The 72,089-nt window shown below is 38.0% G+C and overlaps 3 protein-coding genes across 8 annotated transcripts; 1 reads left to right on the top strand and 2 right to left on the bottom strand.

Annotated features, from left to right (window-relative positions):
• LOC109229584 (uncharacterized protein YpgQ) lies at nucleotides 40,466–46,512 on the bottom strand. Of its 3 annotated transcripts, XM_019395088.1 has the most exons (8): nucleotides 46,331–46,512; nucleotides 45,679–45,709; nucleotides 45,279–45,297; nucleotides 44,538–44,635; nucleotides 43,011–43,109; nucleotides 42,636–42,808; nucleotides 42,410–42,501; nucleotides 40,466–40,966 (listed from the first exon to the last, which is right to left on the bottom strand). In XM_019395088.1, the coding sequence occupies exons 1-7, from the start codon at nucleotides 46,490–46,492 to the stop codon at nucleotides 42,415–42,417; spliced, it is 669 nt and encodes a 222-aa protein (XP_019250633.1). In that variant the 5' UTR covers nucleotides 46,493–46,512; the 3' UTR covers nucleotides 40,466–40,966; nucleotides 42,410–42,414. The 3 variants fall into 3 exon arrangements, with proteins under 3 accessions (XP_019250633.1, XP_019250625.1, XP_019250641.1); XM_019395080.1 differs by lacking the exon at nucleotides 40,466–40,966 and having other exon boundaries at nucleotides 42,024–42,501; XM_019395096.1 differs by lacking the exons at nucleotides 40,466–40,966; nucleotides 45,279–45,297 and having other exon boundaries at nucleotides 42,024–42,501; nucleotides 44,538–44,633.
• Nucleotides 48,563–54,841, top strand: LOC109229571 (charged multivesicular body protein 7). 2 transcript variants are annotated; one of them, XM_019395058.1, is made up of 8 exons: nucleotides 48,563–48,951; nucleotides 49,063–49,119; nucleotides 51,390–51,560; nucleotides 51,985–52,167; nucleotides 53,012–53,142; nucleotides 53,437–53,605; nucleotides 53,752–53,881; nucleotides 54,284–54,841. In XM_019395058.1, the coding sequence occupies exons 1-8, from the start codon at nucleotides 48,724–48,726 to the stop codon at nucleotides 54,562–54,564; spliced, it is 1,350 nt and encodes a 449-aa protein (XP_019250603.1). In that variant the 5' UTR covers nucleotides 48,563–48,723; the 3' UTR covers nucleotides 54,565–54,841. The 2 variants fall into 2 exon arrangements, with proteins under 2 accessions (XP_019250603.1, XP_019250612.1); XM_019395067.1 differs by lacking the exon at nucleotides 48,563–48,951 and having other exon boundaries at nucleotides 49,081–49,163.
• LOC109229550 lies at nucleotides 59,142–66,196 on the bottom strand. Of its 3 annotated transcripts, XM_019395046.1 has the most exons (12): nucleotides 65,968–66,196; nucleotides 65,424–65,470; nucleotides 64,640–65,053; nucleotides 63,227–64,564; nucleotides 62,993–63,131; nucleotides 61,782–61,916; nucleotides 61,573–61,633; nucleotides 61,283–61,432; nucleotides 61,150–61,208; nucleotides 60,492–60,626; nucleotides 60,070–60,161; nucleotides 59,142–59,433 (listed from the first exon to the last, which is right to left on the bottom strand). In XM_019395046.1, the coding sequence occupies exons 2-12, from the start codon at nucleotides 65,454–65,456 to the stop codon at nucleotides 59,362–59,364; spliced, it is 2,628 nt and encodes an 875-aa protein (XP_019250591.1). In that variant the 5' UTR covers nucleotides 65,457–65,470; nucleotides 65,968–66,196; the 3' UTR covers nucleotides 59,142–59,361. The 3 variants fall into 3 exon arrangements, with proteins under 3 accessions (XP_019250591.1, XP_019250584.1, XP_019250576.1); XM_019395039.1 differs by having other exon boundaries at nucleotides 63,227–65,053; nucleotides 65,424–65,485; XM_019395031.1 differs by having other exon boundaries at nucleotides 63,227–65,053.

The following is a 72,089-nucleotide window of genomic DNA, read 5'->3' as shown; positions in this document are numbered from 1 at the left end:
AAAAGTCAGGGTGTGAGCACTGCTCGGGATCCTTGAGGTCCTTAGGGAACTCTGACACACCTGGACACAAATGTGGTAATGAATCTTTGGCATTTGGGACTACTGAAGGCCTGGTACCCCAGGTTTGATTTGGGCCTGCATCACGCTCTCTATAGTTTAATTTATATTGCATTTATGTAATTTATTCAATTCTGGTCTGTAATAATAATTTGTAAACAGATGTTGGGGTAACTAGTGAAACGGGAGGGTAATTGTATGATACTGTGGGTAAAACTGGGTAGGAAACATGCTATAGGCTTTATATTTTGCAAATCAGCATTAGAAGCCATGTTCTAGGATTACTATATTTATTTGCATTCTAACCATGTTGAACTTGTGCATTAGATATCCTGCTTTTAGGGCCTTCACGTTTACTGCTTCAACATGTTGCATGCTCAATTCCTAAGTACTGTCACATAGACATTCTGCTATCTAATAATCTTAATAAAACTGTCATTCTTGTATGCATTAGATACCATGTTCTTAGGAACTCTGTTTGCATCTGTTTGAACCACGTCTATTTCGATTAAATCAGTAGATGTCATGAAAAGGTTTAAAACAAGCTCACGTATAGGTAACATATCTCCCGTTATAACCTGTATCACCTAGATCAGCATGCTCACAGGTTGAACAATCTCCAACTATTCAAATAGTTCCTGTAATTGTGATCACGTATAGTCCCCACGCCTAGGCAAACCTTAGGTGGTCAATGTCCTTATAAAACTAGAAACTGCATTTCAATTGTGTATAAACTGCTTAAGTCTCACAGGTTTAAAACCAATAGGAAAACCGACTTGGACCCTGCCATTGAGTTCTTAAATATCGTTGAAAGATCTGTGTACTGATGTTCACCTAGATGTCCTGTCCTAGGATTCTTTCTACAAATCACCTGAATCTGTGTTTTAGACGTGCTGTTTATTTGCCTATATGCATGCAGAGGTAAAATGAGCCTTTTAATTGCTTTTTTTCCCTATTTTCTTGTTCTACGTGTTATTTGTTTGTCGCCTAGATTTTTGCCTTTTAAATACCTTAGGTTTGTCTAGAACTGGCAAGATTTAGAGGTCCTAAGCTCCTCCAGGACTATAAGGAAGGGATGGGTAGCAGCACGCTTAGAGGTCGTTAATCAAACTCGCTTATATAACCATTAAAGGGGGGTTGGGGATAATGGGTAGTAAAGGGATATGATGACCTGCGCGCTAATGTCACGTGTAGCCCCTCTAGTTGAGGAGGATTATCGGGCATTGCACAGATTGATCCTGTAGGCCAATCATCCTAGGACTCCCCTTTCCCAATTTCTATATGTGTTTAAATTATCTAAACTCCCCTTTCTTTACATATACACGTGTAAGTTGTCCAAACCTCTTTTACCTTATTATCTGAACTTCCTTTATCATATATGCATTTAGATGGGGGGAAAACTACTTTATTTGTAAATACGTGCTTACTTCTTAATTGACTAATTCACATAGTTTATGTTCGGCTGGGACCCACCGTTGTGGACCGCGAGGGGTGCCTAACACCTTCCCCTCAAGGTTATTTCGAACCCTTACCCTAACCTCTGGTAATGCAAACTAGTTATATGAGTTAATCGCTCTAGGTGCCCTAACACACCTTAATCCATTAGGTGGCGACTCTTCAAATACCCAATTCCCAAAAGGAAACGAGTTGTTCCCCCCATAAATGTCGAAACCCGGACTCCGCGCAGGAAAAAGGGGGCGCGACAGCATGGCGACTCCGCTGGGGATATTTTAGGCTCTTACCATAACGAACTTTTCTTTGTGAGTTAGTCCAAGCATGCTTTATCCCGTGTGCCCTTTCCCCTTTATTTGGACTTAGGTGCTTATTTATGATTTCTTCATTTTCCTGAAACTGACTTGTCTCTTTTTTTTCTTTTTCCGTAAATGTCTTTCAATTATTTAAATATTGCATCTATCATTTTTATTTAAGTGCAAATACTTGACAACATGCTATTTATTGTTGCATAAATCATGCTCAACATCATATTCCACTCGTGCGTAATCAATCCTATAGCAACGCTTGATGAGTGTTTGCGCTCTTCCTATTAACCTTTTAATTTCAGAAAGGCGTATTTGCGGTAAAACTAGTCGATCAGTGGTGCGTTAGACGGTTCCGTGCCTTTCCCCCTCAAGTTGTTCGCTTGAGGGTCCCAGTCTAGACCCCTATAGCAGCCTTACTCTGATTAATTGTACATGCATCATGGTCAAACCTAGCCGGAATAATATGTTGTCCGTATTATAACCCTTTAAGACAAGCCTCACCTAAAAGTCCATCGGGTTTTCCATAATCCCAACGGATGCAACCACGATTGTGTGCATTAATTTAGAGAAGTAAGTGCCAATGTGCTAATCATTGTTGTATAAGTAGATGAACCTGGAGGGGGAAAGGGCCTAACTATATTTTGTTTTGTAGAAAATAAGAAAGAGAGTCACCGATTGCCAGAACGCTGAAGGAAATGAAGGAGGGGATTTGGCAAGAGCATTCCTACTGTTGAACCTGCGCAAGCTGGGAGAGTTGATCGACAACAGCATCCGGTCTGGAGAGGGTCCTTCTGGGACCAAGTAGATTTGATTTACTTGCTTTCCTTTTAAATGTAATAAGGCCAAGTGCCACTAGCAACATTATCTTATTTAGTATCGTTTTGGGTCGTTTACTTTTACATTAATGAGATGAGGCAATTATTGGCACTAAATTTCTCCAAATTTATTTGTCGCTTGGCCTACCTCGGGCACAACGAGGCTCCCAAATTAGGACGCGAATTTCATCTTTCTGCAATATATGTTTAAATACTGCAAGTACTCTTTTCAGATTTATTATTGACTTGGCTACCTTTTGTTTATCTTTCTTTATTTTGATTATTCCCATTCTCATAAGGTTGGTTCGCTCATACTGGCATCATCAGCGTATCACACCAGATCTAAAGGCCCTCCACCTCCTCCTCCTCCTCCTCCAAGTAATACAAAGAGTAAAGGGAAAGCTAAAATGGACGACTTAAGTGGTATTCGAAAGGAGAATGTGGAAAATGCAGAAACCACCACTTACCACACTTTCCAGAACACACCACAACCTATTCCCGATCCTCAAAACTCAACCAATGACCATCACTACACCCAGGCTCCTGGCAATCACCAAAACAACCCTATATATGTGGAAACCGTACCTCACTCTATCCAACCAACTTCCTATACACAAAAATCCTCTAAGAAGGACCTGCTCATCAAGAACATGGTTGAGGAACTCAAGAAGTGGACAAGTCGAGTTAAGGGTGTCGAAGGAGGCAAAGGGATAGAAGGTTTGAACTACGAAGACATATGCATACAGCTAGATGTAAAACTGCAGAGGGGTACAAACCTCCCTAGTTCGAGATGTTTGATGGTACAGGTGATCCTAGGGTTCATCTGAGAACCTATTGTGGCAAGCTTGTCGGGGTCGGAAAGGATGAAAAGATCCGGATGAAACTCTTTATGAGGAGTCTTACGGGAGACGCTTTGTCCTGGTACATCAGCCAGGACCCTAAGAAATGGTCCAACTGGGTGAGTATGGCATTAGATTTTATGGACCGATTCAGGTTCAACACAAAAAATGCACCAGATGTTTTCTACATTCAGAACCTCAAAAAGAAGCCCACCGAGACTTTCCGCGAGTATGCTACTCGTTGGAGGTCAGAAGCAGCCAAAGTCAGGCCATGAGAGGTTGATGGTTACTGAAAACCACAAGTTCTCTGATATCATCAAACATGGGGAAAGGATCGAAGAAGGAAACAAAATCGGGATGGTAACAAACTTCGAGGCACTACAGGCCACAAACAAGGCTTTACAGTCAGGCGGCATATCAAAGAAGAAAGATGTTGGGGCAGTAATGGTGGCTCAGGGCCCGAAATCTGCACTCACATACTCACATATCAAACACCCCCACCCACATACCAAGCACCACCACCTACATATCAACCCTCATCTCCCAGATATTCCTAACCGGCCACTGTCTATCATACCAATAATTCACAACCATCTCATTTCAAGTCACCTCCAACTCGCCAAAATTATCCAAGACCACGACCCAACTTTGACTGCAAGCCACCCAGGCAACATACCACTATTGCTGAACCCCATCGACCAACTGTATGAAAGGTTGAAACCCGCTGGTTACGTCACTCCCATTCCCGCTGTGGCAGTAGAAAACACATCCCAATGGGTCAACCCAAACAAAACCTGTGCATACCATTCTGGTATGAAGGGGCACACTATTGACGAGTGCCGAACATTGAAAGACAAAATCCAGAAACTGATCGACATCAAGGTCATACAGGCGAAAAAAAATGCACCCAATGTCCGCAACAACCCTCTTACGGATCATAAGGGAGGTGGATACATGTGATAGAGATGGACAAAGAATGGGATCCTGAGGGGTTGATTGGGCTTATTCGAGAAAGCGATGACTACAAACCCGCAGTCACACTTACTCCTATTGTAGTACAGACTCAGTCACCAATCGAGGTTGAGGTAGCTGCATCAGTTCCATTTGAGGTAGAGGTAGCTCCACCTGTGGCCACCCCTGTTCCATTTGAAGTAGAAGTGGCCACAGCTTTCACAGTGACAGTATCAACCATACCTCCTTTCAACTCAAAAGCAATATCATGGGATTACGTTGCCGAAGCTAGGCGAAAAGGAAAGGTAAAGATGGTGTAATCCGATGTTGTACAAGGAATGACTAGGACCGGAAGAATCTATACACCTGAACACTTGGGAGGACCAAGTAAGGATGCCACTACCAAGCAGCATATCATTGAAACAGGGCCAGATGACCTTTGGAGGAAAGTACACGCAAAGGAATACTCTGTCATCGATCGTTTGAACAAAACCCAAGCTAAGATATCCATACTGTCACTGTTGCAAAATTCAGAGGCCCACAAGAATGCTTTGATGAAGGTGTTGAGTGAAGCTTACGTGCCCAACAGTATCACCTGCAGAGAGATGGCCAACATGGTAGGGCAGGTGCTGGAAAGTCATAAAATAACCTTCCACGAGGATGAACTACCGCTTGAAGGATTGAATCACAACCGAGCATTGCATATCACGGTGCAATTTGAAGACAAATTCATTGCCAGGGTCTTGATTGATGGAGGTTCAAGCCTCAATATTTGTCTGTTGGATACTCTGAAAAGATTGGGCAAAGGTTTCAACGAAATACGGGCAGGAAGCAAGAACGTGAAAGCCTTCGATGGGTCTCAAAGGGCCACAATTGGGGAAATTAATCTTTGTCCACAGATGGGGCCAACTTGGTTCGACGTTGATGTTTTATACTTCAATACCACACAAGAGGGGAGGTGATTTGTGTGGTACCCAATTTTCGCTTAACTTGATTATAGAAGGACCTGGTTCTTCTATGTGTTCCAACTACTACTGTTTGCGGAATAATAAGTAAAGAAAATAAAGAACACACAGATTTTTACGTGGAAAACACCTAGCTCAAAAGGTGAAAAACCACGACCTACTACTCAGTAGGATTTTCCCAAACTTCCACTAAAATCACTGAGCCAAAACTGCATTTACAAAAACTCTTTTTAAACCTAAGATTAACTCTAATCCCGTTGTGGCACACAACCTCAACTGTTGCGACAACTTCAAGTTAACTCTAACTTGAACACTCTAAGTACCTAATACAATTGCTTCTATAAAAGCTGAAAGGTACAATGTAAAATCACCTACTACAATTGAACTTGAATAAAAGATAGACACTTGGAACTGGTTCTTCTATCTGGTTCAAGTAGCTTCAGAATTGCACACTTGAATCACACATAAATTGCTTTCAAAATTGCCTTGCTATTTTGCTCTCAATTCACGTTTAACTTCTGCTTATGTGCATCACATGTAAAAGAAAACAACACTGATATTTAAGGAGTTAGTCATAAGAGATTGACTAGGATACAGATACTACTCTTCCATCGTGAAATAGTTCTAGTTAATCTCATGCTCTAACACTATCGTCTTCCTAAATTGTGTTCTCTTCGTGTAAGGAGTCTTTCTCTCCTTATCCAATGTGCCATATCGATCAGATCAGGAGATATTACTTCTGATAAATTAGATTTATCTCCTTCGCGTGTATCTCACATGTTTGGGTTGATCATGAGTGTGCTTCACAAGATGGACCTGGTCCATGTCTGAGTTCTTTTGTCAGTCTTCAAAACTTCACATTTACTTGGGCCAATAAATTTCCCCTTTTTGATGATGACAAACTCTGTGCTTTTAACTCACTTAGACCCTGTAAGAACTCAGCTTAACCATCAATACGAAGTTCAGAAAATTCACTTATCATCAATGACCAGGTTAATTAGGTTATAAATATCACTTATTCAGAATATGTAAAGCACACTATCTCTTCCCCCTTTTGGCATCATCGAAAAGTTGCATATACAAAGTGTGAGTCCCAGATTTTAATAAGTACTCATGGCCACTGGGCAACTGCAAGTGCAATCATGGATTAATCATCAGTAATCAAGCAAACATATTTAAACTATCAAGGAAATATTAACATTCAACAAGAGAAGAAACAGTATATATCATTGATAGACGAAATGTTTCTACCACGATCCACAACTAGAAAGCAAAATATTCTTGGAGGAGCTAGAGGGTTGGTTTTGGGCTTGGAGAAGATTCAGCATATTGTGAAGAATCCCATCATTCTTCTCCTTTTCCTTGGTAAGCTCAGTTCTGAGAGCATCCCTCTCAGATTTAACCTCTGCCATACGAGCCTTTAGCCAAGCTATCTCAGCATCCTTGGCCTTACTTTCATGAACAAGAGCCCCGACTTTATTATTGATTGGTGTCTTCTTGGATGAACCAGGTTCATTTGGAATGGCATTGACTAAATAGTCACAAGCAAGCAGAGTATTAATGCAAAAATAATCCTTGCTTGTGGCCATTTCCCACTTCTTCAGAGGCACGTTGCACCTATCCAGAACAGTAGTCACAATAAACCCATAAAGGGTGGCATGAGCCTTGGAGACATTAATGACCCTGTCCAGTAGCTTGATGATGAATGCAGGCCAGTTAATTTGCCTTCAACTTTCAAGGCACTCCATTAGAACTAAGTCCATATAGTTAGCAATATGCCTTCTTTCCTGCCTGGGTAGTAGGCACTTGTGGACAAACTCAAAAATGACTTTGTGATGTGGCTTCATTTCACTTTTGTGCACAAACTTGGCCTCATTCACTTCTTTAACATCACAGAATCTCCTAGTGATTGCAAGGGCAAAAGGAAGGGAATCCAGACTAGGCCATCTTTGCCTAGTATAGTCATAATATCCCTCAGCAGGGATGTCAAGAATTTCTCCCTGCTATTCTGCATCGAAGTTCACTTGGACTCCTTTGACTTTGCTTGTAACTCTGCCATTTGACCTCAGCATTCGCCATGAATTCAATGATTTCATTTCTGGCCAATCTCCCATCCATCTGAAGAACCATGTCCTTCCAGCCCTGAGCAGCTAGGGTGTCAACCAAACGAACCTTTCCTGGTTCCACCAAATCTTTCAGCAATCTTCCCTTCAGAATTTTTCTTTTGCCAAACATGGCCATCTAGTCTTGTTCACCCTCAGACTCATTCTCTTCTTCACCACTCCATTCCTCATCTTCAGAGATTGTAACTTGTTTGGTTTTCATTGCAGACCTTGTCCTCTTGGCCAATGTAGGCTCAGCAGTCTTAGACACAGATGAAGACTTCTTGGGAGAAGTCTTGGTCTTTTTGGGTTTGGGGGTCTGAACCTCCACTGTTGTATCTTTCTCCTGATGGACCTGTTCTATCTCCTCAACATCAACAGCTTCAGAGGATTCTGCAACCTTACCCTTTCCGTTGTCCATCCTCCTTCTCTTGCTTTCAGCCAAAGCTTTTTGAAAGCCACTCTCAACCTATTTCACTCTTCTCCTTGTGGCTCTTCCCCCTGGCAAATGAATTTCAGTAGTTGTTAGGGAGGAGGCCTTTCGTTTCATGGAAGGTTTAGCAGTGCTGGGGGCTTTTGGTGTTGGAGTTCTCCTCTTCTTTTGATCATAACTTGCTCCTACCTTTTTCAGAAGGTCTACTAGGGTTTCTTCAATTGATGAACCAGGTTCATCTCCCTGCGAACTTAAATTAACTAACCCCTCACCGGTCTCCCCTGAACCACTTCCCCCTGACTTCTTGCCACTTTCTACCACAGTTTCCTGTGCAACCCCACAAATAGCTGGTACAGGCAATTTAGAGGTAGGTGAGGAATCAGCCAGTCCTTTTCCTTTTCCCCTTACATCACCACATTCACCATCTCTCTCTTTTTCTTTTTCAATTTTCTTTTTACCTCCACTCCTTCCTAACTTAGGTATTTCCACATTCCTGATAGGCCGAACCAAGACAAACCTATTTTCTAAATTTTCAGTCAAAGAAGAACTTTCCTTAGAAGGGGATTTTTGAGCCTTCTCCGAGTCAGAAGACCCAGGTCCTTCCCCCTCACTAGTAGATTTGTACGAATCAGAATCAGAGTCAGAATCTTGGACCTGACTTGCCTTTAATTTCTCGTTCAATTTCTATGACAAAGCACCAGATGCCACCATTTTGTGAGCATACATTTTTACTCACCTTCTCCTAGGTTGAGGAGTCGTGCTAGGTGGAGGAGGGGTGGATGAATCAGAGAGTTGAACTTTTAGAGAAGAAGGCAATTTACAGTGAAGAAGGTTTTTGACGATTTTGAATTATGAGGGTGGCGGGAATTTGTAATGAATATTTAAAGGGAAAGACTCATTTAATGGATAACGGTAGCTTTAGCAGTCAACTAGAGGTCTAATCAACCCGAAATTATAGGTTGAACGAACGGTTAGGCTTCCCTAGATTTTAGGCAATTTTTGTGGTGAGAATTCTAATAAGGTCGGAACTGGTTCAAAAACAAACGGATAGAATTTTCTGGGGTTTTGAACATTGGTAGGACTCTGCTCATGATTTAAATATTTAATTTTCTAATTGTGCAGAGTATAAAAAACATACCTTGTCGTTCAAATGAACTAATACTGATGAACCAGGTTCTTCATTTAGAATTCTCTTGATCATGCCTCAATTTACCAAAGTAGAGAAAATTCCGTTAGAGATCAGTGAGTCATATCAACAAAAGCCACAATAGTATACTATTTAAAGTATGAGACAGAGTAAAAATTAATCAGGATATTTACAAAAGTTCCAGAGTTACTAGTAAATTTTTTTTTCAATTTTTCCCTTTTTTTTCATTGTGCATTCTGAATTGGTCCCATTAGGTGTCATCCCTAATTCTAACCTATTCCTCTCAAAGCTTTCTCTACTCAGTGCTTTAGTAAAGATGTCAGCAATTTGTTTATCAGTAGAACAGAATTCTATAGTAATCAATCCTTTCTCATAGTTGTCCCTTAAGAAATGATGTCTAACATCTATGTGCTTAGTCCTCTTATGATGAACTGGGTTCTTTGTCATACTTATAGCACTAGTGTTATCACAGAAAATAGGGACGCAACCAATTTCAATGCAAAAATCCATTAGCTGTTGCTTGATCCACAGCAGTTGGGCACAACAAGAGGCAACAACAACATACTCAGCCTCAGCAGTGGATAAGGCCACTGAATTCTGCTTTTTAGTGGCCCATGATACCAAACATGAGCCAAGAAAATGAGCCATACCTGAGGTGCTTTTCCTATCCACAAGGAAACCTGCATAGTCAGCATCAGCATATCCTACTAGATTAAAGTTACTACCTTTAGGATACCAAAGACAAAGATCAGTAGTGCCTTTCAAATATCTCAGCATCCACTTGACAACAGTTAAGTGGGATTCCTTAGGATTGGCCTGAAAACGAGCACAAAGCCCTACACTAAAAACTATGTCAGGTCTGCTAGCAATAAGATACAAAAATGAGCCAATCATTCCCCTATAGAACTTTTGATCAACATATGAACCAGGTTCATCTATGTCTAATTAAGTTGCTGTTGCAATGGGTGTGCCTATTTCTTTTGATTCATCCATTTTAAACTTCTTAATAAACTCTTTTGCATATTTCTGTCGATGGATCATGGTTCCATTTGGGTTTTTTTGATCTGTAAGCCTAAGAAAAAATTAAGCTCACCCATCATACTCATTTCAAATTCACTCCCCATTAATTTTGCAAAATCCTTACTCAATTTTTCAGTGGTTGCCCCAAAGTTTATGTCATCAACGTATATTTGTACTACTAGTAGATCCTTACCTTTTTCCCTCAAATATAGAGTGATATCAATCTTACCTCTTTTGTAGCCATGTTCAAGCAGGAATTTGGATAGATGTTCATGCCATGCTCTAGGAGACTGCTTAAGTCCATATAAGGCCTTGTCCAATTTGTATACATGATCTGGACATTCCTTTCTTTCAAACCCTGGAGGTTGTTTGACAAAGACTTCTTCCTTTAGGTATCCATTGAGGAAGGCACTCTTCACATCCATTTGGTGAAGGGTAAATTCCATGTGTGTTGCAAAGGCTATGAGGAGTCTTATTGCCTCCAGTCTTGCTATTGGAGCAAAGGTCTCATCATAATCTATGCCCTCTTCTTGGCTATAGCCTTGGACCACTAACCTTGCCTTGTTCCTTGTAACTGTTCCATCTTCATCAAGTTTGTTTCTGAAGATCCATTTAGTGCCAATCACTTACCTATCCTTGGGTCTTGTGACCAGATGCCATACTTGACTTCTTTCAAACTGATTGAGTTCATCTTGCATTGCATTCACCCAATCTGCATCCTGCAAAGCTTCAACAACATTTTTAGGTTCAATAAGAGATAAGAATGCATCAAAAGCACACAGATTCTTTAATTGAGATCTGGTTTTAACTCCAGAAGTTGGATCAGTAAGGATGTTCTCATGAGATGAGAACTTTGATACTTGTAAGGTTTCACGACCAACTAATTTCTGTTTAGAGTTTCTCCCATGTTTTGTTGTTGAGGAACAGGCTCATGAACAGGTTCCATTTGGGAGTTAGATTCATTTCTTCTTTGTTCAGTTCCCCCTGTCAGGTTGCCCCGGATGGAAGAACCTGTTCCATCACATGTTCTTTCGTTTGGTGCATCTTCAGCTTGAGCTGTGACTTCACTCAATTCTTTTACCAGCCCAATAGCTTCATCTTCACGTTCCTGTCTCTCAGAAAGAATGTTAGTTTCATCAAAAACTACATGTACACTTTCTTCTACACACAAATTTCTTTTGTTGTACACTTTATAAGATTTTCTATGTGAAGAATATCCCAAGAATACTCCCTCATCACTTCTGGGATCAAACTAACCTAGGGAGTCCTTTCCATTATTGTGCACAAAGCACTTGCATCCAAATGCCCTAAGATGGGATGTATTTGGTTTTCTCCCTTTATGTAACTCATAGGGAGTCTTTTGTATAAGAGGGTCTAGTCATGCATCTATTAATGATGTACATGCAGTATTTACAGCTTCTGCCCAGAAGCTATGGGGGAGTTTTCTAGAAAGAAGCATAGTCCTGGCCATATCTTCAAGAGTCATATTCTTTCTTTCAACTACTCCATTTTTTTGAGGAGTCCTAGGGACAGAAAAATTATGATCTATACCATGCTCATCACAAAATTCAGTAAACTTAGCATTTTCAAATTCAGTTCCATGATCAAACTTGATTGATGCAAGTTGATTACCTAGTTGTTTCTGAGGTTTTCTAACAAAGGCAGTAAACATGTCAAATGCTTCATCCTTAGATGTTAAAAACAGTACCCAGGTAAACCTAGAATAATCATCAACAATTACCATCACATATTTCTTACCACCTCTGCTCAATGTTCTCATTGGACCACAGAGATCCATATGAACCAGTTCCATCGTCCCGGTTGTGCTTACCATTTTCTTCCTTTTAAAAGATGATCTTACCTGCTTCCCCCTTGCACAAGCCTCACAAACTTTGTCTTCCTTGAACTTGATGTTAGGTAACCCTATCACCAGGTCCTTGGAAACTAATTTGTTGAGTTGATTCAGACTTGCATGACCAAGTCTTTTGTGCCACAGGAGGGGATCATTGTCCAACACACTCAAGCAAGTGAGTTCATTTTCTGGAAGAGTGGACAAATCTACAACGGAAATATTGTTAACTCTTTTTCCCTGTAAAACAATCTTGTCAGTGGTAAGATTAATCACAAAGCATTTGATAGAGGTAAATGCTACAAGGTTACCTCTGTCACACAGTTGTGATGCACTGATTAGGCTATATTTCAAGCCATCTATCAAGTAGACATTCTCAATGGAATGTGAGTCTGTCTTACCTACCTTTCCAACCCCAATAATCTCACCTTTCTTCCCATTTCCAAAGGAGACATTACCTTCTTTTAAGTCCTCAAGTGAAAGGAACTGGTTCTTGCTTCTAGTCATGTTTTAAGCAGCCACTACCCATGTACCATATTTGGCTACTTCCCTTCACTTGGACCTGCAAAAAGAAATCAGGGGTTAGTCTTAGGAACCCAAACTAGCTTGGGTCCCTTTCTATAGGCAAAGGGGTAAATTAAATTCCTTTTGGCCCATCCAGGCATCCTATTTTTCTCTTGAACAAAGGTTTTATTTTTTTGACTGGCCTTTTCCTTTGCATTACATTCATTTTTTGTAATGACCAATCTTGCCACAGTGTGTGCGGATTTTGTTTTCAGGAAGAGTGATGTACTTGCTTTTAGGATCCCACTTAGGTGCTGGGGTCCCATAGCCAAGTCCTCTCTTGTTGCTACTGTGGTGTTCTTGTAGCCAGGATAGTGCATCAGAAGACTTATTCCATTTGCAAGTTCTGTGTAGTTCATGTTTTACCTTCCCTAGGTCTTCTTTTAAGACTCTTATTTGTTCATCTTTCTTGTACAGCTCATCCTTCATTTTTCTTAGATTTTCTTCTAAGGTGATATGTGTGTGATCAGCTTTCTTCTTACCTGTTCCTAATTTTAGTTTTAAATTTCAGACCTAAGTTCTAAGACACTGGTGTCAAGTTCATGAACCTGGTTCTTTAACTCAGCATTTTAACTGTCACTCTCATTAGCCCTATATTCTAGATGTTTGCACTTGGCTTTTAAGATCACACACTCCCTAGACAGTTGTTCCTTCTCATTGCTTATTACCTCAGACTCATCGATGAAGTCTAGCAATAATTCAGATAACCTTTCTTTAGACAAAAATTTAATCTTGTCTTTGAGATGAATCACACTTACCTCTTGTTCATTATCTGATTCTCCGATGGCCATAAGTGCTTTTTCATCTCCAGCTTCATCTTCTGAATCCTCATCTGATGTTTCTCCCCAAGCAGCAACCATAGCCTTTGTTGATCCTTTGTTCCTTTTGGGTTGAACCTATTCCTTCGTCATGTTCCTTCGTTCAGCCCTTTCCTTCGTCCATTCAATTTCCCACTGAGGACAATTCTTGATCATGTGGTCAGTCTTGCCACATTTGTAGCAGCCCTCATTGGTCTGTTTCTCAGGAGCCCTTAGTTTGTTGAAGGTTGTACCTCTTGAAGAACCCTTTCCTCTCATCAGGTACTTTTTGAAATCCCTTGCGATCATGGCCATTTCATCATCCTCTAGATCTGCACCTTCAGCTATTCTGAGAGCTAGACTCCTTTCCTTCTTGGGTGCATCCATTTTCGTGGTTTGCCTTCTCAGTTCATAGGCAGTGAGATTTTCAATCAGTTCATCCAGCTTGAGAGTAGCAATGTTCTTTGATTCCTGAATAGCAGTGATTTTGCTTTCCCAAGTTACAGGTAAGACCCTTGTCAAGATTTTCTCAACCTTGTCTTCTTCAAGGATAATTCTTCCAAGAGATTTAAGTTCATTTGTTAGTGTTGTGAACCTTATGTACATCTCCTGGATAGTTTCTCCTTCCTTCACAGTGAAATTCTCATATTGAGAATATAGCAGTATTCCTCTTGATCTTTTTTACTTGAGGAGTTCCTTCATGAGGCACTTGTAAAGTGTCCCATATCTCCTTAGTAGTGGTATAGCTTTGAATACTGCTGTACTCGTCTGGACCTAGTCCACACACAAGCCATTTCTTGGCCTTAGCATTCTTTTCCCATTTCTTCAAATCTTCAGCAGTGCAGTCAGCTCTTGTTTTTGGCACGTCCACTCCTTCAACATTCTTCTTTTAGTAGCTAGGGGACCATCAGTGACTATGTCCCAGAGTTCATAGTCTTCTCCTATGATGTGGTCTCTCATCCTGTTCTTCCACCAAGAATAGTACTGACCATTAAAGAGAGGGGGCCTAGCAGTGGATTGCCCTTCCCAGTTTCCAGGTGGTGCATCCATCTTGATCTGTTCCTAAGGTCTTAACCTCTTCAAGGATAACCCGTTCTGATACCAATTGATGTATTACACTTCAATACCACACAAAAGGGGGGGTGATTTGTGTGGTACCTAATTTCGCTTAATTTGATTATAGAAGGACCTGGTTCTTCTATGTGTTTCAACTACTATTGTTTGCGAAATAATAAGTAAAGAAAATAAAGAACACAGAGATTTTTACGTGGAAAACACCTGGCTCAAAAGGTGAAAAAACCACGACCTACTACTTAGTAGGATTTTCCCAAACTTTCACTAAAATCACTGAGCCAAAAACTGCATTTACAAAAACTCTTTTGTAAACCTAGGATTAACTCTAATCCCGTTGTGGCACACAGCCTCAACTGTTGCGACAACTTCAAGTTAACTCTACCTTGAACACTCTAAGTACCTAATACAATTGCTTCTATAAAAGCTGAAAGGTACAATGTAAAATCACCTACTACAATTGAACTAGAATAAAAGATAGACACTTGAAACTGGTTCTTCTATCTGGTTCAAGTTGCTTCAGGATTGCACGCTTGAATCACACATAAATTGCTTTCAAAATTGCCTTGCTATTTTGCTCTCAATTCACGTTTAACTTCTGCTTATGTGCATTACCTTTAAAAGAAAACAACACTGATATTTAAGGACTTAGTCATAAGAGATTGACTAGGATACAGATACTACTCTTCCATCATGAAAGAGTTCTAGTTGATCTCATACTCTAACACTATCCTCTTCCTAAATTGTATTCTCTTCGTGTGAGGAGTCTTTCTCTCCTTATCCAATATGCAACCTTTTTGATCAAATCGGGAGATATTACTTCTGATAAGTTAGATTTATCTCCTTAACGTGCATCTCACATGTTTGGGTTGATCATGACTGTGCTTCACAAGATGGACCTGGTCCATGTCTGAGTTCTTTTGTCAGTCTTCAAAACTTAACATTTAGTTGGGATAACAGATGTTGAATCCTAAGTGCTTGACATATCAGCTTCATACAATCTTCTATTGGGCCGACCATGGATACATGTCACTGGGGCTGTGGCTTCCACACTATACCAAGCCGTGAAATTCGAATGGAACCATCAGGAGGTGATTATTCACGGGGACGAGAGTAACCCCATTTACACCAGTCAAACCATCCCGGTTATCGGGAACAGAAGAAGGCTAGGAGGAGAAAGCTATCATCACATCGAACGCGTCAATGCCGTTGAGAAAGACAAGTGGTGGAGCAACAAAATAGAAATCATACTAGCATGGTCTGGGTATGAACCCGGCAAGGGGCTTGGAAAGAATCTACAAAGCATCACCAAACCAATACAGCTAAAACTTCATGGTACTACCTTCGGGCTCGGATACCAGTATACATGGAAGGAGTATAATGATTGGTCGCCTCCATGGCGTGGACCTTATTACCCTCTCGAGCAACCAGTGCCACATCAGGATCAGGCCTTTCACCAAGCTGATACAATATGGGGAGCTGCAGAAGAAGAAGCATTAGCCGGGCTAAGGAATCTGTTATTGGAGGACGAAGACATGGATTGCAGTGCAATAATTGAGGAGGAGGAGGAAGAAGGCCTCACTATTCGGACTGTGGAGAATAGAGCTTTTCTCAGGAACTGGACTGCCACACCGTCCCGGGTCCGCCGAGTCCCTGGGTAGCTTGGTAGATTTTATTTCTATAGCCATTCTAGGCATCTAAGATATTTCAGTAATTTTGTTTTAAAGACTTACTTGTTTCAAAATAAATGCTCGATTCATCGAGCCGTACTTGTTTGGATGTCTTTCAGTTTTAATCATATGCATTGCTCTTTATTATTCTTTATCATCTTCCACACTTGTTCTTTCTACAACGTTATTATTACTTTTCCCGATGAACCGGTGACTGTGACATGTAATGAGGCAACAGAATATGAGGATAGTGATTCGGATGAAGAAGCTGAAATACCTGAGGAAGTTGTCAGGGAGGTTGAAAACTTTGAGAATAAGCGTAAGTCCAACCTGGACGAAACTGAGGCAGTAAACTTGGGGGACGCCGAGACCGTCAAGGAGACTCGCATCAGTATTCACTTATCACCAACAAAGAAAGAAGAGTACATTCATTTCTTAAAGGAATATGAGGACATCTTCGCATGGTTGTATGATGACATGACCAGTTTGAGCACATCCATAGTGGCTCACAAGTTACCTACTAATCCTATGTGTCCGCCGATGAAGCAGAAGCCAAAAAATTCAAACCAGATATGAGCCTGAAAATCAAGGAGGAAGTTACTAAGCAGATCAAAGCCAAAGTCCTCAGGGTAGTTGAATACCCAACCTGGTTAGCCGATATTATACCAGTTCCGAAGAAAGATGGGAAGGTTAGAGTATGTGTTGACTATCGAGACTTAAACAGAGCAGGTCCCAAGGACAACTTTCCACTGCCAAATATACACATCTTGATCGATAATTGCGCCAAGCATGAACTCCAATCCTTTGTAGATTGCTTCACGGGTTATCACCAAATCTGGATGGATGAAGAAGACGCAGAGAAAATAGCTTTTATTACACCATGGGGGGTATACTGCTACAAGAGGATGCCATTTGGACTAAAGAATGTTGGGGCTACTTACATGAGAGCCATGACAACTATCTTCCATGATATGATACACAAAGAAATAGAGGTGTATGTGGACGACGTCATAATCAAATCCAAGAGGGCCACAGATCACATGGCAGACTTGAGAAAGTTCTTTGATAGGTTAAGGAGGTACAACTTAAAATTGAACCCCGCAAAGTGTGTTCGGGGTTCCCGCGGGAAAGTTACTGGGATTCATTGTCAGTCGTTGAGGGATCGAGCTAGCCCCGTCTAAAGTTAAGGCTATTCAGGAGTTACTGCCGCCTAGGAGCAAAAAGGACGTGATGAGCTTCCTAGGACGTCTCAACTACATCAGTTGCATCATAGCACAGTCCACAGTCATATGTGAACCCATCTTCAAGATGCTGAGGAAAGATGTCGAGACAAGCTGGACCGAGGATTGTCAGAAAGCTTTCGACAACATCAACGAGTACCTGTCCACACCACCAGTCTTGGTCCCGCCAGAGCCAGGACGGCCTTTGCTACTCTATCTATCTATATTAGATGGAGCCTTCGGATGTGTTCTGGGACAATATGACGAGATAGGGAGAAAGGAGCAAGCCATATACTACCTAAGTAAGAAATTCACACCTTATGAAGCACGATAGTCTCTGTTGGAGCGCACTTGCTGTGCTTTAACCTGGACGGCCCAGAAGTTGAGGCATTACTTCTGTGCCTATACCACATACCTCATATCCAGGATGGATCCCCTAAAGTACATACTTCAGAAACCCATGCCGACTGGGAAGTTAGCTAAGTGGTAGATACTGTTAAGTGAGTTCGATATCGTCTATGTAACTCAAAAGGCGGTCAAAGGACAAACATTGACCGACCATCTTGGTAAAAATCCTGTGGGAGGAGAATACAAACCCTTGAAAACATATTTTCCTGATGAAGAGGTGTCATTCATAGGGTAGGACATTACCAAAGCATACGACGGTTGGAGGATGTTCTTTGATGGAGGTGCAAATTTCAAAGGAGTAGGCATTGGAGCGGTTTTGGTATCAGAAACAGGTCAACATTATCTGGTATCTGCTAAGCTCAGATTTCACTGCACCAACAACATGGAAGAGTATGAAGCCTGCATACTAGGACTCAACATGGCGATCGACATGAATATTCAAGAGCTATTAGTAATCGGTGATTCAGATTTGCTTGTGCACCAGGTACAAGGAGAGTGGGCCACCAAGAATTCTAAGATATTGCCATATCTGCACCACGTCCAGGAACTGAGAAAAAGGTTCACGAAGATAGAGTTTTGGCACGTTCCCAGAATTCAGAACGAGTTTGCCGATGCTTTGGCAACTTTGTCATCCATGATACAGCATCCGGATAAAAATTTCATTGATTCCATCCCAGTGAGAATCCATAATCAACCGGCTTACTGTGCTCATGTCGAGGAAGAGACGGATGGAAAACCTTGGTTCAACGATATCAAGGAGTATTTGGCAAAAGGAGAGTATCCGGAGCATGCAAACCACACTTAGAAACGCACCCTTCGGAGATTGTCCAATCATTTTTTTCGCAGCGGAGGAAACTTGTACAAAAGAACTCCTGATTTGGGATTACTAAGATGTGTCGATGCAAAAGAGGCTTCTAAGCTACTTCAGGAGATACATGCTGGGACCTGCGGCCCGCAAATGAATGGTTTTGTCCTGGCCAAGAAGATACTTAGGGCCGGTTACTTTTGGATGACTATGGAGACAGATTGCGTCCAGTACGTCCGCAAATGCTATCATTGTCAAGTGCATGCTGATATGATAAAAGTGCCGCCAAATGAGCTCAATGCCACAAGCTCACCTTGGCCATTCGCCGCCTGGGGAATGGATTTCATCGGTCCTATCGAGCCCACGGCTTCAAACGGACACAGGTTTATTCAAGTATCCATTGACTACTTCACGAAATGGGTAGAGGTTGAATCCTACAAAGCTATCACCAAGAAAGTCGACGCAGACTTTTCAAGGATCGTATTGTTTGCCGATTCTGAGTTCCCTAGTCCATTATCACTGATAATGCCGCCAATCTCAACAGTGGTCTGATGAAAGCCATGTGAAACTTTCAAAAGCAAGCACAAGAACTCCACAACGTACAAACCTCATATGAATGGAGCCGTAGAAGCCGCCAACAGAAACATCAAGAAGATACTAAGGAAGATGGTAGAAAACCACAAACAATGGCACGAGAAGCTACCCTTTTCTTTGTTGGGATACCGCACTACAGTTCGCACATCAACCGGGGCAACCCCCTACATGCTGGTTTATGGTACTGAAGTTGTCATCCCAGCCGAGGTGGAGGTTCCTTCTTTAAGGATCATACAGGAAGAAGAACTCAGCAATGCAGAATGGATAAGGAACCGCTACGAACAATTGACCCTTATAGATGGAAAAAGAATGAATGCAGTATGTCACGGTCAGCTTTATCATAATAGAATGTCCAGATCTTTCAACAAAAGGGTCGAACCAAGGCAATTCGCACCAGGACAGCTGGTGATCTTCCCACATCAAGATGATGTCAAAGGGAAATTCTCTCCCAACTGGCAAGGTCCTTATATGGTTCACAGGGTGCTAACAGGAGGGGCACTCATACTTGCAGAAATGGACGGAGAAATTTGGCCAAAACCAATCAATTCAGACGCAGTTAAAAGATATTATGCTTAGATGTTTCATATTCACATGATGTAATTGAACTATGCTTGACCTAATTCCCATTTAAGAGGGGATACGTAGACAGCCCTGTGGGTTCGGTCATATCATAACAAAATTTTCATTTTCCCCCCAAGATCAGAAACTGGGGCACAATTTTGAGGAGGACCCTCAAAATTTCGGAGCAGGTCCAGCCGACACCAACATATGCCAGACAGTAAGAAATCGGTTAAGAAACTGGGGCAGAATTTTAAGAAGGATTCTCAAAATTCCGAAAAAGGTTCAACAAGCCTCGCAAACGGCCGAAGGATCATCTACCAAACTGGGGCAGAATTTTGAGGAGGACCCTCAAAATTCTATCACGAGAAAGTTGCAATGTCTCTGAAATGTGTTACAGTCACTAGTTCATCTAAAATTACTTGATATTTCAATATGTTTCTAAAATGACTTTATTTTTATCAATAATTGCATATTTTTGAAAGATCTATCTCCGTAACAGTCAGGTGTTACCCGGGGAAACTCAAACAAGGCCTCCAGAACAGAGCAGAGCAAGGCCAGCAAACAAAGGCACGAACCAACCTCCCCTTACGAAACTTATAATTTTCCTTTGAGCGCAGACACATCCGACGTAGCGATAGCATTCGCAAACATATATACATAAAGCAAAATCACTATCAAACGGGCCACCAGACGCTGAACATATCCCCAGCTAAGAAACATTCTACCCTTATTTGCTATTTGTTCTTCACATGGGACTAAGCCCTGTCCCGCATCATGCATGCGGCTAATCCCTGCCTCCAAGTTTGCATAAGGCTAAACACTACCTTCCATTTTCGTGGGACTAAGCCCTGTCCCGCATCTTGCATGAGGCTAATCTCTGTCTCCATCTGCATGAGGCTAAGCCCTCCCTCTATTCTGCATAAGGCTAAGCACTGCCTTCCATTTGCATGGGACTAAGCCCTGTCCCAAACCCTGCATGAGGCTAAGCCCTGCCTCTATTCTGCATAAGGCTAAACACTATCTTCCATTTGCATGGGACTAAGCCCTGTCTCGCATCTTGTAAGAAGCTAATCCCTGCCTCCATATTTCCATAAGGCTAAGCACTGCCTTCCATCTGCATGGGACTAAGCCCTGTCCCGCATCCTGCATGAGACTAAGCTCTGTCTCCATCTGCATGAGGCTAAGCCCTGCCTCTATTCTGCATAAGGCTAAGCACTGCCTTCCATCTGCATGGGACTAAGCCCTGACCCGCATCCTACATGAGACTACGCCCTGTCCCAAACCCTGCATGAGGCTAAGCCATGCCTCCATTCTGCATAAGGATAAACACTGTCTTCCATTTGCATGGGACTAAGCCCTGTCCCGCATCTTGCAAGAGGCTAATCCCTGCCTCCACATTTCCATAAGGCTAAGCACTGCCTTCCATCTGCATGGGACTAAGCCATATCCCGCATCCTGCATGAGACTAAGCTCTGTCTCCATCTGCATGAGGCTAAGCCCTGCCTCCATTCTGCATAAGGCTAAGCACTGCCTTCCATCTACATGGGACTAAGCCCTGACCCGCATCCTACATGAGACTAAGCTCTGTCTCCATCTGCATGAGGCTAAGCCCTGCCTCCATTCTGGATAAGGCTAAGCACTGCCTTCCATTTGCATGGGACTAATCCCTGTCCCAAACCCTATATGAGGCTAAGCCCTACCTCCATATTTGCATAAGGCTAAGCTCTGCCTTCCATCTGCATGGGACTAAGCCCTATCCCGCATCCTGCATGAGACTAAGCTCTGTCTCCATCTACGTGAGGCTAAGCCCTGCCTCCATTCTACATAAGGCTAAGCACTGCCTTCCATTTGCATTGGACTAAGCCCTGTCCCAAACCCTGCATGAGGCTAAGCCCTACCTCCACATCTGCATAAGGCTAAGCTCTGCCTTCCATTTGCATGGGACTAAGCCCTGTCCCGCCCATGTCCTGCATCCTGCATGAGACTAAGCTCTGTCTCCATCTGCATGAGGCTAAGCCCTGCCTCTATATTTGCATAAGGCTACGCACTGCCTTCCATTTGCATGGGACTAAGCCCTGTCCCTCCTTTCATAAATGTTTCACTATTCCGGTACTATTTATTTGCTCTTCTATCGGGCTAAGATCTGCCCTCCATTTCGCGAGATTAAGCCTTGTCTTGTCAACATCTTATTATTGCATCTCATGGGCTGAAATATTGCCAATTTTTCCAAAGGCATCATAGTCTAAAGGCATCATCCATAGCCAGAAGACACCATGCCATGGTCTGAGGATCTCTTAAATTTGCATATGATTATTCAAAGGCGTCATGGTTCGGAGGCACCATCTTCATGGACCGAGAACATCATTTCATGGCCTGCGAATCCCTCACTAAATAATTCATGGCCCAGGACATCATGGTCTGAGTACGTCATCCTTAACCGTCCGAAGACAACTTTCATGGTCCAAAAGGGAATCTGCATCATGTTTAAATTATTGCACAAATACATGTTCGTAGCATCTCTTTGTCTGCAGGTGACCAGTAAGCAGCCGCTATCCTAGCAGGAGCAACCTCGCTCCAGTTCCTTCAACTATCTCAAACTTGACCATTCACCATAACCATTCTTTCACCTATCCCGAAATCTCGTGTCCATTTTTGTAATGACTTCATCGGTATATTCTGGCGATGGACCTGAAACTACACATGGCCTAATTCCTGTAAAACTAGGGATATGTAGGCAGCTCAAAGACCAGAGTCCGGCCTCTATCCTCAAACCATCCCACTCGGCTAAAATTGGCCATCATTTCTTTACCTCAAAGCTCTTTCATCCTTCCCGGGTAAAGAGGGGCAGGTGTTGATACCCAATGTTTCCCTATAATATTTTTGAAGTGCATATATACATTTAAAACTATGCATTAGCATCAATGAGTATTTTTCCATAATTTTTTATATTTTTAAATTAATTTATCTCAATATTTTCTTCGTATAAAATTAAAAAATTGCATTACAAATGATTTTAAAATATTTCTTGATTTAATATTACCATTTATGGTCTTATTAAGTTCCAATTATTTCATAAATAGTCAAATCGGCATCTTTTGGCTATAATTGCAATAACTTTGCAATTATAGACATGCATACATTTTTGCATCATTTTTTACCACAAATTAGTCCATTGTATCTTAAAATACTAAATAATTATTTATAAACATTTTTGTGCATAAAAATCATTTTTGGTAATTAGTTAATTATTTTACAAATTAATTTTATTCAATTACTTTGGGTATTTAATAAACAACCTCTTTTATTTCATTAGCCTAAAACTAACCAGCCCAATACCCCTTATAAAATTGGCCCAAACCTTAGGCCCAATTCCCTACCTGCCCGACCCAAACCCCTTAGCCAATCCTGACCGTTGATCATGTTTGATCAACGGTCCAGGACTCCCCTACCATAATTAAACCAAAAGACCCCCCCCCCCTCCAACCCTAATCATTTTCCACCATACCCCGCCGCCACCCGATCCCTCCTCTCTCAAACGCTCTCTACCTAAACCCTAATCTACAAGCGCCGTCACCGGCTTAGCCCTCCGATCTATGATGTTTCTCTGTCGTCTCAAGCCTATATTGGCCTCCTATTTGCTGTGGTTCATCAGTTCTTGGATACTTGAGAAGATCCCAAGGGACCTAGGCGGTCTAGTTTACACCTTTAGCCCTTTCTTGCCTATTTCAGGCCATTTGACTCGGCGTTGAGTATGATCTTTCTTATTTTTTCCATGGATTCCTAAGTCTGTGCTCGTCTCTGTTGCCTTTCTAAAAACCTTAATTTTTATCCTTTGACCTTCTCAGATCTGTCCAGATCTGAGATGAATCGAACCTATTTCAAATGTTTTTCACGAAAGTCTTATGGTTTTTCAATTGATTCTCCGTTTTTCCTAAAACTAGGGTTTACTGAACTCACCTTCTCAAAGCTTTTCTGATTTTCGAGTGTTTAATCGTTGTTCTTAAGTGTTACTGATTGATTCATGTTAAGGTTGTTTGGACCCTAGTTGATTTACGCTAAAGCCCTAAGTTTCTTATAGTCTGCTTTGACTCTCAGCCTGTCCGTGTTACTTGTTACATTGTTTTTTCTAATGTCTTCACCCTAGTTCATCTGTATAGGGTTTCCGGTTCAACTTCTCGATTGATTTCTGTGTGTTTACGAAGTTGTATTTAGCCTATTTGTTTATTTGTGGAAACCTATAATTTTTCTCCCTTAAAATCAGTACTATTTCGAATTTCTGATTTACTGATTTGCTCTGTCAAACTTATGTGCTGACTCTTGATTATTCCCCTTATTTACGACCTTAATTAGTATTCTTACCTTATTTGATTAGCTATGATACTTACTGATTCATCAAGATTGCTTCCTTAATTGAACTCCCGTCTATTTACCCTTAATTGCTCACTTGATTTTCTTTTGTTAAATGTATTCTGCCCTTTACCATTGGGTAATTACCCTTAATTAAGGGAAAACTACACTAATTTGTGTGTAATTGATTCTGTGGCTCCTTAATTGCCGAATGATTGATCTCCTTTACCTTATTCTGTTTTGCTCCTAACTACTATATATACTCTCATCTATTCTCACTTCCAAGACACGAACACTAGTTCGAAATACTCTCTTACACTCTAAAAGCTATCTGTTCTTCTCTACTACTTGTGGTATTCATTAGTCTAGCGGGCTGTAAGCCAAAGCTAGATATTGCTCAACATTTGCTTCGCATTCTGTGTTTTCTCTTCTTAACTGGTATGTCCCTGATTATTTTTTAAAGCTAAACCCTATGTGTTTCATTACTGCCTTAAGTTCATCAAGTATAAGTTCCATTCTTGTTTCTGTTCACTATCTTGCTTAGCACTGTCTTGTTCAATATGTGATTAGCATGTCTAACTATATTAACCTACCTACTGCTTTATCTAGCATGCCTAAATTCTGCCCTATTCAAATGTATAATTATCATGTCTACACTTCACTTTTTATCTGATGCTTGCCTGTTTGCAATTCATGTTTAGTCCTTTAACTATGTGATCATGCTAGGACCCTACTTGTGTGTCTGATTCTGTCCTCCACATCTTTACTCCATGTTTTAGTTGCCTGCTATCCTGGCTAATTTAGTAAAATTATGAAGATCCTAAGTGTTCTATGTTGTCTACATGCCTCCCTGCCCTATTCATGTACCCTCAATGAGGTTCCTATATGTTCCCAATCCCCTTTCACCCCTGTGTGCAAGCCTGCCTGCTACAGTACTCGTGAATTTGAATCTTATATGACTAACTGGCTGTCTACTTAATTTGCTCTCTTCTGAACTGTTTTCAAGTGCTGTCAGTATTCTTTTAAAAACTGGCTTTCATTAATAGTATTTTCTCAAACTGGTCTATTCTAGAAAACCTTTTTCACTCCTAAGCTGTTTTCACTAAGTCTTCCAAACTATATCAAACACTCTCACTTACTCTTAGGTTATGAAGTTCTGCTCCTCTGGTATGTGTACTGCTTAGAGATCCTTGAGATTTCTCTGAACTCTGCTATATCAGGGTTGGCTCTTCCACACTACACATAATTAGTCTTTATTTGAGAAAAGTCTGGGTGTGAGCACTGCCCAGGATCCTTGAGGTACTTAGGGAACTCTGGCACACCTAGACACAAATGTGGTAATGAATCTTTGGCATTTGAGACTACTGAAGGCCTGGTACCTCGGTTTGCTTTGGGCCTGCATCAGGCTCCCTACAGTTTAATTTTTATTGCATTTATGTAATTTATTCAATTCTGGTCTGTAATAATTATTTGTAAGCAGATGTTGGGGTAACTAGTGAAACGGGAGGGTAGTTGTATGATATTGTGGGTAAAACTGGGTAGGAAACATGCTAAAGGCTTTATATTCTGCAAATCTGCATTAGAAGCCATGTTCTAGAATTACTGTGTTTATTTGCATTCTAACCATGTTGAACTTGTGCATTAGATATCCTGCTTTTAGGGCCTTCACATTTACTGCTTTAGCATGTTGTATGCTCAATTCCTAAGTACTGTCACATAGACATCCTGCTATCTAATAATCTTAATAAAACCGGTATTCTTGTATGCATTAGATACCATGTTCTTTGGAACTCTGTTTGCATCTGTTTGAACCACGTCTATTTCGATTAAATTAGTAGTTGTCCATGAAAAGGTTTAAAACAAGCTCACGTATGGGTATCATATCGCCCGTAATAACGTGTATCACCTAGATCAGCATGCTCACAGGTTGAACAATCTCCAACTATTCAAACATTTCATGTAACTTTGATCACGTATAGTCCTCACGCCTAGGCAAGCCTTAGGTGGTCAATGTCCTTATAAAACTAGAAACTGCATTTCAATTGTGTATAAACTGCTTAAGTCTCACGGGTTTAAAACCAATAAGCAAACCCACTTGGACCCTACCAAGAAATCACCTGAATCTGTGTTTTAGACGTGCTGTTTATCTGCCTATATGCATGCGGAGGTAAACATGAGCCTTTTAATTGCTTTTTTCCCTATTTTCTTGTCCTACGTGTTATTTGTTTGTCGCCTAGATTTTTGCCTTTTAAATACCTTAGGTTTGTCTAGAACTGCCCAGATTTAGAGGTCCTAAGCTCCTCCAGGACTATAAGGAAGGGACGGGTAGCAGCACGCTTAGAGGACGTTAATCAAACACGCTTATATAACCATTAAGGGGGGGGGGGGATAATGGATAGTAAAGGGATATGATGACCTGCGCGCTAATGTCACGTGTAGCCCCTTTAGTTGAGGAGGATTACCGGGCATTGCACAGATTGATCATGTAGGCCAATCAACTTAGGACTCCCCTTTCCCAATTTCTATATGTGTTTAAATTATCTAAACTCCCCTTTCTTTACATATACACGTGTAAGCTGTCCAAACCTCTTTTACCTTATTATCTGGACTTCCTTGATCATATATGCATTTAGATGGGGGAGGGGGGAACTACTTTATTTGTAAATACATGCTTACTTGTTAATTGACTAATTCACATAGTTTATGTTCGGCTGGGACCCACCGTTGTAGACCACAAGAGGTGTCTAACACCTTCCCCTCAAGGTTATTTCGAGCCCTTACCCTAATCTCTGGTAATGCAAACTAGTTAAATGTGTTAATTGCTCTAGGTGCCTTAACGCACCTTAATCTGTTAGGTGGCGACTCTTCAAATACTCAATTCCCAAAAGGAAATGAGTTGTTCCCCCCATGAATGCCGAAACCCGGACTCCGCACAGGAAAAAGGGGGCGCGAAAATATCAGCCCGATTCAAGAGCCTAAGGGCCATTATATTTTTGAGTTCGAGAATCCACCCTCACTGAACTGAAACCTAAGAGTTTTTTTCTACTCCGAGTTCAAGTAAATACTCACTCGATTATAAAGATCTGACTTCGACGAAATTTTTGCAAGACAATGAAGTGAGCCAAAATTCTAACAAGACATAAAATATAAGACAAGAAGCAAAATAGAACTTTCACAAAACAGAAATCGAAAATGAATTAGAAACAAAAGAGATCTTCCATATATGCAAAAATATTTACAAAGACCACTCTGGGTCTTACACAAAAAATTCGAAGAAGAAAAAAAAATTCTACTCTCGGGTCCACTCGAGCTCCCGGAATCATTGTCACCAGAAGACAGCAACGCTTTGGCCTCGGCCTCGAGTACTTTCGCGTTCTCGATATCGACAGTAAGGTCAAAGCCATGAGCATGAATCTCCTTGAGAGTCTCTCTCCGAGACTGGCATTTGGCATGTTCGACAATGCAGGATGTTCGAGCCTGAGCAGCATCGGATATTTCCTTTGCTCGAGCATGAGCAGCTTCAGCATCAGCTCAGTAGATGGCCATGACCGCCTTCGCGTCAGCCTTTGTTTTACTACCTCAGATATGACCTTTGCAAGCTCAGTGGCCAACCGAGCCTCGAGCTCCTCAATTTTCTTGGGTCAGGTCAAGTCTTCGTCTTTCATGCTTTGGAGTTGACGTTCGGCCGAAGACAGCTAGGCCCGAGCAGTATCTTTCTCCGAGGTAAGGCGATCCATGTTTTGTTTCCACCCCAAAGTCTCCGCCTCCTTCATATTGGCCTCCTCGCAAAGTTGATTGATCTTTTCGGCCTTTTGATTAACCTGCAGGATTGAAGTGTTAGTCGTCGTTCCCAAATTAATATAACGAGCTTCCAAAAATTTACATTACCTGCTCAATCAGGTCGGTTTGCCCTTTATGAGCTGTTGCCAATTCAGCTCGAAGGTCCTTGATCTCCTCTTCTTTTTGCCAACTGAGTAGTTTTTGGGCATCTCTCTCCTCCGTAAGCCCTTTAAGGTCGTCCTCACACCGATTTAGCTCTGCCCGAGATTTAGAAAATGCTTCCCAATGAAGCGTCAAGGCCTATGATGAAAAAAAGGAAAGTCAAACAAGAGGAAATAAAGACAAAAACAATATTGATAAAGGGAGCTAAGGCTTACTTGACTCGGGAGCCGATGAGCCTCATCAAATATACTCGATGCATCACCCAGATCGGAAACATCTTCGACCCCCGTGAAGCAACCACGAAAAAGGTCCTCCCCTTCATGCGTTGTTCCCACATCGGAGGTCCCCATGGCCTAGGCTTCCTGAAATTGCCCCTCGGAAAATGTGGGGAGGGTCGGCGAATCGCTAATATCTATTGCCCCAAGCCAGTCACTTAGGGTGTTCTCTTCGTTTCGAAGGGCCTCAGAACTGGCCCCTTCAGGTACGACCACCGATTGCCCATCATGACGGGAGGCATCTTCGGCCTCCGACGACTCGGGGACTTTGCTCGGGCCATCTATCGAGACCCCCTCTGTCCGAGGCTGAACCTCTTCAATCATCATCGGCCTTGGGGACCTCGGCGCTCCTCTTTGGAGCACCAGCACAAAGGCGGCATCTTCATTCCCCTCTTCTTCATCTCGTAGCTACTGAACTATATCCGTAGGCAGGGTGGCGGTTTCTTTCTTTGACCTACGAGCCTTGCTCTTCTTGGGCTTTGGAGTATCGGAGGGCGAGACCCTTTTCCTCTTCTTATCCTTGGCCGACTTCGGGGCCTCCTCCTCATCCCCATACGGAGGCCTCATGATAGCATTGTCTCCGAGACCTGTATGAAAGGAAATCAAGTAGAAATAAAAAAGAGATATCTCAGAGAAGAGCATCAAACACATGAAAAGAAACTTACCACGATTTTTGGCCTCCCATTTGCCCCTTGCCAAATCACGCCACGAGCGCTCGGCATATGAAGAAGTCGATGCCAGTTTCCGAACCCATCCCTCAAGGTTCGGAATTGCACCAGGCACCTAAGAGACTGCTGCATCATAGGAAGGAACATCGATGAGAAAAAGAAAAAGGAACGAAACAGTAAATGGAGGCCAAGGTCGGGGTTTGTACGTATGCTTCATGTTCCATTCCTCGGGGAACGATATCTTCTCGATCAGGATAATGTCAAAAGTCCTCACTCGGACAAACCGGTCCATCCATCCTCGATCCTTTTCCTCGTCTATGCTCGAGAACGGTACCTTGGTAGCCCGACATTGAAGCCTTATTAACCCGGCTCGATAGAGACGGGGGCTATACAGTCTAATGAGATGGTCAAGGGTAAAAGGCATCCCTTCGACCTTGCTTACGAAGAATCGAAGCAAAATGACAATATGCAAAAAGAAGGATGGATCTTACCTAGGGTTATTTGATATTGGCGGCAGAAGTCGATGATAACAGGATCGACGGGACACAACTTGAAAGGGTAAGTGTAAAAACTTAAGAACCCTTTCATATATGTAGTGATGTCCTCTTCGGGGATCAAAATCACCACCTCTTTGCCTTCCCAATAGCAATCTTTCTTCACCTGCATAAGGTCGCCCTCAATTATCGAGCATATAAATCTCGACATTGGCTCACATCGGCCAAGGACCGACGAGGGTTTTTCAACTTTAAAATCGGAAGTAAGATCGCACACCCCGGGAATACACTCCTTGATGCGTGGCTCCACCAGTGTTTTAACGCCGGCTGGCCGAGATGAAGAAGCTTTGTCCTTTTGAGGAACGGTTTTTGATGTTTTTTCCATTTTTATATGGATTTAGAGAAAGAAGAAGATGAGATTTGTAGTTTTGAAGAAAGGTTGGTAACGAGGCCTAAAAATTGTGCAAGAACAGAGAGGCTTAATAAGATGTGAAGAACTTTGAAGATTTGCAGATAGATATGAAAAACTCAGAAGGATTTTGATGATTAGTGCAAGAAAAATTCAAAGTAAAGTTTAGAGAAGCGAGAAGAAGACCTATTTGAGGATTTACGGCGATGGTTCGAAGGCACTAATGGCCGACCATCAACTGACGCTCATTAATGATTTTGGGAACTGTACCAACACGAAGCTTCGGTCGCTTCTGTCACTTACAACACAAGGGTGGTGTCATAATCGGTCGAGGTGTAAAATCGAAGGCTCAGTGTCGCCCCTTTTTCTCGTAAAATTGGGTTTCATCATGTGACAACTCTTTTAAGGAGGTGTTAAAAGAGGAGAGTCGTCACCTAACGGGTTTAAGGTGCGTTAGGGCACCTATTATGCATATGACTCAGGTTCAACTAGTTTGCGTCACCAAAGATCAGGTAAGGTCTCAAATTACCTCGAAGAGAAAGTGATAGGCACTCTTCGAGGTCGACAACTGTGGGTCCCAGTCGAACTTCAATTATATGAATTAGTCAGATAAACAAATATAGAGAGAAGAACAAGAAGTTTGGGCAATTTCATTATCAAAAGACTTGGAATAAATATAGACACTTAAATTAGAGACAAGATGGGAGGGGGGTCCTAAGTTTTTTAGCCTAAAGGATCACCCCGTGCAACATAAATAATACTTCGTAACTCCCTCAAGATGGGGTGTTACTCGTATTATTCAGCGGGCACAGACTATCATCTCCTGGTACCCAATTACTATCTTTAAGTTTATTACCTAGAGCGCACTAATTGATTCTAAATCGTGCCTTATGCGTGCACTACCCGCCCCATGCCTAGGGCCAAGGAGGCTTTGGACTTACTATTTGGATGGTTCTAAACTTCACTTAGGTTGCTCAAAAATGACAAATCTAAGTGACTTTCAAAAACATGTAGGACTACACATAAGGGCAATAAATGGCTCAAGCTAGCCTCTACATGTAAACAACAAATGCACACTAACATGTTCATAATTAGGCAGTAGACGAATTTTAGAATTAAGACGAAATAGAGTCTTTAAATCCTATAGTCATGGCTTATATGTGATTCTAAATTTTAAACATACAGGCAGTGTTGCTTTCTTAGAACAACGAATTTGCAGATCGTAAATATTACAAATCCTACAGGCATGCTTTCTAAATCGTTTGCGAAATAAGGCAGTGGAAAAGTTGGTAATTCAAAATTGCCAGCATTGACTTTATCAGCATACTTTCTAGGCGAGCAACAGGATCCTATAGGCAGGATTTCTAGGAATTGGCCATTGAGACTGATTCTTTATCTTTTTATCCTTATAGGCATGCTTTCTAGGCGAGCAATATGATGAGAATAACAGTAATAGTAGCCAATTCAATTATATTCTTATAGGCATGATTTCTAGGCGAGCAATATGATGGGAATAACGGTAATAGTAGTCAATTCAATTATATTCTTATAGGCATGATTTCTAGGAAAGCAATATGATGGGAATAACAGTATTAGTAGCCAATTCAATTATATTCTTATAGGCATGATTTCTAGGCGAGCAATATGAAGAGCAGGTCTTTATTACTCAACATGATCCTATAGGCATGACATCTAACATAGAGCAAATTGAACAAATAATCATTGTGTTGCAGCATAGTAGGCAGATAATAACGCGTGAACCAGTGAGATTAATCATGTCCTATAGGCATGTTATCTAACAAACGCATAGAAACAGAGCATGTTGAACAAGATTAAACACTCAGGTCCTATAGGCAGGATTTCTACCCATTCATGCAAACATTAGAATAGACCCGTTTTCCCAACTTTCACTAATACCCAAATTGTTATTATAGAATTATTACAGTCCCAATAGTGAAATAAATTACAAAGGGATACAAATAACTCTAGTAGGCCCAAGACAGGCCCAAAATGTACCCAGCTCAGCCAGGCCTTCAACTTTGTCTCCACACAGATTTCAACATAGCCCAGGAACCATAAGAGAACTTGGACCAAATCCAATAGCCATACTTTGATCATAGGATCCAGGAAAAACAATCAATTTGCACATTCAGTAAGTAGAAAGAGGGGCATGATTGAGTAATCAGGAAAAATAGCCAAAGAGCCTCAGATCCTAGTGTGTCAGAGTTCACAAGGGTCTCAAAGTGGACCCCGAGAAGTGCTCACACTAGGGAGGTTAATAGAAAAGCTTTAGTGGCCTTGTCTTTCAGCCGACCAAGAATTATAGGTTTAGAATATGGAAGCAACCAATAGTAGTAAAGTAACATGGTTTGGAAGAGTGCACTTGCATTTTTTAGAAACAAACATTACAAAGTGATCACATGATGAACATATCGAGACAGAGGGTGCATGAACTTAAGAAACAAGTTTATGCTGCAAGTTTTCACTTAACACATTGGGGCAGGGTATATTTGTAAGAAGCAAGGAGTCTTAAACTTCTGGGATTACAAGGTTAATAGGCAAAGGAGCATTAAGTCAATAAGGCAAATAGTTATCACTAAATCAACAAGTTCAAACCTAAAGGATCAAGTTATGCTAAACACAGAGATTAAACAGTACAACTTATAGAATCATATATTATAGGGGAAACAAGTCAGGAAAGACTAGTCTAAGATAATTAGTTGTTAGGGGTACAGAATTGGCAGGGTAAGAACATACTAAGTGACAAACATAGTCATAGGAGCAAATTACAGCTAGAGTGAAGATTTTAACAGATTAGGGCATACTAATGATATAAATTAATCACAATAGAAATTCCCAATAAGGCAAGACACAGGATGAGACCATATAGCCAACGCAAACACTCAAATTACCAACACATTAAGCTAAACATGCTTCATACTGTCCAAATTGCCTAAGTTAAATACAAATACATTTTTTAGGACTAACAGTTTAGGCATAAGTCAATGCTAGAGAGGTTCATAACAGAATCACACATAAAGAGAGCCGAGAAATTACATCAAGTCATGCAATTTCAGAAACATGGATATGCTAATTAGAACATAAGAGAACGAACATTGCAAAGGTTAAGAACTAACTAGTTATTGCTCAACATGTAAGAAAAGAACAGCAATATGACCTAGAATCTCAGATGCATCAAGTTCCCAAGGACTTCAAAGAACCCAAGGCAGTGCTCACACCCAAGGAAGGTCGGAAAATAAGAAATCCAGTGGCCTTGGCTTTCAGCTGGCCAAGAGCCAAAATAGAACAAGAGAATAAGCGAACACAGAGTGAAAAGCCTTAGTTTTTTTAGCGGAAAATTTTAGTGATTCAGAGTCTGTCTAAAAGGGAATGGGGGAGGGGTTTATGTAGTAGCAAAAATCAAGCCATAATCAAGGAAACCGAGTAATTCAAGCAATAAACAAGGTAAATAAAAATGCAAAATAATCTGAAAATCAATTTAAGAGAGAGACCTGTAAACCCTAGCTTTTAGGGAAAGTGAAAAATCAGTCGAATGTAAACAAAAAATCGAACTCACACAGTAGCGTAGAACGTATATAGACAGAATAGCGTTCAAAATTAGAGATTTGAACCATTTTGGTTCGATTTCGAAAGAGATTTACTTGCCATGTTTAGGCAAGCACCTAAGTAATACCATAAGAGAACAACTAGTACCAAAAGGGGTCAGATATGGCAAGAAATGGTAGTCGAATCCCATATTTGGTGGGATTAGGAGAAGGTTTTAAGGGGGCGGCGATTAGGATTTAGTTGAAGAAGAAGGGAGAGATTGAGAGTGTGTGAGGGCGGCGGATTAGAGGGGAATGATTAGGGTTTGGGGGTGATGTTATAATTAAAAGGGAGGAATGAATAAGGGTCGTTGATCTTAAGAGTTCAGCGACAAGATTAAAAGTTGGAACGGGCGGGTCATGGAGATGGGGCGCCGACCGGTTCTAAAGGGTTGGGTTATTTTGATCTGGGATGGGGTATTTGGGCTAGGATTTTGAGGGTTTTAGGCCTTTTACTTGGTCCGAAATTGGTTTAAAAGTGGGGCTGTTATTTAAATACCCAATATTTATCAAAAATAATTTATAAATGTAATTAATAAATAATAAAAATATTATTTGTGCATTAAAAAGATTGAAAATAATAACTAATATTATAAAAAATATAAAAAGTTATTTTGGCATAAATAATATAATTATACATGAATATAGGCTATTATTGCAAAAATGTGCAACTAGCCTAAAAATGCAATTGTAATTATGAAAAAATGAAGTTAAATATATAAAAGCATACATGTTGGTGTAAATAATAAGTTTGGATGATTAAATCATCATAAAAATATAATTTGAAGGACAATTATTGAATATTTATATAATAAAGTGCGGAAAGAAATTAATTCAGGGTTTCTAAAAATTATGGAAAATTTATGAAAAATGCTTGTATAGGTTTGAAAACTAAATGATGGTGCAAATAAGCTATTTTGAAGGTATTCATACATTTTTTTTTTTAAATATGAGGGAAAAGTTGGGTATCAACACTCAGTTCGTTTCTTCTCATTACACTCCAAGAAACAAGGGGAATATCTGTATACGGTTAAAATAGGGCTTGCCCGATTTTACCATTTAATCGAGACCAGGGAATCACGTTGAGGGTCAATCTCACAATGGATCGGGTCAGAGCACAAAGATAAGGTATCGAGCTCGAGAATCGAGGTGCTCGTCGAGATCGAGGCCAACAACGATTGAGACCATACATGACCGATTTCGAACGAAGCGCAGTAATGGAAAGGAGAGATATCCGTAACCGATCGAAGATCTCGGCAAAAATTCCGGAACAGATCAAATCAAGGGCAGTTGTTTAGGCTAATCAAGGGATTTACTTCCGTAATTCGAATTATACCATAGATAGGATTCCTCTACTATATAAAATGGGTTCTGATCATTTTGTAATCAGCTTACATTCACACAGATCAAAGCAATATAATACTCATTGCATTTTAAATGTTCTTGCATAACTAGCTCGAGGGTGTCTGAGCTCGAGGGCTCTGTCCAAACGCTGGTTTGCTTTATATTATTGTCAATTTGCATCACTTATCTTTACATTTATCAATTGGTATTAGGTGAAATCACATATCTTTAAAACTGCATTATAAGTTTAATTGTTATCCATTTTTTAGGGTAAACAAAATATAATCTTAATAATTTTAATGGAAAGTCATTAAATGGAGGGAAGTGTTATGGAAATACACATGAAAATATTGGAGGGAAAATAAAATAACAAAAGTTAACTTTCAATTTTTTAGCTTCCCTTCAATATTTTTGTGTAAAATTCTCTCTCACTCATTCCCTCCATGTAAACTCATGATAGCCTCCCACTAAGATAAACTTAAGTATTCAACTCAAATACAACTACAAACTCCAAGAAAAAGGAGAAATTCCTACTAGTATTTTCTGCCTATTCTTCTTTTTTTATCAATAGCTTTTTATTACCCCAACCCAACTGATGGCTATCTAGCCATAGCAGGTGCCATCATCTTCGCCGACTCCTATAATCAGGTAAATCAACACCTCTCTCTCTCATCCGGTTTTTGATTTGCTTAATATCTTTATCTAATAAAAGTTCCTAACAGCATTTTTATCAATGCTCTATTAGTCTCTATGCAGGAGTTGAATAGCACAAGAGCAAATTTACAATCTTTTGTTGTAAAAATTGTCTTTCGCTATAAATCGAGGGCCTTGATTCATCGCGTAATGAAGTATTTTTTAACATTCTTTTGATGAGGAATAAGTTTCTATATATGTAGATTGTGATGATCTACTAGTAACGATTTCGCAAAGAAGTTGCTATATATTTCTCACTTTATTACTACTATTTTCTTCACTAATTAATGTTAGTTTTATCATTTAAGTTTGAAAATATATTTGTTTCAAATCATGAAATCAAAAAGTATATACTCAATGTTTTTCTTTTAATACAGATATATGAAGGTGCAAAAACGTCAATGAAGTTATAAGATAAGGGGACGCTGCGTTGGCACATGATCTGGAAGCAACATACTTTTGTTCTTTTAGTTTACCATTATTCATGTATTTTAATTAGACCTTTTATGTTTGAGTGCTTTCACTTTATTTACTTATTGCCTGTTTGGCCAAGCTTTTTTTGCTAAAAAATTTTTTTTTTGCCAAAAGCACTTTTGGCCAAAAATTGAGGTGTTTGGCCAAGCTTTTGGAAAGAAAAAAGTGCTTTTGAGGAGAAGTAGAACCAGTTTTGGAGAAGCAGAAAAAAGTAGCTTCTCTCCAAAAGCACTTTTTTGATAAACACTTTTGAGAAAAATACACTTAGAAGCAGTTTTTTAAAGCTTGGCCAAACACTATTTGCTGCCCAGAAGTGCTTTTCAAACTAATTAGCCAAACACAAACTGCTTCTCACCAAAAGTACTTTAAAGAAAAGCACTTTCGAAAAAAAGAATTTCTCAAAATAAGCTGATTTTTGCAGCTTGGCCAAACGGGCTATTAGTGAGTTTGTACTCAGATGTTATCTCATTGTAGATGTTATTAGTATATGTTTTGTATGTATTTTGGTATTACATTTTTCGTGATATTTTTTATTTACATAAGCTAATTTTAAAAAATTAAAATATACACGTAATTAATAACAAACCATTTAACTATAATTTCAAATGTTATATATATAATTCGTCATAAAAAAATATTTAAATATCTATATATTTTAGGATCGCTACATTTTCTTCACAAAAATGTCCCTTTTATCTATAGAAAGTAAGTCATATTGTTACATATATTTAGTGACAAGAAATAGTTTGTCCAGAAATGGTCTTTATATTATAACATAATTATATTTTTATCTATAAATTAACTTAATGTTTGACGACAACTGAAATTGCCACTAATTAAGACAACATATAGCGATAAATTAGTATTATCACTAATAGCACCATTTGTTGAGACACAAAAATAGTTTCGACTTCGAAATTGTTGTCCTTTTTGGACAAACAGATTTGTTGCGAATTTATATATTTAGAGACGAAAGTTTTTTTTGTACATAAAGCATAACCATTTAGTGACGTAATCACATTCTTTTAAATACAAATTATGTATAGCTTTAAAGACAATCGACATCGTCACTAATCAAAAGTATAGTTAGTGACAAAATAGACTTGTCGGTATTGAAGACCCTTTTAGTGATGATTCAATTTCTTTAACTACAAAATTTTTACACTTTTTGTGACAAACAAGTTCGTCATAAATGATAGGAAAAAAAAATATTTTAATATCTCAAAAAGAAATATTCAAATTAATGTCTATGTTCATTCCTTAATATAATATTAATTGCTCTTTATTATACAAATTACTCTTATTATTTGTAACAGATTGTACAATAGAATTTTGAAATATTAAAACTGATTTTGATACCTATATGTATATATGAGATTTGAATGTTTGACATTTTGTAGCCTTAAATGGTTTTACGTTTTGTTATTAAAGCCTTAATGGTTTTTTGAACGTTATTCAGTGAATTGTAAACTCACTAATTAGTCTTTGTATTGATATTTCAAAATATTTTAATTCTCAATTGAAAACGTCTGTTTCTATGTAACAGTCATTTTGCTTTGAAAAGCCATTATGGCTTTGCACGTTTCCAATCAGAGAGTCCATTTGGTTTGGACTATATATATTTATATTTTCATCTTTTAATCTGTGTGAAAAAAGTTAAAACTTTTCTTCCCTTTTCTTTTGTGCTGGGTTTTCTTCTCACAAATCTTTGTTGTTTCTGCTCCTAGTTATACTAGAAGAGCTTGTTGAATCCTGGGGGATACGCCTAATATTATTCATCTCGGGGTGGGCGAAATATCCTTAAGGACAGTGTCTTTGACACGCCTCAAGCTAAACCTTTTATTCTCCATAATCATCCAATTTTTTCCAACAAAAGCTAGACCGAAAAAAGGTGAGTCTCTTGTATATCTTTGTAAGCGGGAATTATCCCCCACAAGTAATTTATTTGAAACTTGTCACTTAATTTGGATGCCACGTATATGTGAGGTGACGAGCGTATATGTGTAGCTAGGTTGTGACTAGGGGTAGCAGACGGGCGGGTGGGGTCGGATATGGAAGGGGTCGAAAACGAGCAATGAAAAAAAGGATAAATTATCCGACCCGGCTCATATTTAACACGGATAAAAAAGGGTTAGCCGGCGGATAATATGGGTTGCCATATTATCCATGACTTCTTGAATATGATCACTTTTGGGAGAATTCCTAGTCTCCCAAACTTGAGGAACCCCCAATTTGAGGTTTTACAAATGTAAAAGTTATACCCATTAGTTATCCATTGGTTATCCATTTTTTAAATGGATAATATGGTTCTTATCCATATTTGACTCTTTTTTAATAAGTTCATTATCCAACCCAATTTTTAGTGGATAATATGGGTGGTTAACTATGTTCTTTTAACCATTTTGTCACCACTAGTTGTGACCACACCCGGATAGAGTAAGGCTTATAATATACTTCATTTAGACTATGTGAATTGTTCATCCATGTTTCCTTGATGCTATGACTACGTGATGAATCCTAATCATGATTAGAGACCACGCTAGTGTTATGACTTGTTGATTTGGATATGACAAATTTCTTTCATCCTGTTGAGCTTTCTAAATTTGCCATAGTCATACAATTGTCTTACTTGATTTATGATTTAAGGCTATTGGCTTACTTTGCTCTTGCTGATATCATGATCATACTTAAGAATGTTAAATAAGCATATTGAACTGTTATGAAAAATTGAAATATATGATTAGCCATAACCATCTCTATTCATCCTTATTTTATTATTATGTCCTGGTGTGTCTTTATTATATCATTTCATATGCATATGCATGAGTTGGAGAGTTGGATATTGAGAAAAGTTGAGGATTTAGGCATCAAAGACATTATGAGTGGATATTGGTTATCGATTATTGATGGCATTATAATTAGATCGGGTTGCACGCGGCAATGATATTATAACTGGATCGGGTTACACGTCACAATAGCGCTTGGATTTGGATTTGTCCCTCCGGAATCATGTGATTATCCATGTTACTTTGGGCCATGTAAGCGCAGGCACTTTGATTGGTGCTCGATTGGACACTTGGCCAGTGTCGGGCATATGCATTTGAGCTATGAGGTATTGAGAGTGAGATCATGCATATTTACATACCATATTCATGCATATTATCTACATATGCTACTTGATGCTATACATGCATGAGATCCATAGGTAGAGTTGGGTACATCAATCATGTATCGGGTTATGACAAGATACCTAGACTGAGTCTGTATGGACATCCTAGATTCAAGTAGAAGCATTCATATAAAATGCTAGTTGATTCGTATCACATTTATACGCAAGAATTGATGCATTTAATTCGTATTCGATCTCCTTTGCCTGAAACATGTCTAAATTTCCTATTTATTGTGTTCTTATCTTTTGCCCATGCCCGATGATATCATGCTTTCATATTTTCCCTACTTATGAATAAACTACTTATTGATATTGATAGTGAGTATTATTGTCGACCCCTCGCCACTACTTCTTCGAGGTTAGACTTAATACTTATTGAGTACACTTCCGCATACTTGTATACATGTTCTGAGGTTGCTGTTAGCAGGTCCAGCGAGGTGGCCTGGTGGAACTTTGGTGGAGACTTGTTGCAAGCTGCTCAGTGGATGATTCGCAACTTGAGGAGTCTCCTTCTATCTTTTTAGTCTACTGTCCTTTTTCTTTCGGATAGTACTTGTATTTATTATTTAGATTTGTATTTATTCTTAGAAGCTCATTGACTCGTGACGCTAATTCTTGGTAGATTTTCGCGGTTATTGATGAATATTAGGAATTGACTTTTGTTTCTATTTATATCTTGTATCTGTTAGATAGCCTTGCTTTCTATTCAGTTGGTATTTATGTGTGCTCGCTTACATAGCAAGCAAGGTAGGCATCATCACGACCTACGGAGGGTTTTGGGTCGTGACATGCCCCAACTTTATAAAGAAGAGTACCTAATTCAAACGAATGGAGAAGATGAAATTACTATCTGGCTAGGGCGGCGATCAACCGAGGATCAAGAAGCTCATAAAAAGAATCCTAGAATAGAATAGGAGTAGAGAGAAGGAAGTAAAAGACATGGAAGCAATTCCATAAGGCTAAGCTGTGATCTCAATAAAAAGGGGAATGGTTAGCAAATATCAGAAAAGACGCACATATAGCAACTTTTTCATAAAATAAGAAGCATCATTTATCGAGTTTCAAGGATGTTAAAAAGCATCATTTGAGATATGACAAACAACACCATGGAGGGATTAGTGCATGTTTTAATCTTAAATAAACATTTTTAGCAACTGAGATAGCGGTATTAAGACCACGACGGACAAGTTCATGAGATTATCTCTTATAATCTCAAATCAGTTTAAGCTCATGGGAGTTGGCAGCATTTGTTAGTATAAGGCTCTAATTTCACAACTTACAGAGGAACAATGGGAATGTGACTAAAAGATTATCTAAAAGTATTTGCTAGCTAAAAGATGTTAGATTTTGGAGTGAATCAAAAAAAATTCCGAAGGACCGAGAAATCACGCTGAGTAAAATTCAAAATGTACATATGTTACCAACAAAAAAAGAATTGCACACTGATCACCAAATTGAATAAGGCTCTAATTTCACAACTTACAGAGGAAGATGTCCAGCAGCTCAAGGTCAAATCCAAAATACTTTAAAGATCATCACAAGACAAGGCACAAACTTACCACAGGACAGAATAAGGAAAGGATTTCTCGGTAAGCTTGAGCCCTGAGGAAAGTTGAAGAAGAAAAGCATATCAACACACTAGCTTACTAGCATGTCAAGAGGATGCGACGTGAATACGAGTTTCAGAAACATCCACAACACTTGCAGAAGGAAGAACGAATAGTCTGCCAAGACAACACAAGCCATCGTCTATATAACTCTGCGTGACCATCAAGTGGCAGATCAAATCCGTCCTCTACATTATTACTAGTACCTCACAATTGACCGAGGAGATAGATACAAAGCAATGTGATCTTTACAAGAATCAACATCACAATCCAGCTATGGCCAACTGCCAGCCATGTCCAACGGGAAGAAACTGCATTATCACCCCACCAGAGATATAAAAATATGCCAGCATCCATAAAGTGGCGCAATAGGACATGAGAGGAGGAAGATGAACAGGAGAAGTGGCAAAACTCAATACGATCACACAAATAAAGTTAATGTAAGAGATTCATTGTGGTTCTCGTTTCACATTTTAATTAATTTCTTTGACACGCTTTATTCTCTAAAAACATTACTGACTTGAGTATTGGAGATTTAAGTCGGGTTCATTGGCATTTGAATATTTTCTTCTTCCCTGCATTTTATGTTACCAGTTGTGATCCATACAATGAGGTTTTCTTTGGTTGCTCGAGATATTCATTCCGAGGTGTGACAGAAGACCAACGTTTAGGTGAACTCCTATTCGAAAAACTCTGTCCCAACAACCTAAGGTGTACTAACCCTGATCCTTCCATTGACAGCTGCGCCCCGATTTGATCATCAATAGATATCATTGGCAGCAGTTGACTTACAAGTTATACTTAAATTATGAAACGGCACTGTTGGGTTTAAATTAAAGGTTAAATAACCAGACTTTATTATGACCTCCACCAAAATGTAAACCAATATCTCAAACACGTGTTCATGATAAGTGCCACAAAGGTTGATAGTATATTGAGAAAGATTCAAAAAATTGATCAATAAACTTGGAAGAGCCGAAGAGGCAATAAAAGCTAGTCTCAAAATAGCATCAAACACGACTTTCTCATGCTTACCAATCTATATAAGGAGTCTGCGAGGTCCAACACTTTATACTCAAAACAGAAAATGAATAAGGAGTGTGTAATATTTGAAACAAATGGAAAATCTCAGAGGAAAAGCTAACATATTCAATCTTGGTCAATTTCAGAAGCCCTAGAAGCTGATTCCTAAGGGCAGTTTCTTTATTAAAAAAATAAATAAATGGATGAGCTGAAAGCTTAATCAGGAAACTGAAGTAATATACACTACTTTTATCTAACAAGTGCTTCAGCTCTTTGACCACCTGGTATGTAAAAATTTGTAACATTTCTGTTCATAATAATCAGTTGCTGCTTCAACCAGAACTATTCTCCTTTTATGTAAATGAGATTCTATTATAGGATGCAGAAGTTCTCCATCAATTAGTTTAATAAATAAAGAACTTCTTTCATTTGGTTATGCGCAACCAAGACAAAGAACTACTCCCACAGTCCTATTTTGGGTCCACAATTTCCTTTTTAGTTTGTCCCAAAAAGAATGACACATATCTTTCTACATTACGAACTACTTTAACTTTAAACTTCTCATCTTACCCTTAATGAGTTGATTTATAGGCACACAAATTTTTATGGCTTTTTTTAGACCATAGTCTTTCTTTCTTTCTTAAACTCTACGCGCCTGCGCGCAGTTAAACACCATTACATAAAACGGGGCGGATTTAGGAACATGGAAACATCAACTGGAAAACTGCTACCTCATTTAAGCCCTCCCATCCCACTCTTCATAGAATTCCTTCAGAAAATCCTCCATAAAGTTGTGCCTTTTCTCAGCTCTTTTCTTCCCAGCCTGTAATAAAGAGATGATTTCTCTCGGCTCAGATAATAAATTAAAAGAAAAACTCATATGAAAATTCTTCTTGCCCAATTTATTAGGTTCTGAAAGGATAAAGCAAAATATACAGAAGCGCAGGATTAGCTGACCTTTGTCTTCATCAAGTCCTTCAATTTGAGAAGCTTCTCATGAAAATGATTCACAGTTGTCTGCTCTACTTTGTTCATGTAATCTTCCTTAGACAGATCCGATCGAGGTTGAATTTTTGGGTCATGGAGAACTCTATGCCTGCTTCCACCAAAAGTAAAGCAACGGGCGATTCCTGAAACCATAATTATTGTATGATATCCAAATTATGAAAAACCAACATCTTTTTAAGGTAGGAACACAACCAAGCAGTATGTAATCAGCAAAAATTCAAGTAGCATAAATTCAAATCTAAAGCAGCATCTGCCTGCCACAAAGAATGAGAGGAGACATAACATAAACAGGTCACCAAGAGGTAATTAAATTGAATCAATTACCTATTGCACCAATTGCATCAAGTCGATCTGCATCTTGCACCACCCCAAACTCTATTGAATAATTCCTATTTGTAAGCCCTCCAACTTCTTCCTTGAAACCTATATCAAAGGCAACAGTTCATTTTGCCAATATTTTCAAATCATCAGAAGATAACAATCATCTTGCGCATTGATCTTCCAGAGAAAATGAAGCCCAACGAAGATGACAGATTATAGTGCAGAAAATGAGAGCGAAACACAATCACCAATCACTCCATGGGAAAGCAGAAAGGTCGTGTGAAAATACAGACGGAGTTTTACATGAAATAAGTCTGTTAAAAAAAAGCGTTTTTTTTTTCAAAGTTATTTCGACCGGAGAATCTAACAGAGACATTACTGTGGATATTCTGACCAAAAAATTAGACATTCCATGCCCTCGGAGAGTACTTGTTGGCGGAACGAAGGGCTAAATAGCGAGAGTGATTCTCTGAGCCGGTCTGGATTTCCAACGCCTCGGGAAACTGGGCGGCCAGATGAAGAAGACTGGCGCCTACTAAAATAAAGGGGAGTAAATGATGAAGACTAAAAAAACGATTTAAGGTGGCATTGTCCACGGAGAACCCACCCCAAAAAGAAGTTGTCGGAGGCGATGCGACGATACTCACCTCAGCCTCTCTGGCGGCATGAAGGTGGCTCTTAGCTACATCAGCGCTCAAATTCCTTAATCGTTATTGCCCAGGCTCTTTTGGAAGAAAAAAAAGTGCTTTTGGGTAGAAGCATAAGCAGTTTTGGAGAAGCGGAGAAAAGTAGCTTCTCCCCAAAAGCACATCTTTGAAAAGCACTTTTGAGAAAAATACACTTAAAAGCACTTTTTAAAAGCTTGGCCAAACACTAATTGCTGCTCAGAAGTGCTTTTCAAATTAATTAGCGAAACACAAACCGTTTCTCACCAAAAGTACTTTAGAAAAAAAAATGCACTTCTCAAAATAAGCTGATTTTTTAAGCTTGGCCAAACAGGGTATAATACTATATTAACCACACATACGAAAAGACAGTAACGAAAACATCGTCATGAACACAAAACCACTTGGAAAATCTTTTGGTATGGCAATACAATAACATTATGGTCGCTAATTTGTATTCCAGTAATTAGACATGAATAGCAGATCATGTTGGTAATTAGACATGCATAGCCTGATCATGTCGGCATGATATGTTTAAGGTTTGTGCCAGACATGCACAGACGAATAAGAAAATTTCAAAGGTTGAAGCAATAGAATATTCAAAGGTATGATTTAACAGAAAGAGAGTCATACTGTTTGCCTTACTTTTGGCTAATTCAATTTCAAAGTGACACACATTATAAAATTATTCTGTATGAAGTCAGAATTTATATTTTCTACTTTATCAGATAGTTTTTACTTTATGTTACAAGAGTGTGTCAACACAAATAATTTAAGAAGGACGGAAGAGAACAAGAAAAATCACATCAACATCCAAAAAGATAACATAACTACAGTAGACAATCAACTGTATCGACAAACTTACCCATCCCCTTTATTATATTCAATATCTTTATCTTCATTCCTTCCTCTATGCCTTGACCCTGAAGAAATTCTTCAACAATCCTTGCCTCAGATGGATCTCTAGAAGCCAAGAGAAAGCATCAGAGATGAATAAAATGGGAAGTCAGTTATTGAGAGTGAACACTTGGGAGAAGACAAGAAAAACCAGTAATTAAGCAATATACAAGGATGGACCCCAAAACTTTTTAAGAAGATTATTCTGCACAGAAAAAAAAAACATGACCATATAGAGCTATCAATCAAATGATGGGAAGAGCATGCCAAAGATGATAAAACCAACGCTAATGTCTTTCCTCTAATGCTCGTATGCACTCTATGATCTTTGACATTGGCCTCATAGTACTGCACTAAATCTAGTCTAGTGCACTAAGCGGACATTCGGTTGGCAGAAAGATGGAAGTCGGTTCTTTGTCTTACATCACCCTTCCAAAACACTTCAAGAAGGCGCATGGGCGTCATTTTGATGTCCATACAGAAAATTATCACCTTTTAAGGGGACATTCGGTTGGCAGAAAGTAATCACATGGAAGTCGGTTCTTTGTCTTACATCACCCTTCCAAGACACTTCAAGAAGGCGCATGGGCGTCATTTTGACGTCCATACAGAAATTTATCACCTTTTTAAGCAAACATTCATACACCAAGCCATGAGAATGTAGACTACAAAAAAATCCTTCATATCTTGAAATCTAATAGAAACTAACCTTACGTATTTGTAGTCACCTGCATTCATTAAGCCAATCAGAATCTGATTAGTTACATAATATATCAAAGGAATAATGAGAAAACTTGATTATAAGCAGAGAGATGCCAGCTCACTCATCACAATTGCTTATAATATTTTCTTTCAATCGTATTGTAAAATGACAGTCATCAAATAGATCCCATCCCCTCCCCTCGTCTCCCCCACCCCAAGCAGCAAAAGTAGCATCCTCATAATCCAATAGGTTATTCCCTCATATATTACAGTGTTGATTTATGATAATAAAAAAGATAGCCACAGCACTATGTAAATAATGTACAAAAGCATTCTAACAATATGTTAACACAGTCGCTCTAAGCTAAAGCTCTAATATCTCCAAAAAAGAGTGAAAGTGTCATCACCTATGTCATGTAGAAGAGCAGCTAGTTCCACCTGAAATAATAGCAAGAAGAGTTTTAACTTGTGTAAATGCCTAAAAGAATGATAACAAACTTCCAATTACGAATTTTTACCATTTAATAACTCATAATCAAATCTTAGTAACTAACTATTGGCAACTTATATTACATATCCATATCATTGAGTCCTAGGGTAGAAAAGATAGAAGAAAAAAAAGAGCATCCTCAAGCAAATTCTGCTCATAGTGATCCACATTTTCAACAACATATGCACTTGGATCCTCAGAAGTTAGTGGTGTGCTATGAAGAAGGAAAGTGCTTGGTAAATGTAAGCTGAGTGTTGAATCATTGAAAGGATTAACTTAATACGATTATCAGCATACACTGTTGGCTTTTAACTTTAAGCAAAGCCTAGCAAACTGCTTCCAAAGTTGCAACATGTAAATATTTCAAGCAGTGCCTTTCATGAAAATGGTTAAGAAAGCCCCAATTTTGCCAAAGGACAAATTAGCAACTCACAAATTATGAACAGTAGTAATAATTTGAACCCTCTATCAAGGCTCCAAATCATACTCCATTTGTGTGAAATCCAAAGAATATGTATGTTGATAATTAACAGTAGTAATAGTTTGAAAGGGCAAGGTCTCTAACTTACGATAAGCATGGAATGAGGAGAAGAAGAAAGGCCTTCTTCGCGAGCAAGTGAAAGGGCAAGGTCTCTAACTCGGAAGGCATGGGCTGCATCATGTGAAGCATCGTTTCCTTTCATTCTTTTCTCTACCAACTCCTCTGCCTTTCTCATTATCTCCTTCCCCATTTTCCAACTCAAACACTGCCTCTCACGGGGAAGTGCTTGGGTATGTATATATTTACTAATGTGATTTTTAATTAACTTGCTTAATATTTTAATACTACTATTTTTCTTTTAATATAACATTGATATATATTGAAGTTATTTCTTTTTTTTAAACTTATGTTATATTGTTCAAAATTATTCAATGATCTAAATTTATCAATAATGTTTTAGTGTTATTTATTTATATTTTATTTTTTAATTAATTCTAAATATAGATATCATAAAATTATCTTTATCTTCCTCGTTTCGTATATTCTTTTCTACTGTGACATTTGAATAGTTTTTTGATTTGTAGTTTATTAAAAATTCAAATAATATAATATCTTTTTACTAATTATAATTTTGAATTCATCAAATGTATAAAGAGATAATCCTTCTATTATTTTTATATAAAGTCTACAATATTCTTAATAATTATTAGTTTTTGTTATATATATAATAAGCTTATCTTATGTATAAAAACCTAATAGTATTTTTATTTTTATTTTAATTAGAATAAGATCATGCAACATGATTTATATTCTCCACGGATTGCGCAGGTGCTATACTAATATATTATGTTTTTTTTGGTCAAAACAAAAAATTTTATATTTAACCAATGAAATATGTACAACCGCTAGCTCATTCTAGAGCTAGATCCTATCAGCATAACCTATTACAGTATCTTCCTATTTCTTTTCTAGCATGCTAGTCTCTATACATTGTTTCATATAGGAAATCTATCTAATTGTTCTAACAAGTTCTTCCATTTACTCTGATGTTGTCCCTTTATGTGCAGCTATAGAGTGATCTCTCTGATTGTCNCAGCCAGGTGAATATACTGTTGCTGCAAATAAGAACTTCATGATTTGAGCCCTTGGTCTCCCATTATTGACTCTCTTGGTTAGCCATTGTATTTCTCCATCCCAGCTCCCAATTGAGTGCTTTTCTCCTGTCCATTCCATTATACTAATATATTATGATAATAAGAAGAGAGGCAAATACACTATATTAGGCCAAGTGACAACATAATAAAAAGTCACTTGGCTATTTTTGGGCAAAATTAGTAGGTTAGATAATAATTGATTTCTATTTTAATTTTTAAAAAAACTAAATTGTGAATTATGTGGTGCTAATAATTAATTACTCTTTTTTGAATTTGAATTTAAGCATACAAGAAACGTCGAATTTGAATTTGAAACAATTACAAGCAACATAGTAAAAAATATAAAATTCAAAGCTTTATATTAAAAATAAAATAGAAGAAAAGTCTAATTGCGGATTCCATCTAATGTAAAAAAAAAATCCTAAATATATTGATACATTATACAAAATAGTAAAAGAACATATTTTTTTGGAAGAAGTAAAAAATGTATAAAATTAAATATTATTTCATTTAACGTAGAAAGAAAATAATATACATATAGGACTAAGTACTTGACGTAACATAAGTAAAAATATAAGACTTATAATTAGAATTATGATTACAAAATCGTATATAAATATATAATTGAATCATAATAAATAAAGAATTATAAAGAATGACTAAGAAAAGAAAGAATTATTAACAATATTGGTATTGATAGATTTTTTATAAAAATAATAAAAAGTTTATATCTTTATACTTTTGATGAATTCAAATTTATAATTTAGTAAAAATATATTATATTATTTAAATTTTAAGTAAAATATAAAATGAGAAAACTAATCAAATATTAGAGTCGAAAAGAATATACGAAAAGAGGGGATAAAGATAATTTTAGGATATTTGTACTTTTAATTAATTAAAAATTAAAATATAATTAAGTATCACTCAAATAAATATGAAGAATTTTAATCAGTATAACAGAAGTTTTAAAAATAAAAATATTCCGAGACTGAAAATGTATATTCATGTTATATTAAAAGAAAAGTAATGTTCCATTAAAAGAAAAGTAGTATCAATGTCAGTTGACAAGTTAATAAAAAGTAAGATTAGTAAATATATAGTAATAATTTAATAAAGAATAAATAAGAAAGAAATAATATATTTGATTAGTATCCTTTAGTTTTGTATAGGTTTTGTTATCCGCGCTATACACTAGTTTGATCTAATAAACCAAAAATTTCGAAAATTTAGCAATTTCAAATAGAGTTATATGAAACAAATTTGAAGCTTTTCTGTTCCCAGTTTTCATAAGAGAGGTCTGTCGTTTTAAGAGGGTTTACAGTTAATGGGCAAAAACCAGCAAATGGAGAGTGTTAAAGGAGAAGAGGAGTCGAGGCTGATTGAATATTTGAGGAAAGAAGTTCCTGATTGGGACGATGAAGTGAAGTTGATTGCCAGGTACAAGGCATTCAGCGGTCAGAGGAGTGATTGGGAGCCTCTTTATATTTTCTGGAGGGATTTGATTCTCAAAGTTGCTCGACATCTTCACATCTTCATTATTCGTCCTTCTCAGGTTTCTCTCTTTTACTTCTCCTGTCATTTCATCACTTTTTTTTTTTTTTTTTGTCTCTGATAATGCTCCATAACATGACAAATTGACCAATTTTTGTGTTCTGAATGGAAGGTGAAGATTTGGTTCGACCGAGGAGGCCTCGTCCCTTTGTGCCTCGAACAAGTATTGGTATGTCTCACATTGTAACCTACATATGGTCGTATGTGTTTTTGGTAAGTTAGAAAATGTATTGCATAAGAAATCTTTTTCAAAGTTATTTTGTGATTTTTGGTTGGGGATGAAGGGAAGGAGCATAAGGTAAGTAGTGGGATCCTAGTGGTTGTTGTAGTTGATATCCTCTAGTTTGAGTCTCTATTGCGTGTATTTTTTTTAATAGTGGTGGTATCTGGGCTAGCTTGAGCTCGTCTCTGTAACTCTACCCACCAAGGCTTAGGCAAATGAGAAATGCGGCGTAGCTACCTTGAAGCAAGGGGGTTCAAATGATACCCCTCTTGCTAAAAAATTATACTCGTTATACATGTATTTTTATCCAAAAATAATAAAATGCATGATAAATACAAGGGTTGAATCCCCTCGACTTGAATTGAAACAGACTTGATGTAGCCTATTTTTTACAAATGTTGAATCCGTTCAATGAAAACTTTGGCTCCACCACTGCAAGGTTTGCTCCCACTTCATTGACCATTATGCCATAGCCTTGGGTGCCTCAATTGTGTGTTGTTTTCAGTATGTTAGTATTTCTTGATCAAAAAATGTTAGTATGTTAGTGTTTAAAAATAAAGGTAAAAAGATAAACGAGCGCTTTGCATGGAAGAAAACATTTATTCTATCCTAAGTCAAGAGAGATATCCATAAGCAAGATCAGATAACTGAGAGAGGAACTAGATTGGGTGGGTGATCCGTAATTGGAAATAAAAAATAGAAGAAACCCAACCTGAAGATGCAGAAGAAGAGTCTCTCCAGTAAAATTCTAATAAGTCGAATTTGCAACAAGATGGTCATATCTGCATTAGTGAAACAATAGAGAGTATGATACTTATGGAAGACTAGGGTTCGAACCAGTAGTGTTATAAAAAAGGTTTCTTTCCATTTGCTCAAGCATGGGCAGATAGAAGTAATCAGTACATGTATTGGTGGATATGCAGATACCTGGTGGGACAATTGAAGTACGCACAACCTTGTCGGGGCACCATTGTTCAGAAATAGAGAGGCTAAAAGCTGCGGTATTAGGATCCCAGTGAATTGTTACTGAGGATGGAAGGAAATTGGGGGAAACTATTTGGTCATAGTAGAGAATATTAGCTTCAGCGCTGATGCTAGAAGAGGAAGGCTTTGCTATAGAGCAATGAATGATGGCAAACTTATTTTTGGGGACCTCTTGTCAAAAGGAAAAGTCAGATGGTAAAATTAGGAGAAGAGTATCTGTTCAAACTATGGAAAGCTCCGCCTGATAAGAAGGATGTGGAGACACAGTTGGAAACGGTGAAGATTCCTCTAACATGGAAAAAGTGAATGAGATCTTAGAATATCTCTAAAGAAGGTCATACTGTCACCCATCAGCTTTGATTATTGGGCGTGATTCTGTCTTTGATTTGAAATAGGAAAAAAAGGGAAATTGGGCAAAATCCTCAATGGAACATCTTATATGCTTTCTCAGAAAATTAAAAAAAAAAAAACTTATATTGTGGGAAAATGTAATTTTGTGGAAATTAAAGACATGAAGGGTTATAGATTGACTCAAAGGCATGCGCACATGTCGAAGGAAGTCAGCAACAAAAGATTATTCATTTTGCTGATTGGTGTTCAAGAACGTAGAGAGATTATATCAATCAATCAGCTATGCACCAATCTCAAACTTAGGCAAACTCATTAAAATGCAAATTTGAAAGAGCTGATAAGAAGGTTAACATAGGGAGAGCAAGAAAGAACAGAAAAGTAGCTTTGACACTACAAAAAACAAAACCAAAAAACAAGGCTTGTCCCGGCTTGTTTATGAAGTTTGATGGAGGAATGGAATTCACGACAAGCTAGATGAACAGAATGAATTGTTCTAAAAGATTAATTTGATGTAAGGATAGAAGAGATCATTTGTGGATATAAGATTTGGTGGTTTTCGTTAGTCTATCTGGTCCTCTCTTTTCCCCCCCTATTTTAGTGAACTCTGCTGTACGTGGGTTTTAACTTTTAACGCGCCTTTTGTTCTTTCTGATAAAATCTCTTTTGCAGCAATATAAAGATTATTTTATTTGAACTGTCTTATTAATCATCAAAATAGACTGTAAGCAAATGATCTTAAAATTCAATTAGTTGAACAGTGTTATCAATTTTAAATGAGAAGTTTAGAGATTTACGCTGGAACTGAAATTCTTTCCTGCCCCATGCATATGTCCACAAATTGCATCAGCCAGCAGCATGACAATCCTGTTCATTACATGCAGCTTGAAATGTATACCGCTGGTGAGCTATTGCAGAATGTGGGAGTCACTGATCCAGCTAGTGGCTGGGTTTCCCAAATTTTGCAGAAAGTAGTAAATTTGGGAGGTCTGTTGAGACCACCTACTCAAGAAAAGCTTGCCGAAGACTATTACATCATTCCTGTATTACTGAAGGTAATTGTTTTCTTGTTCTTAAACCAATCATTGATATTATTCATCTTTATGTACTAGAGTTGGAGGGGATGTCATAAATTATTAAGATAAAGCTGATAAAACTAGAACGGTTAAAAATAGGCTAGTGGAAGTATGAATGGCCTTATCTCAAGCATTGCCTTTGTCAGTCTATGACTATGACTATTTCCAATACTACATGATGTTAAATGTTGGCTTTGTTCTTGCTTTTTTTTGTGCTTTCATTGGTTACTGTTCGTTTTTTTTTGCTCCTCCTTTCCCATGGTTTTCCTTAATTTGTTTCTTGGCTTTATTTCCTGTACCTCCCTTTTGAGGTAGCCCTAGTAATCATTTCACTTTAGTTTCCTTAATGGTTCATTGAATGTTCTAATCTTTCAATCCCCACCCCCCCAAAACAAACAACTAGGAAAAGGCTCTTCAAGTGGTCCAAGCATTATCCGAAAGCCACTGGACAGCTTCATGTGTAATTACATGGAGAATGTTCGAGGAACTTTCTGGCGGATTCAAGGAAGCTCATGCAGTCTTGAATCACTTGTCTGAATGCGGGAAAGCAAAGTACCTTGTAACAAACAAGAAGGATTTAATGGAGGTAATGTTAGTAGGAATGCTGTTCTCCATTTGCATTTCATTTCCTCCACAAAGAAAGAGGAAAGGGTGGATGACAGAGAAATTCATCGCTTCCCTTTCAAGTATTAGTCATCATTTATGGCCAGCTATTTGGTATAATTGAAAGAGAAATAAAAGAGACGCGTTTTTCTCTCCATTTTATAACTGTATGCTACCCCTCTGTTTTAACATCTCCTCTCATTTTACTTTCATGTATAGCAAGGGAAATAACCCTTACCTCTTCTCGTTTACTTTTCTCCTTTCACCTTTCTCTTTTCAAATAGTATTACTGTGAAAGCTATACCAAGAATGAGAACGGGGTGGAAATGGCGAAACTTATTTTCTCTTTTTCTTTTATTTTTGTGATGAGAACAAGCAGCATTCTTTTGAGTTTTTGGCAGAAAACATCACTGTTGTCTGGGCTCAAATTTAACTTAATCCCTGTAGTATACTATTTAACAAAAAAACATCCCTATGTATTAAAACATTAAACTTACTAGTCCAAAAATAGTGCGATGGACGAGTTAGTAATATTGTATTGAAGCAATAGTTCACTATACTATTTTACCGGGCTCACTTTACCTGTAGCAATCAAGAACATCATCATATGGATGTCCTACAATCTTTTTTGATTTCCATTCAATAACAATTGGGTTCTGTTGTTTCTCCTTTATGATTGGAACCTAAACTTCTGGCCATCCCAGAGATCTTGACTACCTCCTAATACTGCCATATTTACTGCTTTTGTTTGTTAAATCATTGGAAGCTTGGCTCACCAATCCTTGAACACTGCTAGTAATATGGACGAATGTAGTTTTTCCATACAGGGGGTGAAAGTCTCTCTTTCAGCACGAGCACTTTCTGGCACAACAAGTCTAGATTTTGATGTGCTGCATTTGATTGGGACAGTAGAAAAACTTGAGCATCAGCTTAATGTGATAGATCAACGCTGGAAAAGGTAAGGACTATCATCCTCCATTATTAAATGCTCATACGAACTGAGAAGAGATTCCAACAATAAATGCATCTGTCGTGTAAACCTGCAAAAATAAGTGCTTCATCCAACAAAAAGAAAATCAAGAACGAATATTGGAAAGTGCTTTCCTGCAGCCAGAAGAGGGCTAGCATGCTCAATATCGTTTGACGTAATCTTATTGTGAAGTTCAGACTTAATAGCTCTATTCAGGGCTCATAAAGGTAGCACTGTTCCTCAAAGTTAACCACAATAATATGATGCTTGTTCTATGCGCAGGTCTAGAGAATCTGCTTTAGCTTCTCTAAAACTTGGGAACAAACAGGTGGCTCTAAGGTGTTCAAGGGAAATGAAGCTGGCTTCTCTGAGTAGAGAAAAATGTACAGCGCTTTTAAACCGAGTGGAGGAAGTCCTTGCAGTTATTTCTGATGCAGAAGCCTCAAAGGAGGTTGAATGATCTTCTTAGTAGTCCCTGGATATTATATCATGTGAAACTGTGCTTGTTCTAATCCTAAACTGACAAGTTACAGATGACCTTATTAGCCCTTTTTGAACTGATTTGGCAACTCTAAACTTAACCCTGATTAATGGCAGGTTTCTGAAGCCATTCGAATTGGCACACAGGCTATTAAGGAAAATGGGATCGATTATGATGAAGTTGAGCTGTGTCTACAGGAGCTGAACGAGTGTGTTGAATCACAGAAGCAGATTGATGAACTTCTAGGTAGTTTTACGCCCCCGAAATTCGAGTCACATTCTTAACAGTATTAAAATTCAAGAGAAAGCATTGATAGTTTTAACTCGATCGGTAAGCATGGTAGTGAAAATTCTTATATACTATTCACTGGAAAAAACATAACCAAATGGATCGAGCCCGTTTGTTGAATTATCTCTCCCAGTTCATAAACTGATGGACGATAATGAACCTTATCAGGTTAATATATACTATCTCAATTTGGTGTCAGGACATCGCTTAATATGACCTTTGAGTATGAAGATATTCACCCATCAACTGATAAACCGAACAATTTGAACATATCTGCTCAATCTGATTAATTCTGATGAGTAAAGAGTTAGCTGGCATTGTTTCTGTGCTAAAAATGCTAGTTGTCTGACTCCTCCTCAGGATCAAATGCAGCAGATGCAGAAATTGATGATGAAGATATTGAAGATGAGCTGAAGAAGCTGGAGCTGAATTTTGCTGAGGTACCAACTCAAACATCCACCAGTCACAGTGCGGTGGACGCTCTAGTAGCAGGAGCCGAGGAAACCACCGATGCGCTAAGTGACTCCCTTGCGAACCTTCATATCTCACACCATGCAAGGAAGGACCTGGAGGCAGAACATGCTGCGGAGCCCATGGGTGTTTTGTCAAATGATGTCAATCGGGAAGCTGCTCTGGCATAGCCAATGTTAGAATCTTGTTTTCTCCGTGTTTTTGTACTGTGATGCCTGGTAGTCCACGCCATAATTGATAGAGTGTGCACCTTTCGTCTACAGGGCTCAGGGCACAATTGTTGTGTGAAACACTGTCGATATGAGATTATGAATTGTCATGTCAATGATGTTCTTGTATATTATCAAAAAGTAATACCCCATCTGTTCCAGTTTTTGTCCCCTTTTTTCCTTTTAAATATGTATCCGAAAGAATGTTATCTTTCTTTATTAAGTTATTTAACTCCAATGCTCCCATTTTACTCTTACGACACTCTAATATGAAAATGATATGGCATGTTTAGAACTAGAAGATTCAAATGGTATTTTTGATATGTATGCACAGTTTTGGTTTAAGATATGCTTTTTACATTTTTACATTTTGTGTCCAGTCAAATGAAGAGACATAAAAGGATAAGTTGAAGAAGTCAGATTGACATGTCAAATAATATTAATGCTGGTGAATCTCTGGGCGACATGGCCAATGAAAACAATCTTAGAGCATGTTTGGCTAAGCTTCCAGGAGGCCAAAAGTGCTTTTTATTTTTTCCAAAAAAAGTACTTATTTGGAAATATAAAGTGTTTGGTCAAAACAAAAAAGCGCTTTTGAGAAGCGGCACAAATAATTTTTCTACTTTTGGGAAGAAGCTACAATTCTAGCTTTTTCCAAGAAGCAGAAGCAGAAAATAAATGTTTTCAAGACAAAAATATCCTTACCACAAAATTATATTTCCTAAATTATCCTTATTAATTTAACTTTACTTTTTTTATCTCTACCATCTTTTCTTCTTGTTTCAATTTTTACCGTATTTTATTCTTCTTCTCTTATTCCATCTTTGAATAATCTCTCTAATATAAATAGATCTCTTCTTTTCTCTTTTCTAGTTTCTTCTTTTCTTCGTCTCCTATTACTCTTTGAAATAGCAGGGCTAATCACCAGATTCAGACACTTTCTTCATAATGTATAAACTTTTTTCTTGTATAGTATACCAATATTATATGATCTCCAGTTTGTAGTTTATTTGTACTTTTTTTACGTGCATGCATATAATATAATTGACATAAAGCAATACTACCTAGTTTGTTATTTTCTCAAGAACTAATAGTGTTTTTCATACGGGGAAACTTGTAAGCATATATGTTCCTACCAATATTATTGCTTTTACATACTTATATTTTATATGATTAAAATCTGTAATACATATTACTTTACATTTTATATTCCAATTAACATAAAAATAAAAATTAGTTAAATTATTTTGTAATACAAATTTAAAATTTCTCTTTTTAAATAATGCTAATTATGAACAAACTTTTACCGTACTTTATAGTAGTTTGGTGCTCAAAAGTAGTTTTTGAAAAGATTGGCCAAACATAATTTGCTTATCAAATTTTGCAAAAAGTACTTCTCAAACAAATTGGTCAAACACAACCTGCTAATTTTCAAAAGTACTTTTCAAAATAAGTAATTTTTGACAGCTTGGCCAAACGGATTCTTAAGCTGTCATTTTTGTGCAGCTAGTTTAGTGTAATTCTCCCAAAATGAAGCAATTTCCCGGATTTTTTAACCGAAGTAACCCGTTATTTCAGTCACTTAACCGAACTAATATGACTAACGACTCTTTGAAATTTAATTGAAATAATATAGGAATTTTTTCCTTCCTATACAATATTTGAAACTTATTTACTAAAATTATCCTAATTTTGTATATTACCCACCGTAAATAAGAAGTACTTACAAATTATATACAATCCACAATTAATACCTTAAATTAGGATATTCAATTACACACTTTTCTCTTTTTTTCTCCTATCCTCTTTCCTTATTTTTCTGCCTCAATTCTGGGGAGTTGTATTGCTCTTCTTACCCGAGTTTTTGTGATATACTTAAATTAGATTCCCCTCTTTTTAATAAGTATACTCACCTCTTTTTCCTCCTCATTATTTTGTTCTTTTCTTTTCTATTTTTCTCATTTGTTTTCTCCCAACAAGAAGCTTGTTCTTGTGCTATACATTGTTAGCACTCTGTCCTTGCATTTCATTCTTGCTTTCTCAATTGTATTATTTATCCTACGAAAGGAATTAACTGTATTATATTTGAATAATGCATGTAAAATTCAAAAGAATGACAAAGCTAATTAATTGTATTGCATATAATTCTTTCTTGGTTTTTGGTTAATTTTTTTGATCCATTAATTACACATTATTTAGTTATTTGAGTGATCCCTTTGGCAACAACTTGCTCGTTGTTATTGCTGGAACTGCTGAAAGAGCCCCCACTCTGTAATTTTACAATTCGGCAATATGCTATACATTTTGATGCACTTTGTATTATGGGAAAAATTAAACCAGCTTATAGTTTAAGACAAACTGTACTTAATTTCATAGAGCTCCAGTACTTAAACTATTATTTCATTTTATTCTACTACTTGATTATGCTTTCCTGAGCCGAGGGTCTATTGGAAACAATCTCTCTCTCCTCACAAGGCAGGGGAAAGATCTGCGTACACACTACCCTCCCCAGACCTTACGGGGTGGAATAATACTGGGTATGTTGTTGTTGTTATATTTTATTCGACCACTTACTAATGAAATAAAGAAGATTTCATGTGATAAACGATATTTTAAATGATAGCAGTAACATGCAAATTAGATATATAAAACGTATAATTTTGATACATGTACAATAACATATAAACTAAAGATTTATTTTATATAACTAATTATATAGTATAAAACTTATTTATAACTTATCTATAACTATGCTACATTATTTTTACCCAGTTAAATACAACTACAACAGCATACAACTTAAATATAATTTTCATACAAATTTTTTGCAATATGTTTTTTGTGTATATTTGTAAATGGTGTGTTCTTCTTCCTCTTTGAAATTCTAATTAAAACTTCATTTCTTAAAACAATTTTGATACATATCAATAACTTTATATAAAAAGATAGTATATATAACTTAAATACAAATTTTATACAACGATTCATACATTATACAACTATTTTTTAACTTTCGTACAACATTCAAATAAAAAAATATATAACTACAACAAAATACAATTTACATACAACTTTACTACAATTTCGTAAGTATATTGTATGTCATGTGTTCTTCTTCTTCTTCTTCTTCTTCTTCTTCTTCTTCTTCTTCTTCTTCTTCTTCTTCTTCTTCTTCTTCTTCTTCTTCTTCTTCTTCTTCTTCTTCGAGTTTCAATCTGAAATTCAGCCAAAATCAAGTTTAATCTTCACCAAACACCATCAAAATTGAGATATAAACTCCAAACAATATTACCTGCAACAAAACCTAATCCAAACAAATAATGATTTTTGAAACCAAATTTGATTTCAAAGTTTCAAAGCTTTTTAATGGCTGTCAATGGTGGAGAGCCAAATACCTTCAAAATTTATTGATTGACAATTTCCATTTGAACACCAATCGTGCAACATGAAAGAAAATTGCTAAGTTAAAACTCTATAGTAAAACGATTAAAATCCATTGATGAATTCCATTAAAATTATATACAACATGAAAGGATAAAAACTAGAGAACTCAGAGGAAGAAAAATTAGGGAAAGAATAGAGAATGAGAGACAGAGAGACGGAGAGAGAGAGAGAGCGCATGAGAGAGAGAACAGGGATGGGAAATAATTGATTCCTTATTCAATTCACAATTTAAAGGGATACTCATTTAAAACTAATTTGTATCTAATTGGTAAATTGTATTTGGCCATGTAATTAAGTTAAAACTTGATTAGGATGGGAATAAAGTTTCATACGTAGTATAGGAATATAAAAACCTCAATAATATAATACATATTTCTCAGTCATCTTCCTTCATTTGGAATTACTCGTTATATCTTTTGGTCAAATCTTCTTACTATTACATTGTCGAACTCAGTAGAAAGTGCTTGTTAAGGGAGTAAATACAACTTTTAACTAATACTATGTTTAACACTTTAACTTGAGACTACTTCGATTTGCTCCAAACTTAACCTTGTATACAATTGGTCACAAACATTTGAATGTCTTATTACTGACCCTTGTATTAATTGTTCTGCGTAATATTTAAGTACAGATAACCATTGATGCGCTGCATTTTTACCGAAACACCAACAACGTGACTAATCAATAAGAATACTACTACAATATCCTACGAGGTTTTGCGTTTGAGTCGTTCTATTTTTCAGAGGGATTATTTCAAGCTCACTTTTGATTCAATTAATGAAAGAAGCTATTTTGACAATTAAAGAATCAGATTTTCAAATGAAATGAGTATTTCTATTCTGAGTACATATATAAGGCGTAATATAACCTTCTCTCTCTATACAAACCTCAATTGAATAATTCAAGGATCATGAACCAAAGTCATTTTCTTTGGTTGGCTCGTGAAAGTTTAACAGGACGATGACCATCTGTCCGAGTCATTAGCTAAATTGAGGAGCCTATTCTCTTAACCAACGAGAAATTTTGCTGTGTTCCCTCCAAGAAGCATAAATCGGGAGAACTTTAAACTTGTCACGACAAGCTACACAGAAGGATTCCGAGAAAGTGCGTTTCTTAAAGAAAATGTTGATAAGAGCATCTACCCAAGTACTAGTGAACTATAGGAAAAATAGACGCCATAAGACCTAAAAAGAAAGTAAAAAAGTCTACTCCTTGGGAAATAATGTAATAGCTATTATTTACCACGCATTAGAGGCAGATATGCCTAGAACGGTGGTCTTCTGAAACCTCGAGATTGTTGAACAATACCCTATGTCAACCAAGGACACCCTCTTTTAAACATTCAGCAACCACAAGTTTCAGCTGACACATCTTCTCTCTTGCCACCTGCATGAATGGAAAACTTGCAGTTAGATAAGTAATACTCATTTATCTCCTCCGGAATTGAAAAGGTCAATGAAGTCTCTAGTTATTCTAATGTCACAGAGTGACTCTTTTTATTTTACTGTTCTAGTGGGTAAAGTTCATTTATTTTAATGTGAAAAAGATAGTTTCGTAACTTTACTGTTATAATAGGTAAAGTTTAACAAAAATACGTAAAATTAACCTCGTAGCAAATTGACATGAAAAGGGCAAATTGAAACAGTACACATGATAGATAATTGAAGCCACTATCCAAGTGTATAAGATGTATAATGGAAACCTGATGAGTGATGAGCACCATTCAGAGGTAAAGTTTAATGACAATACGTGAAATTAACCTCGTAGCAAATTGACATGAAAACAGCCAATTGAAATAGTACACATGATAGATAATCGAAGCCACAATGCAGGTGTATAAGATGTATAATGAAAACCTGATGAGTGATGAGTACCATTCATACCACATCCTAGTCGGCAAAGCAGGTGGGGAGGACTTGGTTTTTTTTTTTTTTTTTTAGGTTAAGGTAGGGAGGGGGGGGGGGGGGGGCGTAAAGGCTAAATGAAAAGCTGCTCTTCAAATTGTGAGTGCAGGATACTTACATGGTGGATCGAATTAATCCTTCTTTCAGCATAATCAAGCTGAGTCTCAATTGCTTCTTCCGCTTCCAAAAGTAGTTTCCTACTTGATGCTTCTACAATATGAAAATCCACAGAAACATCGGAAGTTAGCTTGTACTCATGATTAGAAGGCACAGGTCCATTATATAACTGTAGCACCGCATCAATGTTTGCTGCCACAAAATGTATGAGCAGCAAAAGCATATTGCAGCAATAAGTCATGGGGAATCTAACATATTTGTTTAACTAGCAAAGAAAGAACATGTTATGTCATCAACTACTAGTCTTCCGTCATCTGGAAGATCTAGTATGCAGTAGATGAAATAATATTCAAGATATAGACAATTGCTGGCTCCGACTAAATAATTATACATTAACAAAATCCATAGAAGATCTTATCATACTTCTTTTTTCCACAGTTGCTTTCACTTCAACTTCATGTGCTTCTAGAGATTCAAGTGTGCTCTTGCAATCCTGGAGATGCTGATTGACCTCTTCTTTGAATCTTTCGTATATGGCATTCAGATGCTGCTGTTTCGCTGTAACGTAATTCAGAGTAACTTATTTTTCAGACAAGCAAAAGAACCACATAGCTTTGGAGAAGAGGAATCACAGAAAATCCGGGAAAGAAACGTAGAAGAGCCAAATTTCCGTGTGAATTTGCGTTTATGGAAGATAGTATTAATTCCACAAGCTCATCATGTTAAGAAAACAAAATTCTGTAGAAGAATAGTACTACTAAAATATGAGACTAGTCATGCTGGGATTTATGGCACGCAAATCTGATGGATCCTTTCAAAGTGGTAGTTAACAACGTAAAATACAAAATAAACTTGTGACACAACTCAAACGTGCAGAATAGTCCTCAGCCCAAGGGCATCTGGAAGAACAAGTTAGAACATGTTACTGATAGGAAAACGTTTCCATGACATAAACAAATAGAAAGTAGCAGAATTAAGCTGCCTCAGGCACTCAATTTTGAGCAAAATGCTACCATGTTCAATTAGAACAACAGAACACAGTAGACTCGAGCAAATTGTTAATATTTTCTTAATGTGTTACCTTGAAGCACTTCTTCTACATGCTTTCTCTTTGATTTATTCAGACTGGTTATCTTTCCCCTGGAACAGAGCAGAATCATAGTTAAAGAGACAGACTCTTCCAAATTGTAACTGCCATTTTATGCTCTACTTACATGTCTGCTTTAATCTGAAACTCAGCATTCTGTAACTGCGTATGTATATTCTCCGCAACAGACTCCAGAATCTCAGCAGATCGTTGGTTAGTAACAGACTTAATTTTGCTTCTAACTTTCTCCAACGAGATAGCAAATAAGGTCATGGCACTGCAAAATGATATTGACGCTCAATGAAATGTTGAAAAAGAAAAACTTCTGAAGGATCTTTTAGTTCATCTACTCGGAAAATAGAATTCAGTGCTGAAGAAAGCTTTTAATTTTATTTAATCTGAAAATGCAAGAAATACCTAGTTAGCGCATCCTCTTCATTCTGTGCTAAATACCTCTCAAGCTTCCTACAATCAATTCCTGTTGAATTCATGTGGAGCAAAGAGAGAAAGAGAGACGAAGAGACAGTCTTTAGGGAATGATCAACTGGAAAGGAAAAAGCAATTATAAAGGAATAAAACGAAGATCCATCAGACAAGTGGAGAACATTGAACCAATGGACATAAACCTTTAGAAGAGGCTGCAGCAAGATTAACTCCAGAAAGATTAGCATCATCTTTGTCGAAGAGTCTTTTGTTCAGTCGAGGAGCCTCTTGTTCCTTGGTATTACCGTTTTCAGGAGACAGTTGTGTCTGTATACCGCCTGCATAGATATCATAAAGTAATGAGAACAACTGATTTTGCTTCAGTCAAAGGAGGCGCTTATCAAGAGGTCGCATACTTCTAAGAAATTCATTCTATGTTAAGATGGCTAGCTCAACAACCTATTTACTAATAAAAGGTCAGTTAGAAGTTCCCACACAGTGCTCCATCAGTCAGGCAGAAAATCAATCAAATAATATTCATTTTGAATGAAGATCAATACTTAGCCATATCACTTTTTCATGTTAACAGGCACCAAGTACTAAATTGTGTCTGCTTTTGGTGAAGAATCTCCAAAATTTCCAGCGGAAAAGTAACACTCTCTGGATCTTAGAAGTACCTCAAGATACCAAGTCCAATTTTACTCCGCATTTTCTACTTTCTCCTTAAGCAGTTGATGCATAAGAGACATCTATATGCATCTCTTCAATTTCAGCAACAAATAATCATTTCTAAACAAGAGCAGATCACGATAAATGCCGAAGGGGCTTAATATATTAATACTCGAGCAAACTTTTGACTTTATCTTACCTCTCAAACTACACCTTACTCATAATAAGATATAAATTGAATGAACACATAAGAATCTGAAGGAAGAGCAAAGTGTACAATTAAAGTCATAACAGGCGATCATCAGTCATACTGATAAACAGCAAGAAGCATCAGTCAGGGTTAATGGTATAAAGTATGCAAGGCAACTCTATCTCATCAACAGCAGTAAGTTACACCAATTACAAAGTCTAGAAGGGAATTTGGTCCCATTAATAATACACAGAAAGTAATGACATCACTCCTCCACAGCCAGGCAAAATGTTTACTTGAAGCTCCTGCCTCCATGCACCTTGGCCATCAAATGTGACACATTCTATATACACGCAAAATCTATTTCAACATTGGGCAAACAACCACCACAAATGGGGAAATCAGATGTAAAAGTCATAGATCAGCAGCAAATGTAATTTATGTCCAGTACGGAACATCTGGAGATCTACGATTACTTTTGAAAGAAACTACAGGAACTGAAAAAGACCACAACGAATAAATATATGGACATGAATCTCAAAGCATCAATTTAACCTTGAATGTTTGAACTGTCTTCAGAGCCCTCGGCATCACTTTCCATGGATGACGGTCTAGAAAACCTAAACTGTGTATCTTCTTCCTTGATAGGCCTTGATTCGGAAAAAGGAGAACTTCCCAATTTCCCTGCATCATCCTGTACATTCGATAAGGAAAAGCAAGAACTCATTACTATAATACTATGACAATCATCACTAGATTACAACTGTTGAGTCAACAGAAGAAGGATACAGATGACTCATCCAGTGCATTGGACTTGTATTCTCGTTTAAGTCCATCAAAGCTCTTGACCTTACAAATGCCCTCAGTTTTAGATGTTATATGTTCATGAACATCACCATGTGGTTGCCCCAGATTACTTCTTGGTGCAAATTCAGGAAAAGATTTTCTGCCAGGACCAAATCTCTTGACATTATAAATTCCCTCAGTTTTAAATGTTATATGTTCATGAACATCACCAGGTGGTTGCCCCAGATTGCTTCTTAGTGCAAATCCAGGAAAAGATTTTCTGCCAGAATCAGAGCTCTTGACATTAGAAACTCCCTCAGTTTTAGATGTTATATGTTCATGAACATCACCATGTGGTTGCCCCAGATTGCTTCTTGGTGCAAATCCAGGAAAAGATCTTCTGCCAGAATCAGAGCTCTTGACATTAGAAATTCCCTCAGTTTTAGATGTTATATGTTCATGAACATCACCATGTGGTTTCCCCTGATTGCTTCTTGGTGCAAATCCAGGAAACGATTTTCTGCTAGGTGCTTTCATTGCCAAAGTTGGGATTTGTTCGTCAGAGTCCGAGTCCAATGCTTTCCTCTTGGATTTATCTGCTGAGTTTCCATGCTGATCTACATGTTCTTGCAGATTTCTAAGCTGCTCAGTCATCTCTACAACAGGGGATTCTAGGTTATCAGCATTTGGCTGGTCCATCTCGTCTTTTTCCTCCTCAAACAAAGTAGTACCATTACCAGCTGCAACACCAGGAAATACAAATTTCTCAGCAAGTGGTACTCTTTTATGACTATTGCTTGCATCTTCATCTTTCATTACGTTGTTCTGCTCGCAAATCTTGGATGCATCCATCTGGTGACTCTTCCTCTTGCCTCTCCTTCCATTTTCCATCAACGAACTATCAGTGCCAGCATCACATAATGTTCTAGACCACCGATCTTTTGAAAGGAAGGGATTTTTCTCTAAGCCATCCTCCTTACATGCCGGTGGCCTTTTTCTACTGTATGATTTCAACTTAGCAGGAGCTCTTTTTCGAGCTAAAGAACGAGTAACCGCTCTCCTAATAGCGTACTCATGACTTTGAGTATCACTTTCTATAGTATCTGAATTTTCCCTAGGCTCATCGACATGATATCCTGTGTCTTTGTGCTCTGGGTGCGAGGCGTTTGCATCCTGCTCGAGAACTGGAGAATTTGGACACTGCTTGTTTTGGGAAGAAACATTTCCTAAGATCTCCCAAAGCTTCAACCTTAAAGTTTCACTGCCTGCATTTTCTGGTTTGTCGTTTTTTCCTTTGACTTCTTTCTCAGGCATTTCTTCCACTGCAGCATTCTCCTTCACCTGCTTTGATTTGTCAAACTGTAAAGTCCTTGTCTGGATTAAGAAAGCCCTTAAAGAACACTCTACTGGTCCTACCTCCACTCTGTTTGATCTGTTGGACATCTCAACTACGCCCTGAACAATTGAAGGTTTCTCTGCTGGAGTAACAGGCTCTAAATTTGGTTCATGGTGGAGGGTTTTAGTTGATATCCAAGGAGATGTCTGCTGCTCCGTGGGCTCTCTGATAGCAGAAGTGCTCCCTATTTCCTTCTTCTTTCTGTCATTCGTAAAATTCCGCTTGTTTCGAGCCATTGTTGTCCCACCATTTTCAGCAGATGTCCCTTTGTTAGAAGTTTTAAGTGCAGCCACGTGCGCGTGATTTTCAGCTTGCTTTGCTTTTTGTGTTCTGCATTTTGCAACTGAATCTATCACAATTCCAACTGATATTTTTCTAGATTGACTGGATGGGTGATAATTGCTGCCAAAACTCCAAGCGTCACTCATAGGGTCCTAACAAGGAAAAAATAAAAGTGATTCAACATCTATCTTACTAATTAAAACTTTTTGAAAATTGCACTCATTCAATGAAGTGGCTTGAGAACCATGAGGTCTCAAGTTTAAACCCCAATGGAGTCAAAATACTAGGTGATTTTTCCCATCTGTCCAAGCCTTCACGGGACAGAATTATCTACCTGTTGAGGTAGCAGGTAAAAAATACAGAGCACCGATGAAATTAGAGATATAAAACTATCGGAAAAATCAGTAGGGACAGAGCAAATATGCTTCAGCGAGATCCCATTATAGCATTCAGATGAAAATCTGCAAATTAAATTGCTTCAATTAAGCAACTCAGACTCGAATTACAGAGCTGACCACTTACATCTCGTGAATTTGGCTTCCTGTTGACCTCCATAGTCGCAAATTCAGCTGATCCAAAATGAACTGATTCCGTGAGTGTCGAATATGTAAGCAGAAAGAGTGATTAATCAAGTTTAGCAACAAATTCCACCGTCAAACTTTTATAATTATTGCTTGCATTCAAAACACACACACAAACACGTCTCTCTCTCACACGCACGCACACACAAACTCATCTCTCTGTCTCTCACACACACGCAGAGCACAGAATAACTGAGAACTGATCTTCCAAAAGAACTTGTAATAGTTAGTTTACGCTAACTCTAGAAGATTACAGATGAAACTTCCAGAAGTTCAATATCCAACCCAAATTCCAAATTGCTTTATTAGAACAATTTCCGGTATTACTACTTCCTTTTTCAAAAACGAAACGCTAAAGCTCTATTAGAGAAGAAGATGAATCAGAGATTAAAAAATTCAAATCTATCAGTGATGATCCAAAATCTGGTGAATCAAATATAGCCGGCTACTATTAATAGAAATTGAGCATAGAGTTGTAACCTTACCACTAAATAGAAACGAGATTTACCATGCGCGCCTCCTTTCGTTTCTGACTTGTGAGAAAATAAGCTCGAGTTGACGCTCCACAATCGCAGAGGATTTTGGGTGCTTTTTGAAATTTAGGAAATGGGTAGCGTACGGGTGAATTCGCGTGATCAACACAGATATGTGAGGAAAAGGCGGGAAAAACGAAAGTACGGAGCATTCCCTTATAATATCACACTGCGCACTAACTCTGACGTCTCCGGTTTGGAGTTTTTGGAAATTGAGCATCCAAATTTTCGTATAAGCACTTCAAATGTTTCATTAATTCTTTTGTTGGTGTTTTGGAAATTGATAATTATAATCACGTCTTGTAAACGTGCATGAGTATTTGACAGAGCACTTTTACTGTTATTAAAATTAATTAAATAAGATGACCAAAATTACAAATATAAAGTTGATGTAATCATTGGATATTTTTACACTAACGTGAGCATCATGCTTAGGACTTGACTTTGGTTACTAGGATAATAATTTCGTGATAAAATGTGAATTATTTTATCCTACATTTAAATGAATTTCTTATTCCAATATAAATAGTTAGAAATTATTGATAATAATTTCATGATAAAATGTGGATTATTTTTATCCTACATTTAAATGAATTTCTCATTCCAATATAAATAGTTAGCAATTATTTATACCACAATTGTTATTATTTTTATGCCAAACATTGAGAAGACAGGTCATTCCCTCTTCAAAGGAGAATATGACCGTTACAAGTCTCATCAATGTCAATTATAGCACTAATGGTGTTTAACCAAAAAATGCATCTTCAGTCAAGGCCTATTTTTAGAAAAACTCGGGTTTCTAATAACTAAGAAATTTCGTACTTTCTCAATTATATGAAAGGAAAAGAACAAGAATAAGTAAAGAGATAGTTGATAGCAAAGTCAATATAGAGAAAAGCAGAAAAGTAAAGTGAATAATTTCAGTATTGTCTCATATGATCCTTAAAAATGAAATTCTCTTTCCTTTTATAGGGGTTTACAAATATAACTTTTTCTCCCTTTTATGGCCGAATCATTATGACATTAATGACACTAACGATCCGTTATAATTGACAATCGTAACTGTTTTTGGAGATTTTATAACGGTTCCAATTCTTATTCCTCATTAATTAGAGGTTCATGAATATTCCCCTTCTTATTGTCTTGATTTATTCAACCCATTTTTACTGAATGATTTAGACACGAGCAACTGCATCCCTTCATCCCGTGAGTGATTTGTCCATGGCTCTTGTATCTCGTGCATCTTCTAATGCAATATTCCAGCTGTCATCTTCTTAGCGATCCACGTATCATGTCTTGTCAACCATACATAATTCCACGTGTCATATTTATTTTCTACTAATACAGATAGTCCCCCCCATTTGCCGAATATTATGCAATTGAATATTTGGGAAGTGGTATGTATTTATGGCGGGAATTGTTGTCGCCGTTTCCCATGTATCATTATGTCTTTTCAGAACCAACACATTGTATGTCACTTCCATTTAATGCATGTGCCACCTGGCCTCCGCCAATTGGGTTTGCGACTCATCAGCGTTTTTTAGGGCTTTCTTGCGGCTGCGTCAGTCACGAAGTGACTACTTCATTATGATATTTCCATCATGACTCACTTTACATGACGGTTGCTCGTTCTTATAAATACCCATGTGCCTTTAGTCTCACGAAAACCTTCAATCTACAGTATCCTTCCCCTCTAATTGTTCTTATTCTTCAGTTCATATTACTTTCTTGCATCCATGTTTTCACCAAACCCCAATCCTCGTAGAACAATCATCGTAGATGAACTTCCTCCTTCAACTACTCCTGTTAGGAGTAGAAGAGGCGGTAGGTTACGTACGTTAGGATCTTTATCTAACCGTGGTTCTTCTTCTCAACCCAAAATTGTTACCCCTTCTTCATCTAGGACTAAGGCTTCTTCAACCCATAGATCTTCTGCCAAAAATAGAGAATCAGGGGAACCCCTTCGAGAACCAATAGTAGATGAAATTTTCCCTATGGAATTTCCTTTCTCCACTGATCGTGAATCAATTAGGAACCAAGTTACTTCTATGACTTCCCATGATCGTGCTGATGTCTATCCTTCTCAGATTCTTGATGGTTTGATTTCTCTTGTGCGAAGAGAATGCTACTAGAAGCCTGATTTTCCAATTTTAATTCCTGGTCCAAACCAAAGGATAACTTCGTTCCTGTTTGGTTATTCTTTTGTTTACACATATCCTTTTACTTTAGGTTTCAGAACCCCTATCGACCTAGTTATCATAGAATTTTGTCGCTTCTTCAACGTTTGCTTAGGACAGATTGGTCCTATTGTATGGAGAGCCGTTGCATGCTTACGACACTTATCTAATTTGGCCTCTTTACCCTTCACTTCTCAACACTTGCTTCATCTGTATTCCCCTAAGTTGTTCCGCTTAAGGGTTTTCACTCTCGCTGCCAGGAGCAAAAGGGTTTCGATTAGCGCTGAAGATGATAAGAATCGTGGCTGGTATGCCCGTTTCGTTGCTGCTCCACAAGTGGTTAGTGGGTGAAGAGAGCATGCCTTTTCCAGAGAAGTGAAATTTTGCACGTAAGTTCTTTTTCATATTTTTCTTCTTTTACGAAAGAGGAAGAAATTGACGATCTTATGGATGTTATTTTTTACTTCTTTTTAGACACCATGGAAGTTTTTGATAAAATACCAGACTTCCATGCTTGGGTAGAGAAGATGTTATTGGTTTCCCCCATAGAAAGAAGATCTTGGAAATACCTTTCTCATAGGTTTGGCTGGAAAGTCAAAACTCATGTTATCTCTTCCTTTAATTAATTTTTTTCTTTCTTTCGTATTTACTTGGGGATTTCTAACTTTTTCCTTTATTGGGATTTCCCATTCGAGGTGTCAGTGCCGTGTCTATTACTTCATCAAGACTTTCTTTGTCTCTTGCTCAAGAAATAATTTTGAATTCCTCATCAAAGAGAAAAGCCGAGAGAGCTCATGGCTCTGATGGTGAAGCGGAACGAGAAGAGGGTTCCTTAGTGCACATGCCTCGGTCTAGAAGGCGCGTTATTTAGGATGATGAAGTCACCCCTCCTCCAAGTTCAGTTCCCGTGAATGAGCCTGAAAGTGTTGTTTTACCCTGATAAGGAGATGAATGTTGCACCTCGTGACTCTACTGATAAATTGTTTTCCCGTGGGTTTGATAATGAAGATTTTGACTTTGTTTCTGAAGAAACTCCTCTTGCCTCTTTCCCCATGTCCGCTCCTACTGGTCCTCAAGCTTTTGCTCCTGTCGCTGCTGCTACTGCTCCCCCCGTGGTTGTTTTCACTTCCTCAACTGTCCTTACTGCTACCACTTCTCGTGTTGAAGTTGGTTCTTCCAATAGCAATAGGATGAAAAAAGTTACCATTAAAGACCCCGAGGATGGTAATCTTTTGAAAAAGTTTGGCCAAGACGATGTGTGCCTAAAACCTTTAATTGGCCCAGTTGAGAAGTCTAAGTTGGAAAGCCACAGTTCTTTAACGTGGATGAATGATATTGTTCATTCATCTTTGAAGGTATAAGGCTTAACTTTTTTTTACTCCCCTCGTGATTTTTATCTTTGTTCGATAATCACTTCTTTCCTTTTTGTGTAGATCTATTTGATAGGTACGGTGCTTATGAAGAGAATTGTCAATACCGAGCAGCTAGTCAATGATTATCGTACGGAAGCAGATAACTGGAGTGAAAAGTATGAGAGTCTTCAGTTGGAAAAAGAAGTTTTGGATGAGGAGAAATGTGCTTTGGAGCAGCAAGTACAAGTGATGGCATTAGAATTGGCAATTGAAAAAGCCTCTTCCAGTCAAGTGGGCAAAGACAAATACATTCTTGAGTCTTCATTTGCGGAGCAGCTTTCTAAAGCTAACGAAGAAATTAGGGGTTTGAAAGACTTGCTTAATCAGAAGGAGGTTTACGCCGGGCTCAAGAAGACCTCCATGCATCTTCAGATAAGGTCCAGTTCTTGGAGAGATCATTTGCCCCTTTGAAGGCTTCTTATGATGCTTCTTTGGCTGAGAGGGAAGAGTTGGAGGCTAAAATTGAGCAACGGGAAAAAGATTACGAGGCCCTTAAAGATAAAGCAACTCTTGATGTAAGTTGGGCTTTTTTGAATACGCGTCTTGAGACTTTGATGGAGGCTAGCCAGGAAGGCTTTAACTTGACTGCTGAGATTGCAAAAGCTAAGGAAACTGTTGAAAAAACTCAGCAACGTCAGAACTTTTTCTCACCTGAGGTCGGCGTTCCCGAAGGTGATGAACTTACTCCTGATGAAGTTGATGTTCAAACCTCTTCTGCTCAAGTTGTGTCTTCTCCCGTTACTGATGATGCCTCATTGAATTCTGCCTCTCTTGCTGCTGATAGAACTGCTTTAGATCCTGCCCCATAGTGTTCTGAACTTTTAGTTGAGAAGTTTGTTTTTTTTTTCTTTTTGGAACAATTGGCAAGTTTGTACCCCTGGTATGTTTTGGGGTTTATTATCAAAGTGCCTTGGTTTTAACTAAGGTCATACTTAGTTTTGGCCAAGTTTATAATATTTTATTTGAGTTTCTTTTCTACTCTTTAATTTGCATTTAAATATGCTTTAGTATTTCGTGATTCTTGAATAGACACGAATTTTTATCAAATAGGGCCCTTTTATAAAAGACACTAATGAAGAAGACGTCTCAACTTCATATTGGTGTAAACATTTGAAAGAAGTAGGAAAATACATATTTCAAAGAAATCTCGTGAATAATTTGAGGAAGTATTATATTTTGAACTTTCAAATTATATAACACTTTACATGTATTCAAGTAACTTTTTATACAACATCTACAACTCTTTCATAAATGTTTTCTTTATAACAGTTCTTACAAAATTCTAGGGTATATTTTGCAACCCATAACTAAACATTGCCTTTGACCTTAGTACTCGTAGGATCTTATAATTTATGTCCGCGAGTTTACACTTTATGAAAGCTTAATATAAAGGTTTTTGGTTCAGACTTGTTTCTTAGCTCTTGATTGGCTCTTGACTTTTGATTTGTGGGTTGATCCAGGCTTGAACCAACTTTTAGTCTTCTTTCTTCTTTGACTTGCAGTCTTCTTTGCCTGCTACCTATAGTCTCCCAAGTGCTAGAGCTTTGAAGTATGAAATCTCGAGCACTTGATTGTTTCTTCCATTTGGTCCATTTCCTGAAAAGGAATATACACACGGAACTCGGAGGTATATTTTTAGATGATGATTGCCTAACCCCTTTTATTTCCATCAGAAAGGTTGTAACCCATACCGGGGATGATTTTGCATCCCGTGTCTCTTTTAGGTCTAAAATCGTCATTTGGTATGGGTAGCTTTGTACTTATCATCTAAAATGGTTAGTATAATTAAAAAAAAATAAAGCTAAACCTTGCCTAAACGATACCTGACCGGGGTTTTCCCTTTCGGAAGTAATATTTCTTCAAATGAATAGCATTCCAATTTGATGGGAGTACTTTGCCGTCCATTGTTTCTAATTCATATGCGCCCTTTCCAACAATACCTCGAATCCTGTAAGGTCCTTCCCAATTTGGGCTCAATTTTCCTGCATTGGCCGCTTTTAATGATTGAAAAACTTTTTTGAGTACGAAGTCCCCAATCTTGAAGTACCTAAGATGAGCTTTTCGATTGTAATATCGCTCAATAATTTGCTTTTGTGTTGCCATCCTTATTAGAGCTGTTTCTCTCCTTTCTTCAAGCAAATTGAGATTTACTCGCATCTCTTCCTCAGTTGATTCTTCGGTTGCTTGGGTGTACCTCGTACTTGGTTCTCCTATTTCAACTGGAATTAAGGCTACAGCACCATACACAAGTGAGAATGGAGTCTCTCCCGTACCTGTTTTTGCTGTCGTTCGGTAAGCCCATAAGACTCCTGGTAACACTTCTGGCCACTTACCTTTTGACTTCTCTAATCTTTTCTTCAAGTTATTAATAATAACCTTGTTTGTTGATTCAGCTTTTCCATTATCCATAGGATGATAAGGTGTCGAAGTTATCCTTTTAATCTGCCAACTCTAAAAGAATTCTGTGATTTTCGGCCTATAAATT

The sequence above is a fragment of the Nicotiana attenuata genome, chromosome 1, assembly GCF_001879085.1.
Source record: "Nicotiana attenuata strain UT chromosome 1, NIATTr2, whole genome shotgun sequence".
NCBI classification, from domain to species: Eukaryota; Viridiplantae; Streptophyta; class Magnoliopsida; order Solanales; family Solanaceae; genus Nicotiana; species Nicotiana attenuata.
The sequence above is the reverse complement of the archived record's forward strand: the minus strand, read 5'-3'. Positions and strand labels throughout refer to the sequence as shown.

Excerpts from the sequence above, each read along its gene's own strand:
- LOC109229584 (XM_019395088.1), bottom strand. The coding sequence starts at position 46,492 with ATGGGGAAGGAGATAATGAGAAAGGCAGAGGAGTTGGTAGAGAAAAGA. Across the intron at positions 43,110-44,537 it reads GAATATAATAAAGGGGATGG|GTTTCAAGGAAGAAGTTGGA; the intron begins GTAAGTTTGTCG and ends CCTTTGATATAG. Across the intron at positions 42,809-43,010 it reads TGATGCAATTGGTGCAATAG|GAATCGCCCGTTGCTTTACT; the intron begins GTAATTGATTCA and ends TTATGGTTTCAG.
- LOC109229571 (XM_019395058.1), top strand. The coding sequence starts at position 48,724 with ATGGGCAAAAACCAGCAAATGGAGAGTGTTAAAGGAGAAGAGGAGTCG. Across the intron at positions 49,120-51,389 it reads TGTGCCTCGAACAAGTATTG|CTTGAAATGTATACCGCTGG; the intron begins GTATGTCTCACA and ends CATTACATGCAG. Across the intron at positions 53,143-53,436 it reads ATAGATCAACGCTGGAAAAG|GTCTAGAGAATCTGCTTTAG; the intron begins GTAAGGACTATC and ends TTCTATGCGCAG.
- LOC109229550 (XM_019395039.1), bottom strand. The coding sequence starts at position 65,456 with ATGGAGGTCAACAGGAAGCCAAATTCACGAGAT. Across the intron at positions 65,054-65,423 it reads GGAAGCCAAATTCACGAGAT|GACCCTATGAGTGACGCTTG; the intron begins GTAAGTGGTCAG and ends TTTCCTTGTTAG. Across the intron at positions 61,917-62,992 it reads AGACAGTTCAAACATTCAAG|GCGGTATACAGACACAACTG; the intron begins GTTAAATTGATG and ends ATATCTATGCAG.